Source organism: Vanacampus margaritifer, chromosome 1 (assembly GCF_051991255.1).
Source record: "Vanacampus margaritifer isolate UIUO_Vmar chromosome 1, RoL_Vmar_1.0, whole genome shotgun sequence".
Taxonomy (NCBI): Eukaryota; Metazoa; Chordata; class Actinopteri; order Syngnathiformes; family Syngnathidae; genus Vanacampus; species Vanacampus margaritifer.
In genome coordinates, this window is record NC_135432.1 from 53,577,896 (window position 1) to 53,649,984 (window position 72,089).

The 72,089-nt window shown below is 37.8% G+C and overlaps 2 protein-coding genes across 13 annotated transcripts; one reads left to right on the forward strand and one right to left on the reverse strand.

Moving 5' to 3' along the window:
* Window positions 1-25,228: 25,228 nt before the first annotated feature.
* LOC144037104 (uncharacterized) lies at window positions 25,229-41,814 on the reverse strand. Of its 6 annotated transcripts, none has more exons than XM_077548547.1 (5): window positions 41,766-41,814; window positions 41,038-41,294; window positions 40,871-40,940; window positions 27,300-27,327; window positions 25,229-25,975 (listed from the first exon to the last, which is right to left on the reverse strand). In XM_077548547.1, exons 2-5 carry the CDS (start codon window positions 41,054-41,056, stop codon window positions 25,859-25,861), a joined length of 234 nt encoding a protein of 77 aa, XP_077404673.1. In that variant the 5' UTR covers window positions 41,057-41,294; window positions 41,766-41,814; the 3' UTR covers window positions 25,229-25,858. The 6 variants fall into 6 exon arrangements, 4 of the variants coding, with proteins under 4 accessions (XP_077404673.1, XP_077404415.1, XP_077404585.1 ...); XM_077548289.1 differs by having other exon boundaries at window positions 27,300-27,343; XR_013288872.1 differs by having other exon boundaries at window positions 25,229-37,162.
* Window positions 41,815-41,959: 145 nt separating this feature from the next.
* On the forward strand, window positions 41,960-51,438 carry pax1a (paired box 1a). 7 transcript variants are annotated; one of them, XR_013288767.1, is made up of 7 exons: window positions 41,960-42,198; window positions 42,579-43,208; window positions 43,833-43,966; window positions 44,094-44,307; window positions 44,844-44,998; window positions 46,114-46,214; window positions 48,097-48,546. XR_013288767.1 is itself a non-coding variant. In XM_077547925.1 (5 exons), the coding sequence occupies exons 1-5, from the start codon at window positions 42,195-42,197 to the stop codon at window positions 44,942-44,944; spliced, it is 1,083 nt and encodes a 360-aa protein (XP_077404051.1). In that variant the 5' UTR covers window positions 41,960-42,194; the 3' UTR covers window positions 44,945-45,739. The 7 variants fall into 7 exon arrangements, 1 of the variants encoding a protein (XP_077404051.1); XR_013288783.1 differs by having other exon boundaries at window positions 48,100-48,546; XR_013288779.1 differs by lacking the exons at window positions 46,114-46,214; window positions 48,097-48,546 and adding an exon at window positions 50,294-51,438.
* Window positions 51,439-72,089: the final 20,651 nt, after the last annotated feature.

Consider the following 72,089-nt stretch of genomic DNA (forward strand, 5'->3'; position numbering starts at 1 on the left):
GACTGTTACTTATTTAACCCCCAAAAGTGAGCTGAGCCAGATCAGGCCGAGTTTAGTGCACGCAGGCTTATCGGCCCATGTCACGAAGATTTGCTTTTGTGTGTGTGTGTGGCACCGTGACAAGAGGGTGGCAAAAGTAGTTGCAGCACACCGGACTAGAGGAGCACTTTTTTTTCTGGGGTTGAGAGGGGGGTGGTAGTGCATGTTTGATCAGTCTCGTGAGGGTTTGTGCAAGATGAGCTAAAAGTGCACATGGAGGCTAAGTGGACTTATCCACTTGGAAGGACTATCTGCTGTGTTTACCTGTTTACTTTAAATGCGAGTTCAAACACTACTGACTCTCAACTTCCCTTCTCCCTTTTTTCATCATTCATCATCATCATTACCATCATGATCATCATTATTATTATTATTATTATTATTATTATTATTATTATTATTATTATTATTATTATTATTATTATTATTATTATTATTATTATTATTATTACCACCATCAAATAATGTGGGTTTTACTTAGTTAATAAACTCAACGCGATTCATCTGCATTTAATAATAATAATAAACAAATATACGTATGTTATTTCAAATGTTTTTGCAAATTTTGGTGGATTAAATGAATATTGATGAAATAAAAGTGTCCTGAAATGAATTCTTTTGTTTGACATTATTACGCGTTGTGTTGGCATTGTGTGCGTGTGTGTGAAACAGAGAGATAAAGAAGGGCCTCCATGCACGCTGCAGATGCATCTACAAAACATGGGCGCAGATCTGCTGCTCTCCAGCATGAGCCTCTTATTTGTGCACTAATAATGAAAAAAAAAAATACACGTTGATCTTTTTTTGTTTTTATTATTCTAGAAGAAAATAGTGTTTAGCTCTTAGGACCTTACGAGCCCATTATAAGTGAATACACAAACATTAGCCTATACAATATACAATGTATTTATTAACATCTTCCAAAAACGTTCTTGTTTTCATTTTCAGCAGAAGTAACTTTAAAAAAAAATCGTCTTTTTTTTTTTTTTGCATGATTCCCCAAACATCTCGCGTGAGTAATTAAAATTCCCTCCTGAAAATTCATGCATGGCCACAATTGTTCCCTTACAACAGAAGAAAGAGCTTTTTATATTCTTGATTAAATACATCTCTCGATTGAACGCACCAATAAGAATTTGCCGCCGGAGAATCCATAATAATGTTGATGGTTCCCCCCTTCCTCTTAATCGCCGAATTTCAGCGTGTTCGGCCGCCTCGGGACGAGAGTTGTGCTTTGATAAAGGTGACCACTGCCGCCTCGGGGCACCCGTGATAAATGTGACAAACCCGATTTCCCTCCTCTATGATTAAAGACTACATCTAATATTCAAGTAAAGCCGCTGCGGTTTATTTAAAGGGTGGCTAAGCCGTGGCCTGTGGACATACAGCTCGAGGGGAGATTTTTTTTTTTCAAGCACAGAATCCACCACTTCCAGGCAAAAGGGAAAGTCTTTATTCGTCTCTATTGGTGTGATAATTAAACATGTCACGGTGAGATTAGCCATGCCCCCAGAGGCTGACTTCAGTTGTTAAAGCAGCAGTTTATTTGTAACGGTGGATTTCATGCCACGCGCTGTCATTCTTTGCCATTTGCATGAGGGTGTGCGCGCGACGAATTGCTAAAAAGGCTTGCAATTCCTTTTTTGACAATTGTAGCAAGCGAGCATAACTGTTTTTAATCTGTGTCCTTGCTTACAAAAAAATGTGCTTAAAATCCAACATAAGTGCACAAGTGCACATAAACAAGTAAAGAAATAAACACAGACTGTCACGCTCATACAGAAACGCGTCTTGCCTCTTCTTTGGCAGCTTGTTTGCTGAGTGTCACAATAACGTGAACATCTGTTGACATCTGTAGAGCTCTAGCGGTCCCTACCGGCACTTTGGAGAAACAACAGGGGGTATACCCAAAATTGGGCAACTTGGGATAATTGTTAATTGTAATTGTATGTTCTTGTAATGAAAGTGTCCATTGAAGTATATCTATCAAGGAGTCAATAATGCATTTGGAAATCTGAATATTTTTGTCAAGGTGCAGATCCTGTGCCCCGTCCACACCCACGTGATGACGACTTCCTTATAACACTGCAAGCAGATGAGTGAAAGAAAGCTCGCAGTGGGGCTTACCTCGTACACCCGAGGGAGGCTGCTGGTGGAAGTCTTGGCCGCGTGCAGGCAGCGTGCGGGTTTTATGAAATATCTCCAAATGAGAGTGAGGAGTGCGTGCACAGATAAGCCTGATGTGGTTTATATACCCCGAAAGCAAGTGCTTGTCCGAGAGCGTTTGCATAGCTGGCCAAGAGGCTCTGCTCCCGCTAACTCCTTTGCATTGCTCAATGTTTGTTTTCCCTTCTATGACGTGAGACAAAATATTGGCCATATGTTCATCGGGCCATAAAGCGGACTGAAACGCAAACACAGCAGCGCGTGGATCAACCCTGCCTGCGTGCGCGTTTGTTTTTTTCTCTCCGTTTTTTTTTCTCCTGCCATCTGCAACCAACGTGGACTATAATGTGGGTGAATAATGTTACAGTTAAGGAGATAAGCGGGGTAGGAGGTTGATCTTCACATTATTCGCCACGTAGGGCTCTCTAATAAATGGCTTGGTAACTAAGAAGCAACACTGAGAGAAGAGCAGATGTGGCATGTTATCCGGCACGCAGCCACGTTTACATTAGATACCCTGATACAATGATTGATGAGCAGCCTGCACGGTCACGCCGATTCACAAGCCACACTGTGGACCCACAATTTCTTCCAAACTACTCCACGAGTCTCTGTTTAAATCGTGCAAAAGAGGCCGAACTGCCAAAAATATCACCATCATCATCGTCATCATCATGATCATCATCATCATGATCATCATCATCATCATCATCATCATCATCATCATCATCTCCAAAGTCACCACTACACAAAACACAAAATAGAATAAAATTGCTAAAAATTTAAAATCTAAAAATTCAAAAAAAATTGAATGGCTAATTAAAGCATGAATGTTTATAATTATTCTTTACAAGATCAGGATTTTTTGGCCGGTCATCGATCAGCAATCAACCACTTTGAAAGACATAATAACGATAACCGATCACCGATTCAATCAGATGATCAAGCAATAAATATACAAGTAGGCCTATCTATTTAAATAGTTTTATATTCACAGTCGATCGTTGCCATTCGCTAGGAACTAGCCTGGCCTATTGAAATTCATGGAAAAAATAATCCATCCGTCTGTCCATCCATCCATCAATTTTCTTAACCGCTTGTCCTCACAAGGGTCGCTGGAGTCTATCTCAGCTGGCTTCGGGCAGTAGGCGGGGTACACCCTGAACTGGTGGCCAGCCAATCGCAGGCCACACAGAGATGAACAACCATCCACACTCACAATCACAGCTAGGGACGATTTGGAGTGTTCAATTAACCTGCCATGCATGTCTTTGGAATGTGGGAAGAAACCGGAGTACCCGGAGAAAACCCACACAAGCACGGGAAGAACAATCAAACTCCACCCAGGAAGGCCGAAACCCGGACTCGATTCCACGTCCTCTGCACTGGGAGACGGACGTGCTAACCAGTCATTCACCGAGCTGCCCGGAAAAAGTAATAAGCTACTATCTTTTTTTTTCAAAAAACACTTATTAACATTAAATATAACACGTAATGTATTATTTCGCAGAGCCAATTAATTGATCTATCAGACAAATTAAGACATTACAACCGACCACCGAATTAGCATAAAAATGCTAAATATCACCTGATCCCGATCCAGCCGATCAGATCGGTGTAAAGTCTATTTATAATGATGAGTCAACGTTATTTACAACAACCTTGATGATGATGATTAAAGCTGTGTGTCGATCTGGCACTAATGCTGGGGTCACCTATATGGTGCCCACGGGCCTGTTCTAAAATGAGCTCACCAGTAAAGAGACGTTGTGATTTACTAGGAATGTTGCACATTTCAAAATGTAAATACAGTACTTGCATTGCATGATGGTTAAAAGAAGAAATTAAGTTTCACCAGCTGTCTTGAAAATGTAAGTTAAGTCAAATTGAGGATTATCTTTGTTTCACCTCAGGATTTAAAATAAACTTGATTTTGCTACACTACTGTTTTTATATTGACATTAAATATTCAATTGTGTCTCTTGTTTAACATTTAACACCTTTTTATTTATACTTCACTCTAAATTAAACTAAGTGCAAGAAAATTGACATCAAAATAGTAAAAATAAAATAAAATAAAAAACAAACATTTTCCTATTAATTTTGCACATCTTCATATTAATTAATCAATCATGAATCAAGTTAATTATTTAATTTATATGACTGTTTGGATAATTTCAATTCCACAGTTTGTTTCACAGTTAAGGGTACATGACAAAACACAAAAAATGTTTAATTTGTAACAAAAAAAAAAATAGCATTTGTTTTTGTACAAGTCAAGTGACAAAAAATCTTTTCGAGAAGAGAAGTTATAACAAACAATTGAGATAATTTTGTTGCACAAGTATGCTCACCAACATAACCGTGGATGTGGTTGCGTTCAAAATGAACCAATCACATTAAAACTCACATTAAATGGGTTCTGCCACCATGTAAAGCAGACCATTTAAACTAACGCACTCAGAATTGCCCTCAAATAACTTTTGAGAATAAAAACGTTGACTGTAGATGAGTAGTTTTAAGTTGTAATAATACTATTCACCACTAGTGGCAGACCGCTTAAGAACAACATCAACCCAAAGATTCTACCGCTCCACCAGAGAAACTCGGGTCCCGGCTTCTGGAAATTAGGTCAAGAAAATGGTTCACTGATTTTAAACAAATCTTTCTGCCTCGTTGGCTTAGTGACTCAGCCATAAAAAAAAGATTTCAACCTATGACACAAATCTCAAAAGTACTCAAAAAACAGTGATTGTTTTTCCACAAGAACCATTGACAATTGCTTTGAAGTGCATGAGGAGTTGCTAAATTTGTATACTCCAAAAAGGATGGCTATGTTCACTGTGTTACAATTGTATATGGTCATTAAATATATTAACATACTGTACTGTATATTGATCCATTAAAAAAAGACACAAGGCACACATTTTGTCTTTATTTAAAATGGTATTTTTGTCATACACGTGGCCCCCCTAGTAGTGCTGACAGAAAAAAATTCCCCCTACTTTGTTTAAGATGGCTGTCCCTGATAATTAAAGTATCTCTTAACAAGCAATGAAGCTCAGTTGTTCTAATAGGCCTTTCCTGACATTTATTTATTGCTTTTTACCAGAAGCCCAAAGTTGTTGTTTTTTAAAAATATTTATTTGTATTTTTTTCTAGCTGAAACCTGGGCCTTAGTCAGCGCGGAGGAAACTACGAACAATTCCAAATACCAATGTGTGTTAAAAAAAATAAACTAAAGTAAAAACAGCACCAATTTTTTTTTATTTTCCATGAGATCCCTTTGAAGCAGTGGAAAAAGCAGACTGACTGCAAAAATGTCGTGAAAAACCCACTAAAACAGCTGCAATTTATTTGGGGTCCATAAAGACAATTTAAATGACATCAGGTGTGTGCTCACTTCCATTTAAAATAAGTTTTAAAATGTGATTGGTTCCTTCTGAACGCAGCCAGATTCCAATTTATGAGAGGGTGTGCACACTTGTGCATTCACATTAACTGTACTAATCTACTTTATATATAACTAATTATAAATGCAACACTTTTTTTTTTGCTCCCATTTTTTATTAGATGAACTCAAAGATCTAAAATTTCTTCCACATACACAATGTCACCATTTCTTTCAAATATTTTCCACACACATACCAGTCTAAATCTGTGTTTGTGAGCACTTCTCCTTTGCCGGGATAATCCATCCCACCTCACAGGTGCGCCATATCAAGATGCTGATTAGACACCATGGTTAGTGCACAGGTGTGCCTTAGACTGCCCACAATAAAAGGCCATTCTGAAAGGTGCAGTTTTGTTTTAATGGGGGTGGGAGTGTCGGGACTCAGAAAAAATGGGCAAGTCAGTACTGACTGGTTTTCTGAGTCCCCAGACCACCTTTCAGAGTGGCCTTTTATTGTAGGCAGTCTAAGGCACACCTGTGCACTAATCATGGTGTCGAATCAGCATCTTGATATGGCTCTCATATAGTCTCATAAAAAATGTGAGCAAATATATATATTTTTATATTTATATTTTTGTTGAGTATCTATCTATCTATCTATCTATCTATCTATCTATCTATCTATCTATCTATCTATCTATCTATCTATCTATCTATCTATCTATCTATCTATCTATATATCTATCTATCTATCTATCTATCTATCTATCTATCTATCTATCTATCTATCTATTTTACAGCAGCGTCCCCTGCATCAGACATACAGAAGCTGACAAGCAGACGGCTAATTGTGGAGGAAGAAAGCAATACAAGGCAAACACCAGGCCAGCTATTATGACACCTTTGGGGGTGTAGAAGCTAAATCAAGACAATGATTTTATTGTGGGGAGCCTGGAATTCGTGCATGATAATAACAGCGTTGCCTGGTGTTGCAGGAGTGACCATCAATCAATAGTGAATACATGGCTGATGCGGTTTTGTGCAGTGCTACTTTGTTGATGAAAGAGTGAGATTATCCTCCCTGCCATCGCTGTGTTCAAGGGTGCCACTAAGACCCCAAGAATACAAATAAATAAATTGGCCTCATACTTCGTTTGAAATTCCACATTAAGGCGAGTAGTTAGTTAGAGTTGGAATGTATTCATGGGGTTCACACCAATGAGAAAGAAGCTTTCCACTCAGCCATTCTGAGAATACCCTTGTTTTGTTTGAGATTCGCCACAAGTGCTCCGGGTGCTAAATACAAGACCTCCTGAAAAGGGATGGGTAAGATAGGCCCTGTCGGTCAAGCTATTATCAATCCCCGGCCTTAAGCTCGATGATGACCATACTTCAAATGTTGTTAATGGCTGCGCAAGGACACGCTGGCACGGCTTTCTGAAATCAATCAGTTCAAGTTTTAATGTATCGACCACTCGAGAGGAAAGTGGGAGAGCTTCTCAAGGAAACGGGTGCGGTTTTCATGGATGATACACTTTTTTAAAAAGTTTAATTAAACCCGAGGGCTCACTTGTATGCTGGAGACTCACACGCGATGATAGCCTCTGCGATCCGTTTGAAAGCTTTGGCAATTTTTCCCCCCCAAATGTGTGCACTTAGAGAGGTTTAGCGTGAGATGGCGGCGCCCTCACTGTTAAGGTGCGAATGAATGGCTGTTTTTAGCCGTTCAAGAGCAGCCTGGCCAAAGTAGAGGAGATGAGCTGTTGTCCAAGAAATGCTTCACATCAGATAAGTATTTGCATGTCTTACATGGCAACATGCACATTGTGAATGCGAGGAGCTCTGGAGTATGTAGGTCTTAACATTTTTTGAACCGACGCTACGAGCTCGAGAGGTGAAATAGAAAAGGATGGAATGAGCTGTTTGAAAGCGGTGTGAACTCGAAAAGGGAATAAGTTCAGCGGGCACTCAGGAAATGTCAGCAATTGCCATCAAATGATTATATTTATGGGTGTTTTGTACTTGACATAAACATCTTTTAACTCAAATAACTCGTTTTCAGTGCAAGGTATGAAGGCTTAAGGCAAATGAATGACCTGAAGGCGACATCTTTGATTTGGAATCGAGTCTATATTACTGTATATGGACACAAATGTTGAGGCACAGCTGTTCATTCATTAATGAACTAGAGAGACATTCGTTAGAGTGCAGACTACTGTCAAAATGAAAATATCTGCAAAAGATGTAAAAACAGTCTCCAATTTTCACATTAAAAAAAAATCATTTTGGTAATGGACTGAATATCAGTTGTAAAAAAAAAAAAAAGTACATCTTTCGTCTAAGAAACTTGGGGTACTGAAAGGGGACCCGTCAGGCTTTCATGTTTCTTGGACTGGTTGTGACTGGAGGAAAGACCCTTTTCGGGATCAATAAAGTAATCTGATTCTGAATGAACTCTAAAAAGGGAATTGTTGACCAACTTAATGAAATTTCTTTAATTGCTAAAACATGATTGTATTGAATTAATCCAAAGTGAACATATTCAATTTAATATTAATCCAAAATGAATAAATTAGGTTTCATGTTCATTAACCTAATATATTCACTTTGATTAACTTAATTCAGTCGTGTGTTACCAATTGAAGGGATGTTTTTAAGTTGGTCAACAAATGTTGAGTGTAGTAAGTATCTCATCACTGAAAACTCAGCCAGAATTCACAGTCAAGCATGTAGGTGGATTTTGGGTGTTATTACATTACCTGCTCACATTGAAGTACCGATGAGAGGAGCCACGGACTGAAACATTTGAACTCAAAACCTCCTTTGCTCAGCAAGAACCGATGGGTTGTGGATGTGACTTCAAATTAACGTATACGCCGTGATTTGGAATCCAGGTCTAGAGAGTAAAAATGCTAAAACAGCTCGGATGTAGCCACTAGTTAGAGACGAGCTCATTCACTTGCCAGCTGAGTAGAAGCACATGCGGCTAAAGCCAATCTGTGGCAGGGTTTCTGGACCAGGCAAAGAGTGACTCAAGAAAAATGCATAATAAGGTCACAGAGTGGTCGAGTTAGTATCTACACGTCAACCTAGAAGAAAACCTGTGGAGGCATTTGATGCTTGAAGTTCCCAAGTGGCAGTCAAGAAACGTTCGGTAAAGGCGAGCGCCCCAAAATAACTGCAGAGTTTTTCGTAAACCTGGTGATCAACTCCCAGAAAAGACTTCTTGCTGTGCATGCCAACAAGGGTTTCTTGACTCAGTACTGTATTGAACCAATGTTTTGCACAACATTCTGCATACTTGCCAACTTTTCTTTTTCGAATTTCAACCCAATCTCCTGCGTAGTTCCTGATCAGGCAGTCTCATGCGGGTCTCACACTTTATATTGTGCAGAATATTTGAGGCAGTACCTGGCAACAGTGGCCTGCTCGCATGATAAGTGGCCGGTTATGGGACTCTCGCTGGAGGCCGTGATAGTCAACAAGCCTTGAGTATTCAGCCAAGATTCTACCGGGAAAGCAGTTGGAGGCTGGAGGGGATTGGACTGCAGCACGCAGCAATATACCGCTTCATGCATTTTCAGGCTGGTTGCTGTGCACGGATTTCAGTCAGTCGCCACCCCAGCCAAAGAAACCTTGGACCGATACGCTGATGAATAAAATCTCCCTATTTTTCATAAGCCAAAATTGGAAAGTATGACATGCTCTAACTTTTAGATTGTGGTTTTTTTTTTTCATGTTTTGGACCAGTGTTAATTTTGATAAGAAAAAAATTGATTTAGTTTTAGTTATAGCTTTTTGACTAAAATTAATTAAAGTTGAAGTCATAATTTAGTTATCTGATTTTATTTTTGTTTTAATCCAATTTTAGTCGACAAAATAAAGAGCAATTTAGTTGTTTTCCTTCAGCATACATTTCAACTTTTATACACAAAATTATAACACACCTATTTGTAACTGTAGTTTAACACGCAAGACATATTTAATACAACAGTGTCTTTTTTAAACTTTGTTTCAATGAAACATGTTGAACTGACAATAATATGCCATCTTCAAATTAGTTTTCACCAAAATAACAAAAAAAAGTGCATAATTTCTTGTCTTCAATCTTACAGTTGCACAATGAATGGAAAAATGTTTGAACATTAAATAAAGTGCGGTGAACAGTTTCTGAGTAATTATTTTCTCCCACCTGCGTTTCTGATTGGATTTTGTGAATTTTCGTTACTGTGTTGTCATTGCCGAAATTGTCAGTCAATTTTAGTCATTGTCATCATCTTAAAGAATGGTTTCTATTTTAGTTTTTGTTTCATTTTCATCTGCAAAAAAATTTGTAGCAAAAAATATGATGACAATTTTTCGTTGACGAAATGATCACTTGGTGACCCGAGCGTACAGTCCATAAAAGCATCCCTTCATCATATCACAAAGGCGAAAATGATTCACTTGTAGAATTCAATTTATTTTCAGTTGTGATTTGACGGAAATGTAGTTTGCTTTCACTCATTCATAACATGAGACACAGCGCTTTACAGTCACACAGTTGACACAGTTCTTCAATTTTCTCAGACAATTCTCACAGCACATCAACACATATCGGTTATATTGGTTACTCCTATCCATGTTGGATGGTTTTAGTGAAGGTGCACTTAAGAGCTCTGACCTCAACACCATTGAAAGAGCGTTTGGATTGACTACTATCGGAACTGTCAGCCAGGCACTCTCTTAGTGACCTCTGACCTGAAAAATGTTCTTCTGGAGGACTGAACAGAAAATTCACAGAAGAGTGGAAGCAGTTATTGCTATAACTTCATAACTGACATGTTCACTTCCTGTTTGCGTTTTGACTTTATTTCATTGGTATTCTATGGCTCTACAAAACAATTGCCTTACATTAAGATGAGATGTTTAAAGTCCAAACATCCTGAAAAAGGTGCGTCATTAATACATGCAGAAGTTTCTCTTGACTGAGGCAATGCTAGTAGTACTTAGTGTATATGAAGTTGAAGTCATATTGTAAAAGAAAGAAGGGAAGTGGGCACATATTTCTCACATAAAAGCTGCAAATTAACTGTGCGGCAGGGACGATCCATGCAGCGGCGAGGCAACGTTCTTGCTTAATAGCTATGGAAAGGGCATTCAAATCAATCAAGAAGGTCAGCTCGCAGGGTCAGCTTCAACACAGTGGACAATAGCCATCTCCCAAGGTGAAAGTAGAGTAGCAGTATCAAATCACAGCTACGACCTCCTCAACAATCTCAATTGGAGAGGTTTTTAAAACAGGTGGAGAAGCAAATCATGTGGGTAAATAAGAGATGGAAGTGACGAGATGCACGTCTACAATGGAGGCGCAGTGGCGGTCTCTCAAGGTAGCCGGCAGATGTCAACGTGCTGGGTTGAATTGATTTCACAGCCATTCTATGAAAAGAGAACTTCAGAAATACAGGGTGCAACAGTTAGCTTGCTTTAGTCTCCCAAGATGTTTTAAAACAATAAATTGTAGCATGAGTCAAGGACGGGTTATTGCAAGATGGGCAGAGCTTGTCCTTGTCTTCTCTTCACAGAGCATCTTCAGGTAAAGCTTTGAAAGCTTCGCTAAGATATCGACTTTAACCTTCGGCATAGGTCCAAAGTAAAGTATGACAGGAAAGAATATGATGCATTTGAATAGCATTGCATGGACAGATGAGTTGAATTAGAACAGGGATATCTCAAGGACGTTTCTATCTATTCTCTCTCTCTCGATATATATATATATATATATATATATGTAGATATAAATGACAGAAAAATACTTGCTGCATTAAAAACCTTAAAATCATACACAAGCTTAACAACTAAACTCTTCAAAGCAACACCAATCCCAAGTATATAAATATACTGCCGTTTATATATTGTACATAGGCGATCATTTATATTCATTTATATTCATTTTTATAGCGGTCAGATGTTTTCTATATTGCAGGTATGATTTTTTAAATTTATTTATAAAGCGATTTCCTACAAAAACATGCATGCTCAAGGCCTTCAACTTTTGTACTTTATTTTTTTCTGTCTTTTTATGTGCTATTATTATTATTATTATTATATATTTATATATATCAAATATATTATTATTATTATTAAATATATATCAATATAGTAATTATATATATATATATAAAAATATAAAATCTAGTATAATATACGACACATAATAATAATAATAATAATAATAATAATAATAATAATAATAATAATAATAATAATAATAATAATAACAATAATAATAATAATAATAATAATAATAATAATAATAATAATAATATATCACGCAAGCAATCAGGCCTGGGACTATAAATTAGATGTTCAACTGATATAACAACAAATGGATGAATTTGTTACTGACCACAAAGTTTGTGTGTGTTTTGTACCTCAAACCCTAAAAAGTTCAGGCCTCTAAATGCCTTGCCTGAAGTTTAACCTTTAACATCATTGTTGACAGATTGCCTTGTTTTTGGAAACATGTTATTCGCTTTTACAAAATCAGACTAAAGGCCACAATTCTCTATCAATATATGTGTTTGAGTCGCTGCTTAATGTGTGTGCGTGTTCCATAAAAGTCCCCATTTGGGTGTGGTGAGCAACCCATGAGGATATGAACCAAAACCAGACAATGGAGCAAAACACGAGGGCTTAGGGGTGTGAAACATTCACCTTGAACCAGGCTGCTCCTTGCAGACACAAGGATTACCCATCTGCACATTTCTGAAGCCTTTTGATTAAGAATGCATTCAAATTGAAAGACGAAAAGGAGAATACACAATTTAGTAATTTCAATGGCTTCCTGCAGATGGGTTGCCGACATATTTAGATAATCAACGTGGAGATATTTTCTTTATACTCAGCCCGCGTTAGCAATTAACATGTTTTGTGCTGAGGTGAAAACTTTTTTCCAGGCAGTGAAGATGGATGAAAATACATTAGGGGAGGTCATGAAAATGGGTTTCTATTCTTTGCGTTAAAAGGAAGCTTTTATAAGGTGATAGCAGTGCAGGCATAAAACCCTCAAGGGCAAATAAATGATAAAGAACTCATCTTTAATTGGCACCCATTTTGGATTTGATAAATGACACTCCAAATGTCCTATCCACATTTCAATTAATTGTATGGAAAGTCACTCTTACACTACAACTATGTGGGCCAAAAGCAGACACAATGCTGTCAGAAAAGAACACCAGAGCAAGCTGAAGGTTTCCACATTTCATGCTTGGTGTTATTATTCAACAAAATGCTCAAGGTAAGAAAGAGGGGATTGCTTTAAAATTGTAATTGCAACATAAAAACACAATTATTTTTGGAGACCTGCTCATTCTATATGACTGTGCCGGACAATAGAATAGATCATAAAATGTAATTTTCCAAATATGTGTAGTGTACTACAGTAAATGTTTGTCAGTGCCATGGCTGTCCCTTCCTGAACTGCTCTCTGTCGCCACCTAATGGTGAAAGTATGTACCAATTCTGAGGAAAAGGGTGTACAAACACATCCTCCCTCTTTCAGCTAATTATGTCTTTTATCTAAGAGACACATACGGCTACTTTAACGTCGGACATCCAGCCATCCTAATGGGCCATTATTCAAATAAAAGGGGGAAACACTATGGGGTTGGTGACCTCCTCCGTACGGCGGGGCCCTCCATCCAGGCACACCTGCTGAGACAAGGTAACGTTTATCAGTGACACCTTCACAGGACCGAAACAAAATGGCAGGCGGGGTCAGCAGTAAGGAGCGTGCCAGGCCTGGCGTATTGCAAACATATCCATTTGCTACAGCCCGACTCTTGTGGTTGCCAGGCTACTGCCTAATATATGGTGACTGAGTGTGCGTCAGGAAAACAGAAGTAAGATGTTGACTTTGAGATAAGCACCTCTTCAAATTAAACACATTGCATTCAAAATAACATTTCCAAAGGTCAACTTTAAATGGTCCCCATTTGGTGTTGGAAAAAAAAGTGTTCTTCAACTCACTGGATCCTCAAATTTGCATATCAGTTACTTTTAGTTAGCGGCGTTTCATTATTTATGTTTTAATTACATTGAATGGAGGGGATAATATCACAGCACGGGAGTTTTGTAGTGTGTGTGCCCTTGTCATCTAAACACTCGGATGTCTCCTTATTAAAGTACACAAAAAGATAATTATGTCCTGCTCTGACTAAACATTGCCATGGTGGCGCACTAGAGAATCATCGCTGAATTGGACACAAGAGAGGCAGCTCTTATGATGAATGTGCTTGCGCTCTCACGTGCACGCTAGCGGTGGACGCATGTCAACTCGCTCTCTCCCGTGCTCATCTCCTGTGTCGAAGGTCAGCAAAATTGTTTTGATGAGACTGATTGCCGCATCAAACAGACTTTGCCATCATTTCCACTGCCGAGTGAGAGTAGAGGAAGGCACACCTTCTGAAAACATTTGATAAATAGATGGATGATAGCTAGCTAGCTAGATACGTTTAATGACATGGTACATAAGGTAGCATTTTGCCCAATCATCAAGGACACCTGATGCTTGATGAAAGGGCCTGACTCACAACCTCTCAAAGTTTTTTTCACACTTAACTCTCCAACTGAGCCTTTGTGGACTTTGATCATGTTCAAAACACCAACAACTCAGTGTTTTAAGTGGGCCGGAACGCACCGGTACGGAGCTCCGGCATTTCTAAAAATCTCCCTTGAGAGTTCAGGTACTTCTCAACGTACTGTCAGCGTTGCGGTACGCTTGACAATGCATGTTTTGCTCCCCAAAAACTGTTCCGGCAAGCGCCGCTCATCCACGAACTTGCATATAGAATGGAAGTCCTGCACTCATCACATCACCAGGCGCACAATTAGTTTTCCTATAGATCTGTGCTTTGCGAGAGAAGCGCGGATACGTCATTCAAGTCGCCCACTGTGATGCTAGCCGACCTGAACGCGACGCGTGCGAACAAGCATAGTTTTTGAGTTCAGAAAATTTAACAAAAATGCTACCATGCTGTCCTGGCTCAAAGGTTCAAAAAAGACCGTGGACTTTTGGGTGGATTTCGCAGGCTGATACAGCACGGACGTAAAAAATAACCTGGGCTGCTCATGCTGTAGCAAGAAAATGAAGCCGGCGGCGGCCATGTTGCGTTGCCACACCAACAGTAAGTTGAACATATTGACTTTTCCGCTGCATATTTTTCACCTTATTTTCTTCCTCTACAGCGAGAATACCACCGTGTATAACGTATGGTTGTATCAATAAGTATGAAATAAGTGTGGGAGAAGCTCCAAATGCAGATTTCATCAGTAAGAAATGTGAATATAAATATTCTCTCATAAGGTATTTTTCCGAGTGCTACTCAAAGTTTGGTCTCAATCATCAGAACCAGTTATCTAAAAACATCAACAATGAAATGAAAGCAAAGCAGACAAGAAAACCAATCGCTGTGAAATGTAAACTTTTGCAAGTCACGATTCACGATACTGAGATAATTCTCTGAATGGTTGATGCAAACAATGAAGTTTGTTCTTTGCTAGGCTATAGGGGAGTACCAGCACTCATTTTCTTCCATGTAAAACACTGTCCAACAATTGTTACAAGTATACAGTGTTCACTCGCTACTTCGCGTTTCAGTTATTGCAACTTCACTCTATCACGGGTTTTCATTTGTGACCATAATTTCATCTACATTAGGGTGTCCAGATTTTCAAAATTAAAAACTGAGACGCTAATTATAAATTCCAAATATAATCGCAAGTCAATCTTTGTCAAGATCAGCTTGCAGTGGCTCTCATCACCTGCGACCGCAGCAGTAGGACTACATTTCCCATGATTCTTAGACACAGAAACAGGAAGTAGTGCTAGTTTCAGTATAATGAAAACACACCTTCTACCGATTAGAAGTAAATAGAAAGGAATTTAGCAGTTGAACTCCCTTTTAATAGGATTATTGTATGAATCACTATGACAACTGTGTGACATGGCAAAATACGGGACGCCGGGATGGAACTTGCCTAATATCGGGACAAAACAATGGGGTTGGAGAAATCCTCCAAGATGTGTGATACAAGGCTAAAACATGGGACTGTCACGGTGAAAACAAGGCGTCTGGTCCAGTAATCTTCTTGCTATTTTTTTTTCTTCCAAGTTGGACCATTTCTGGGAAATTTGTTTTACAAAAACCGAAACCATGAAAATTAAGACAGCTCGGCACCCCCGCCTCCCGTTCCATCATCCTGGGTGGATTCGGGAAATAGGCTTCAAGGGCGCCGCTTCACTCAGGCCATTCGAAAACTCAAAACATTGTTTAAACGTGCCATTTACTTATTCAGAGTGCTGCAAAAAAACGGAACCCAATGCAGGCAGTAAGGAAAGTACTTACGTGCTCCGCCTCCGACAGCACAAGTGGACGGAGTGTCTGCTTAAGTTTTTCTTATCCAAAACTGGCTTACCATAACCACAATCCAGCATTGCATTGTAGCCAAAGGTACATACAATTGTGGTAGATTAATGCATTTTATAAATTTTTGTGGAAACCAATACTAAGTTGCCATGACTACGGTTTTCTAATGCTGTACTTCTGGCCGAAGTTGCCTCTTCTTTTTCTGCTTTAGAAGAACAAGAAGACGAGGAAGTCAAAGTCATGGTTACATGGTTTTGGTTTCCACAAGGATTTACAAGGTGCATTAATCCACCAGGGTTGTATGTACCTTTAGCTACAATGCAACGCAGGATTCTGGTTATGGTAAGCCAGTTTTAGATGAAACAAAAAAACTTTAGAACCTTAATAGAACCACCCCTTTGCAGATTTCACCTATTGAGGATATTTTTTGAAATGTAACCCCCATAATAAACAAGAGAACACTGAACATATTATTTTTGTGGAAGAATGAAGATACAGATAGACCAAATGTGATTATTTTCTTGGCAGAGAGAGTTCTGATTCATATTACATGCATGCCTGCTCTGTTATCTATCAATAATTAACACCCTGTTGTTCCGGCAGTACGTGGTACCTGGTGAGCTCAATGACGGGAGTAAAAAGAAAGCTGTTAGTTTCTCCCACGAAGCAGCACCATCACCTGGCAAGGCCAAACAGGCTGAATAGAGGTGCTGATGTCATTGGAGAGATGGTATTGATTGACCAGGGGCCACCAAAGGCCAACGTAATTAAGGGAAAGAAAACATACAGCATTAAAGACTGTGTAAATAAAGAGACACTGCAGTAAGGCCACACAAAGGCCAGTCTAGGGCCATTCAGATGCCCCTTGTTCACCGTCGCCTGAGGTCTTGTAAGAGAACTGAGGTTCTGGGTGGGAGGCCTAACTGTGGAGGGTTTAACACGGCTAAATAACAACAAGAGAAATACAATGTGCATTGTTGGTGTGTGTTTTATGCCCTCATTCACGTGGTCAGAATTGAAAAAAAAACTGCCTTTAAAAGATGTGTTCAGCTTCACCAGGTCAGTTTATGCATTGTTTTATAGGACTTCATAGTAGTTGAACTTGTGCCACTCATCTTCTAGAAAAACTTGTTTAGTAAATGCCGCTTGTGAAAACAAATAACAAAAACGGCCTTCAAAATAATAACCATTTAATATGAACAAAACATCTTGTTCTTCCAAAGAAGGATGGAAATGATGTTCTGAGGTTATACTTTAAGGTGTTGTAGAAAAATGCCACATTGTTTTTGTTCATTCATTTCCCACCATAGGTGGGTGGCAGAACGATGAGGTCATAGTGCGTTGCTAGGCTGTGTACGGGAGGTCGAAGCTCAGCCCTCTCTGTGTCCGGAACTATCAGGCAATCACGGATGAGCTACATCTCGAGGATCTGTCGAGATGTCTTTTTACAAGCCTCTCATGTCATCCGCACTACTCTCTTACCACATCTCCCAGTAACTCACTTGCGGAAGCTTCCTTAATACTCAATGCGCAATACTTGTAATTGAGTTTGTTAAACCACAGTCACAATCGTACACGTAATACCAAGAATCGTTTTGAATGTTGCTTCACTTGAAAAACTTGCAGGAAAAGCAGATGTCATCTTCCATTATGGTGTTATGATTTTTGATTTTGTCAGTTGCTTATGCAGTTACTATGTCCCTTATGATGATAATGTGTGAGGATTTATTTGAAACTGTGAAGTTTATCTAGTCTTATGCAGTTACTATGCCCCTTATGATGAGAATGGGTGATGATTAATATGATTTATTAGCTGATTTTAGTTTGTCTAGCCTCATGCAGTTAATATGTCCATTATGATGATAATGTATGATTGTGAATATGATGTATTAACTAACCACTCTTTGGCTTGTCTTATGCAGTTACTAACACATTTCATTCTCAAAATGCATCTGTTTAGACAAGCCTACTCACCCTGGCCATAGCTGCATCGTCTTTTCTTATTTTCTTATTTTATCTTATGTTGTTCTTAACATTGTATTTGTATGTTTTTAACTGTTATAGTAACTGTTAGCCTAGAAGATTGCATCACCTTCAGTTGAAGCTTTGTTTTACAAATAAATGTCAAAACGATTATTTGTGTCTGCGTTTTTGGGATCCAACTCCCGAACATAACAGAATCGTCCTACCATATGGATCCCGCAGACTCAAATGAGCTGTGCCAATCCCTGGCCTCCCAGGGACAGTTGGTTGGACGTCATGAGCGGTCCTTGACTGAGCTTAGGGAGGCGCTAAATTAATTGGCAACCCAGTTGGATGATTTACCCGCGCATGTTTCGTCCAGGGACTCATCGGGGGGGCTCACCTCATGAACCGAGTCTCCCACATTCGTCTCGCTATGGGGAGCCCCGGCTTGTACGGTGAATTCATTCAACACTGCTCTTCAATTTATTTTTATGTGCTGCATTTGAAACTTTCTTTTTGTAACTTTTTCAACAACAAACATACATTTGGTCATCAATTTCACCTTGTAGAAAAATAAAATACAGTAATTACAGGTCTTTTATACCGCAATGATTCAAGAGTCACTTTTCAGATTTATAAACACAATCCATTTTTCCCAAAACGAGAAGAAATGTTTCCATTTTTTGGGGGGTTTAAAGAGAAGGTGATTACTTTCAATTGTGTTCATAATACTTATCCAATCGGACTGTATTGGAGGTTCAGATTGCAGCCATCTCCTAGTTACCGCCTTTTTTGTGGCTGCCATTATCATACTGTTTTAATTTTTGACCAACAACCCCTTACCTATTCTCAAGATAATACCAAAGTGATGAGTTTACTTACGGGTAAAGCAGCAACTTTGGGCTATGGCGGTAAGCAATGCCAAACCAGTATTGCGCAATTCTTTGATCGTCCTCTCAAGGGCAAGGAGGCTGGAAGTAGACTGATGGATTATGCCCCATGAGACCGTTCTGTTGCGGACTACTCCATTGAATTCCGCATACTGGCAGCCAAAAGCGGTTTTGATGACACTGCTTTGTGTAGCATTTTCTGCCGGGGCCTGGACCCGTTAGTAAAGGACGAGTTTTCCTTTCTTTTCTTTGGTCCTTCCTCGGGTCTCCTGACGGATTTTTTAATAGGTTTTAGGTGAACTAATGAATACACACACACTCACACGCACGCACACACACACACATATTCACCCACATACAAAAAAAAAAAAAAGAGCGCAATGATGATGACATGTCAAATCGGTAAAATTACAGAATGAACAATACTGAGCTCTCCAGGAAGAAAAAAAAAAAACAAACGACGAGCTAGCTGTCAGGGATGAAACAACTGATTTAGAAGGACTCGTCGCTCTCGCCATACAACGTCCCAGGTACCCCTCGCGTACCACCGGGACAGTCCCAACGGATCCTGGAGGTGGTCCCGGGATTGCAACATCTGTCATAGAGCCAGTGAGGAGAGACCCAAGTTACCGGAGAGGAGCCCATGCAGATCGGCGGAGGACGTCTCAGCCAGGCCGAGCAACTTCGACACATCCAGACCGGGGCCTGCTTCTACTCTGGTGAACTAGGTTACCAAGTATCTTCATGCTCGATCAGACCTCCGCGTCGAGCTGGTCCTGCTTCGGTTTTCAGAGTGCAACGACTGGTGAAGAAGCAGTCAGTCTGTTCAAGCATCGACCACCAGTGTGAGGCCTATGAGGACGATACAGAACTTTTCGATCTGGTTACGGACACTAATGCAAAATGACTTGAACTGGCTGGGGAAGTATGGAGTTGGGCAGGTCAGTAGGGTAAATGCCCCAATCGATTCTGGGTCCGATGACTGTTTTATTGATCCACTACCCTCCGACTTCGAAAACCTAGACAGGTGTTAGATCTCGACGGACGCCTTCTAGCTGAAGTAACACGCATTGCAGCTCCCCTTAATCTAAAACTTTCCGGCAACTATAGTAAGACAACTTGATCATGCCATCGCAATCTGCCCCTGTCGTTTTAGGCCTTCCATGGATAAAGATACATACTCCTGACATTAAGTGTGACATCCCTGCCATAGAGAATTGGAGTGTTTTCTGCCATTCCCACTGCCTGAAGTCTGCTGAGGACGTCTGTCAACCATTAGACAAACCTAGTCTTCAGAGTATCATGAAAAAGGTATTCAGCAAAGACCGAGCCCGAATCCTTGCCTCCACATTGTACATATGACAGTGTGATAAACCTTGTCCCGAATGCCCCATTACCAAATTCCAAACTGTACCAGGTGTCCCGACCCGAGCAGGAAGCGTTACACGAGTACATAACTAAGTCACTAGCTGCCGGTCTGATCCGCTCTTTGTCTTCGCCGGTTGGTGCCGGGTTCTTCTTCATTGATGAGGACAAAATTGTATGTCCATGTGTAGATTACCGGTGCCTTAACAACATTACGGTCAAAGATAAATATCCACTACCGCTATTGGATTCAGCATTTGCTCTCCCTCACAGACAGCAACAGTGTTCACCAAATTAGATCTCCGGAGTGCATACCATTTGATGAAGATCAAAGAGTGGAAGACAACATTTAAAACTCCGTTAGGTCACTTCGAACATCTGGTCATGCCCTTCGGACTCGCTAATGCCCCAGATGTTTTTCAACGGCTAATAAATGATGTGTTGACAGACATGCTCAATCAGTTTTGTTTTGTCTACCTTGATGATATCTTAGTCTTTTCCAAAGATCTCAATGAACACCGTCACCATGTCAGAATGGTGTTACAACGCTTGCTGGAGAACCAACTTTATGTGAAGGCCGAGAAATGCGAGTTCCATTCTGAGTCAGTGCAATTCCTGGGGTTCATTGTAGATAAGGATGAGAATGGAAAACCGTTTTTTGTTGAGAACCGGCTCCCATTGTTTTAATTCATTGGCATTGTTTGCCATTTTTGTTAACGAGTCCCTTGTCGGTTCCGTGTGGGACAATGACGTCTAGTCGTGAGTATGTTTCGCACAAACCGCTTAGTTAATTACTTACTAGTCATTCCATGTTTAGCGTATTGCCCTGGCTGATGAGCCTTTGTTCTCTTTGTCAATTTATCTAGTCTTATGCAGTTACTATGTCCCTTATGATGATAATGTGTGATAAATAATATGATCTGTTAGCCACCTTTAGTTTGTCTAGTGTTATGCAGTTACTATGTCCCTTATGATGATAATGTGTGATGATTATGTCCCTTATGATGATAAAGTGTGATGATTATTATGATGTATTAGCGGTCTTTATTTTGTCTAGTCTTATGCAGTTACTATGTCCCTTATGATGATAATGTATGATGATGATGATGATGTATTAGCCACTTTCAGTTTATCTATTCTTATGCAGTTACTATGTCCCTTAAGATAATAATTTGATAATGTGGTCAGTTTACATGCAGTTGCTATGTGCCTATATTAGTCAGCCTTAGTTCGTCTAGTCACTTTTATTTTATCATGAAGGCCTTCTTTCTGCTACATATAATTGTGCATCGCCCAAGTGAGAGTTACTGAATGACACTTTTGTCAGTACGTGTACCTCCAACCGGCTCAAAATGTATTAGTCAAGGTTTCACCGTCAAGTGTCGTCTTCGAGGCCGTCTGCATGCATCCCTGCTCTCTGTTGTGTTTGTGTTTCTGTATATAAAGACTGTTTCGAAACTACCATGTCTGCATTTGGGTCCTAACCTCATGTGACATAATAAATCATTATCAAAATCAGGACTCGACATACAGTTTGAAATTTTTATTGCACTAACGCTGCCGTTGAGTATTTATTGCACTGAATGGATTTCATGCAAAGTCAAAAGGATGTTTACCTTTTGAGTCAAGCTTTATCTTTACTACACAAAAAAAAAGAAGCATAGAAACCTTTGTAAAGAAAAAAAATATTCGCCCATACCAATGAAGCAGATATGAATGGCAATGGTGCATTAACATGGTCCTTTCAGCAATATGCCTTTATAATAGTGTAGGGCTATGTCGATCTGTGTTAAAGGACGTGCTCTTGTAGAACAACAGGCTGATGAAGCCCTTTTTGATGCAGCTCTCCTGAACAGAACATTGGGGTTACTTTTTCTGATGGGCTTCATCTCACCATCTTCTGACCCTTCTATACGTACTTTAAAGCAAAAACATCGCATCATCGAGACCCTCGGATAATTCACCTCCCTCCCCATGCACTCCTGACCATTAAGTGAAGGCCATATTGTCTCTCATTTCCATTTCCTCATCAGTGATGCACTTTCATCATTCTAATTTCGATGTGAAAACTGTGATGGATGCAGGGGTGATTGAGGGTGTTGCCCTTGCACTGCAGGCACATCACCCTGAGAGTGCGTCTGTCTTAAGACACCTGAGGATCAAAACAGCCATTATTTTTCAATGACTTCAAGTACAAATTTGTGATGAAAAAACACTAATTAAAGTGCATATACAGCACTGGGCAAAAGTCATTTTATTCTTTTTTATGCTTCCATGACTATGCGTACTTTCATACATACTTTTGCGTTATACATTGTATGTGAGTTTATAAGTATAATGTACATTGTATATTATATATGTTGTACCTTATACATTGGTCATACATTTTTCAAATATGTTTGTAGCAGTGGTGCGCAGTCAAGGTTCAGCAAGGTCATCTCTGCTGGCTTGAACTTTGTCAGACCTACATTTATAACTTACATGAAATTGTACGCATTTATTTCCAACAGTCTATTATCTTAATTGTATAGAATGTCTTGGCTGCCCACGCAGCATCCAGTAGTAGTGTGTATTTTATTTTTGACTGTTCTGCCATGTTAGTGTACTCTGCCCAAGGCCTTCTGAATCAGTGGTGCTGACACACTATTAACAATAGCTGTTTTTTTTGTTTTTTTTAATTAACCAAGAAGATTCAAGAAACAGCCTTTGTGAAGGCTTAGCGTGACGTCAGCAGTTCTCTGTTCTCTTATTGGATGATCGCAGCTAAACTTGAGATTTGCACAATGAGTGATGGCGCACGATGACTGTCGGACCAAATTATAATTTCAAGAAAAAGTGGACATTGTAAGAATAGACTAGCCAACAAATAATATATTCGGCACTTTCAGAGTAGCACATAGGGGAGAATGGGGCATGTTGTCTCACTTTTCACTGAATTTCTCCTTTAACGAGTCCACATGACTTGATAATAGCAATTACAGTATATATGGACAACGATTGTTACAAAATATATAATGTTAAAATATTTTACTTAGGGTTGTGCAAAATGATTATCAGACAGGACACAACCCCTGACCATATATTTGAAAACAACTAGTATTCCGCTTTTTACTTGCGCCCTCTGGTGGAGAAGATAATTTTATTGAGACAACTTATCCATGTGACAACAAGCCCTGGTCTATTACTGTAAGGCAACTAGCTTTAGTAATAATTGTATTCATCCAGAATACGCAAAATGCTTGTTTCTCTGCCATGTTAAATTGTGTTTTTTGAGCATTATTTTGTAACATTGTAAGATGATAGTGGTGCTGAAAAAGGTGGTTTAGGTCACTTGTTGGTTTGTAAATTGTCTAGTATGTCTTTAATCAGTAATTTATTTTTATTCGAAAATGTTATAGCAAAACATAGTTGCCATAGAGGTACCATATTTCTAATTTTGTTCTTGAATTGAGCCCCCTGCAAAGAAGAAGAAGAAGAGGAAGAAGAAAAAGGAAACCAAGCCATTCCTATTTATGACTATCTAAAGCACACAGTTAGAGCAAAAGCAATAGATCAATAAACAGCACGTCGTTGGAGGAACCTGCCTCTTGATATCTCAAATAAAATGTCAACATAGCCTATTCTTTGCTCACAGTCACGTTTCTGTATATAACAACTGCACAGGATGTCTTCGACTTTCAACAATATGAAATAATAGTCAGTGCCGGTAATGTTACCGTACATGTTATGGGTTGAAATGGCTGCAATTGCATCCAAACATGAACATAAATGATCCTGGAGACTCGTTGGAGAACACGCTGTATATTCTGCACACAGGAAGAAAGGGCCATAAAAATTTCAATGGTTGGCAATATCTTGCTTGAATGGCTTTAGAAATTGTGTTACAAGAGATTCTGCACAATGTTCTTTCTGATAGCTTTATATTAATAATATTTTTTTAAAAAAAAAACTGTTAAAATTTTGTGCATCTAGCATGAGATCCATTTAGCACAGAATCACAATCGCCCTGGGTTTGACCATTGGTGAGTCCAAAATGAGCTCAGATTGGCAGTTATTGAAGATGTGTGGATGAAAAAAAAATGAAAACTGATTAAATGAATTCCATTGACTGCAAGGATAAGAAGTCAGGTGTCAATTTAGAGAAAAGGATTAGCACTTCAATTGTGACTCAGCACACAAAGAAATCAGGCAACATTTCCAGACATCTTTCTACAATAAATATATTTTTAATTTGTGCTCTTTTATTAACCAGCAAAATCACTTGAAAATGAATAGCACATTATCAAGTCTTCTAGTGGCTCTTACTATTCTTTATCATGAGTTTGTATCACTGTGCAATTCATCTCCAGCAATTCTTCACACTAAATATGTTTTATATGAGGCTTCATTTATCATGGCCTGTCAGCTCTTAGCCGTATCATTATTCAGTCTAGAGTTATAAATTGGAATCATTAAACAGTTTTTCATATAATCTGATGCAATAACTGCTCACCCTTTATTGGCTTGTGAAAAGAAAATAGTAAATACAATTGTCTGTCAAGATCGTTGGAGATAGCCGTCTCTCTCGGGCTGGGATGAAATTAGGCCGGGCGCAAAGACAGGATCAATGTCAGCACATTTGTTCGACTTTCATGGTGGAGGGGACCGGGTGGAGCGGATGAAGGATGGCAAGTAAAGGGAGCCGACACTGCTGAACCCCATGAGCAATGTGGGCCTTGCTGTCGATGATATATTTCTTTTATAGTGTCACATTAATCAGAGGTGTCTTTTCAACTTCTTGGTGTGCTTCTGTGCAGATGTGTAATGGTGATATTACACTCCCTGATCGGCTAAACTCAACTTAATACATTCACTGTAGGAGGTTTTGCAGGACAAACAACAAGAATGTGAGTTTTTTTTTTCCATTTGGGAAATCGTATTCCCATTGAATGCTTAATTACACTCAAAAAGACATCATTATATCTTCATGGAACAGCAGTGAAGAAATGACACAATGAAAAGTAGTCAGAATACAGTTTATAGAACAGTGTCAGATTGTTGCTCCCTCAAAATAACTCAAAATACAGACATTAATAGCTACACCCTAGGTAACAAAAGTGAGCACACCCCTAAGTGAAAACGTGTAGCTGAGTAAGGCAAATAACAAACAGTATTGGCATCCCTTCCCTATAGGCTGTATGATACTTTAAAAAAAAAACTCTCTAGGTGGTATATAAACTGGTGTTTTTTTTTTATTTAAATAAAATGATCTGGTGTAGGTACAGTTAATGATGTAAAAAGTCAGTGTTTTACTGAGCAAACTTTAACCCCCCCCCTTTTTTTTTAATGTTCATTGAAATAACTTGTAACTAAGCAAAGTTAAAATGAATAAACATTTACTGAAAATTAACTGATAAAAAAAAATCTGGCGTTTCTTTATTTTTATAGTCCAATATAATTATTGTTATTGCTATCAATAAAAAAATATATAATAAAAAAAGGAAAGAAAACTCGGATGGACCAACAGCTTTCAAAGCTTGTACAAAACACTTGACAATAAAAACTGTGTAAAACGGTGAAAACCAAAATTACCACATGATGACAATGACAGTAATATTGATAAACGGTGAGAAAATGTCTGCAGTGTTCATTCAGCATGTTCCCAACAATAGTCTGATGGATGATCCTGGCGAGGGCAATGACTTGCCATCTGAACATTCACTGGTATAGACTGACACCTGGTGGCCGTTTTCAGGAGCCATCGAGAGCTGAATGAAAAATAGAATTAGAAAATCGATGGATGAATATGAGCCCATGAGGACATATTTTTCTGCGAGCCTATACTCCTATCTACTGGATGGATTTGGAATGTTTTTTTTTTTAAATAACATTTGTCACAAACAAACAAACCAGACTCCTCCTAAAATAATGATGCAACTGTTACACCACGTCAAAGAGTTTTCAATGTAACAAAAAAAATATTGTTGCGCTTGCGTTTTGCACTGCATCATAGCGAGGGATATTTCTGATATTTTTGCCCTCAAATCTTATGTATCTAAACATTGTATACAAAACATAAGTGGATCCAAGTAATTCACTGTAGTTCTACACCACTGCAAACTAGTACTGCATTTTACAACCATCAAAATAGACTCAAACTACATTTACTTTAATTTCCTTTTGTCACCTGATAACTCGTTATCAAATTGTTGGCTCCCGTTTTAGGCCTGTTGGTGGTGTGTTTGGATCTGACATTGAGAAGACGTCAGTGACATTGCATGCCCTGAAAATGTTGATCCCTTATGTCAATATCACAATTTGCTTAGTACTATGGCTTGTTTTTTTTTGTTTTTTTTGGGTGTTTGAGTGTAATTTTAGTTAGTGCAAAACAGCACATTGCTGTATTAATTTGTGCACAAGACATTTATGTTTACTGTTATAATTATAGTCATGATGCACAATTATAGCCTGTTCCCTGTTTTGCATCCTTCTTCTACTACTCCACTTGTATTGTAATTTGAAGTGGTGTAGAATTGCACTACATCAAGAGTTGTTCCTAATATTTTTACCTGTTCGCATGGCAAAATAAATGAAACCAAACTATATTACAAACATCATTATACTGTAACCCCAAGAATAAGCATACAGTTAAAACGAATACTGCTCAAAAGTGATGTTTAATTGTCTAATTGCTTGATTCCCAAAACATTCTTCATTCCTTATCATGTTTGTGGTTTGGCTTTCCCAAATTGGCCTATTCATTTTTGGAGAACCAAGCCTCAGTGTTTTGAGAAACTCACTTATTTGGTATTTTGATTCATAATTCAATGTAAAATCATTGATTTGGCACCAAGATAAAACAATGTGGTACCTAAGCAATCGTTTATATTAGCAATATTTTACTAAGTTGAAGGGAGAAACTTCATTTCATCAGGTCATAGCTTAAGCTTGTAGAAAAAGTGCTTTGCTGCCATCTTGTGGTGTCTGTAGAAAATTACAACGCTTTTTGCTTGGACGTCAATTTGTTGTGTACTTTTCAGGGGGCGTAGACCCTCTTTCGCTGCATATAAGATTGTGTGTGCATATACTTACCACAAGTATTGAACAGTGAGGCCAAGTCCTGAAAACAGTTTGAGCTGACATAAAAATAGAGAAATATCAGCCAAGATTAATATTTAAGCTTTAATTTCCATATATGTACATGCGAATATGATGCACAACTTAAAAGCACATTATTTGTAATGAAGCACCACAGTGAGCAAACGTATTGGAATGGATGTAACATTGACATCATCTAGTGTAACTAACATGAAAACCACACTGTAAAAAAAGAAAAAGAAAAAGGTATGATGTCCTAAAACTAAATAAGATAGAAAAAAGTGAAAATATAAATGACTGATATTTATGGAAACAATGTGTTAGCACAACAAAACAAAGTTGTTTTCTCAAATCAATTTGCTGAGTAGATTTTTTTTATATCTTTAACGTGAGGTTCAATACAAGGTTCTTCTGTAAATTGTTGTGAAATGCATGAATGATTATATTGAATTACAAGTTCATGAAATGTTGGTCTCATCTCAGTCAGAAATAAAGAATTTGCCCTCACTGTCCTTTCACTTTTGGAGAGCGGTGTATGCAAAGAACTGAAAAGGGTGTGGCAGTTAAACAGATATGCTACACAAAATCAACATGACCTGCAACTGATATGTAGGAGCTTTAAAATGTGTGGGAAAAATTGTGAGAGTGAAGACTGTCATGCACCCAAGTATGTTGGTGAAGTCCAAGTTCATCATGTACCAAATGACGCCCAGAATACATAGGTTATGAATATTTATTTACCAACGGCCCGTATTTCCACCTGCATACTGAACATGTTTACATGTAAACGTCTCCAAAAGTGAGTTTGCTCGGGTACCACCTCGCGGCAGAGGCCACTTGTCTTTAGAGTATTTCTATATCTGTATGTGTCTGTAGATATCAAGAGGCTGATAAGTACTAAAAAATTGCGGGGGGAAAAAAATTCAAATTAAATGTAACCTGTACTGGGTGAAACAGCTAACCCAATCCTGGGTCCAAGCCAATGTGATGCTATTTATACCGATCACATTAGGTCAAGATTTTGATCCAACAAATATACAGCTACAGACCCGAGTCATTGGTCACCACAGAAAGTCACTCGCATGATATGCTTGGCGCGGATTTAACACTGGACGGTCTTCCTGAGACAACCCACACATTTACTGTGGGTGGGCCATCCACGCTGGTCAGGATTTGAACCCAATCCCTGTGTGTCAAAAGTCAGCAGTGTTTCCGACCGAGCCATCAGGCTGCCACCAACGTTAGCTGAAAATGTGACATTAAACTTACTTCAACTTCACCAGCCAAATGGCTGAAACTAGCAATACGGCTCTTCGGCCTGCCCAAATCCAATCGTCAACCCAATTTGCTGGATCAAAAATAATTACCAATCTTAGATACATGTATAATATATAATAATATAAATAAATCAATAGAAATGACAATTTATAAAAAACTATCCCTAATGTGAATAAAGCATATAAAGCACTACTGTAAAGTGAATGTATTTGTTTATGCTAGCAAATGTCATGAAAATCATCCAGTCAGGGTCTAAATGGGGGTCTGAGGTAATCCTCAGCTCGTTTCTTAATGATGAAGCCGTGACAAAAAAAAAAAAAAAACGTTTTCTCAATCACCCGAGACCTCTCTCCTTGTCAGGCAGGCTGATTCTGCAGACTTGTCATCGCTTTGCACCATCTTGTTGATGCTATCACGGTGTCAGCATTCTAGCGGCTGAGAACTTGATATGACCCACAGTGCTAAAAGGTGACGAACAAAAAGTCACCTATTGGTCCACATCCAGAACATGAAGGCTAAATTCACACAAAAGGTGAAATGTCATATTAAAAAGAAAAAAAAAAGTCACATTATGTACTCCTCATTTCAATCAAAAAGAATATTAAACCTTAAAACACGGCCAAACTTCTTCATCTTCTTTTTTTTTTTTTGTTATCGTCTTCAATCTTGAAACCAGCTGGATGTGTGAGTGCAGAAAAGAAAACTATTAACAGTAGCCCATCAAACCTGTCCTCCAGGACTTGCTGGTACTTGTTTGGGTTCAAGTTCAGTAAAGGAGAAAAAGGCGAGAGCGGCTTAGTATGAGTCATCCAAGCAGACACAGTCACACATCCATTTTAAACTCACACAGCTTACCAGCGGAATGCTAAGTCTTTCTTTTGTCAAATTCAATATCTTCTGTTCGACACTTTACAACAATGATTTAAAATGGGTAGGAAACAGATACAATCAATATGCAACGCTTTCATCTCTGCAAGCGATTACATTTTCAATCGATCACTTCTCCAACATTCCTAGGAAATCCCAATGTAACATCACAAGTGAGCTATTTTTAGAACAGGCCTGTGGGCTACTCTTGTGGTCCTTGGGCACCATGACTGTGATCTCTAGTTTACACAGTGCCGCTGAAAAAATATAAGCACAAAATTGATTAGCATGATTCATAAGGTAATATTTAATAATTTTGCTAAAAATAAATAAATGAAAACACACAAAACCTTCTATTCCTAACAATTCCCATCCTTATTCTTGCACACCAATATATCGAATATTATCTCCACACAAGCCTTCGACAAATGTTTCCTGGCCAAGTTAAGGTTACAAAGACGTTTGCTAAATGAAACACTGCGGCTTGGTTGTCATAGACACCACAATAACATGAACTCAAAACACACAGAGAGCTCAGTTATGTTGGGAGAAAAAAAAGAAAAGAAAAAAAAGCATACAGAAAACAAGATGGTGCCAATTTGTTACCCTGAGATGTTGAGGGGCTTTTAATGTAAAATACATACTTGAAGAATCCTGTCATGTTGTCTGTGAATCATTGCAGGTTAAAGGGAATCACATTGCGGTCATGTATTGTTAATATAACAACACACATCATGTTTTGGACACATACTGTTTGACACGATGATGAGCTCCTTTTGGGTTTGTTGAATCTTAGCCTTCATTGAAAACTGATTTTTTTTTTTATTAAAAAAAAATGAAAAGAAAAATATTCCAAAATTTTTTTACTTAATTTTTTTTTAAATCCAAAGTAAAAGTCTATGAAAGCATCTCAATAGTAATATCTTTTACTTTCAGTGTTACTTATTTTTATTACAATATATGCATACAGGTTTTAAATGGGCCTAATTTGGTCAGTGTACGTCACCTAGGCGCCATGTTCCGAACACACGAAAAATAATTTGGGATGGGTGAATACCGATATGAGGTATCCGCACTGGGTTGATACCAGACCTGATGTTAAGGTATCTGTACAGTGTGACGATTTGCGTTTTCAAGCTAGTAATACAGTCACTATTTTGACTTAATGTCAGCTAAGAAAATATTAACTCATTCATTGCTATTGACGCCTATAACATCAAAAATTCATTTAACTATTTCTATTAGTTTAACATTTTTTTCACTTTTGTTAACAAGAGTATAAAAACCTAGACATTTTTTTAATACTGTTTTTTTTTAAACCAAAAGATTACTAAAAATTAGGGCCAATTAAAAATTGTAATTGTAATTAATCGCATGACTTAAATAGTTAACTCACGATTAATAACAAATTTGATATCTGTTCTAAATGTACAATAATTTTTTTCCTAGGGTTTCATACTCTTGTTAACAAAAATGGAAAAAATTAAGTACAAAAAACAAACTAATATAAATAGTTCTAATGAATTTTTGACGTCTATAGCCGTCAATGGCAGTGAAGGAGTTGCACATTATGTGTTGTTGAGAATGTGTTATCTAGCTTCAAAAACCCAACCAATGTCAAAAGAAGAAAAAAAAACACGTGGGTCGCAGCACATACATGCTTAAAAAAGACCCACAAGGCTGTGTGACTTTTACATCCTTAATCTATATACATTATTAATGTTAACTTTGCCATGACAATATTAAAGTTAAATGTCAGGTCAAAAATATTCATGTTAAGTGGAGTCTAGAAATTATTTATTTATTTATTTATTTATTCATTCATTTATTTATTTATTATTTGCATTATTATTTTATTATTATTATTATTTTATTTGTGTTATTATTTATTTATTTTTAATTAAAAAAAATAAGTAGCTGTTTGTTTATGTTCATCTAAAGAGATGGTTGATGACTTCTGGATAAGCACTACATACCGGTAATTGTCTTTGAAATCAAAATGCAGGAAAGCAGAGAGTAATTAGAGGAAAACTAAACAGCAAATTGACTTTTAGGTCCTACTTGGAGAAAATTTGTTATTATGTGACCATTGCAAGTTTTGAATATTAATGGCCATTGTATGTGGTGTCCCTCAAGGATCAGTCCCTTGTACCCCTATTTTTCAGCCTGTATACTTTGTTTGCTTCACACCCTTTCATAAACGCATTTGAGTATTAAAATACAGTATATAAAGACTTTGTGCTGTACATTGGTTAAAAAAACAAACAAAAAAAAACAACAAAAAAAAACAGACAAATACATATATTTTGTCCCAATTTAAAATGCAGTTTTTGCCATACATCTGGTTAGGAAGTGCCAATCCAATGCACTCCCCAAACAAACACTAGTTTTGATGAACTCCATCATCACATTACTCATGAATGATATGGATGTTGAGCATAATGGTTAGAAAAATAAAAATACCATCTATTTACCCTTGCTGAATCCTTCATTGACATTTTATAACACCCCAAGCCTTGAAGAAAACCGACAGGACCCATATTTACCTGTGGGCTTTATATGGGCCTGCAGGGAAATCAGTCAATGGCATAGAGCTGTTTTAGTTTGTTTGTTCGGAAAAATAACTTATCAGTAAATTATACTATCGTATGTTTTGGGCAATTTTCAGTTGAAAAGAGGATTTATTCTGACACACTTTTCATGACCCTTATCTGCCACGCCTCCACAGTAAATTGGTAATACAGACGGACAGTAGTCCTCCTTGGCTTTTTTCATGCATACCATTGCCACTAGAGGGCATTTACAACCTAACTTAATAAAATGATAGCAAGTTGTATTTATGCTAAAGATGGAAGCTAATAATGACTAATGAGTTAGGATGATGAAAGTAGAACTGAGTCAAACCTTTATTTGGTTATCATTTTATTATTTATTTCATTTCATTGTGTTATGTAACACAAGTAAAAAAATATATATATAATGTGCACTGTAAACAAATATTATTGAGCTCAGTATAACACTAGGTGGTAATGACTTAAATAAATAAATAGATAGATAAATAAATAAATAAATACTTTTAGTTAAACATTACATCTTTAAATTTATTTATCAATTCAAATCCGGCATTTTACAATGGAGTGCTTTCAGACAAAATAAAATCAAAATCCATTTGTCATTAAAGTGCATTTGGAAAATAGTTATTCAGGATGGAATACATACCTACAATTAAAAAAACAAAATGCTCTAATGTGCAGTGCCCTGGAACAAATATTCTTGAATCTCAGGATGACACTAGGTTGTAATTACTAAAATAAATTAATTAATTAATAAAAAAAATAAAAATAAAAAATAAATAAAATAAAAAAATAATAAAAAATAATAAAAAAAATAAAAAAAATAAAATAAAATAAATATAATAAAGATAGACAAATAATTAAACAAATAAATTACTTTTAACATTACCTTTTAAAATTCTTTATCAATTAAAATCTGGCATTTTACAATTGATATGCTTTCAGACAAAATAAAATCTAAATCCATTTCACATTTAGAAAATAATTATTCAAAAGGAATTGCATACGTACAATTTCTTCAACAGATGGTCAGAGAGGTTAGATTAAATGAATGAATCGGTGAAAACCAGACTCTTCTGCACTTTCATAAAAACTGAAAGACTAAATAAAGAAAGCAATATTATATAATGATAGTAACACATCACAGGAAAAAAATATCAACTGTTTAGTAGACAAAACAAGCCCATTGAGCATAACTAACTTTTTATCCACCTGTTGTTATTCATGCAGCAGAATAATAGCAACTAAACCAGAATTCACGCAAAGTAAATTTGTGAGTAAATTGAACAAATTATCATTATTTTAGTGCATCTATAATTTTTGTGGCATTTTTGTTTGGTGCTGTGCGTGAAAAATTATGGATGTAAAATATGGACCTTGCTTTGTTTTGTTTTTATTGTTCATTTTTCCTTTCGAAAAATCATAACAATTTACAACAATCACTTTTCACGTGCTGGGAAACATGACATTACTGAGTCATTCATTTTGATGTTGCTAACTTCCCATCTTCTTTTCTGTCATTTGTGTTGGCACACAATGTATTTTATTTCACCGAGCTTCTTCTTTGTGCATTGATCCAAATGAGCAACAGTTGTTGTGAAAACAATAGACAATGGATGTCAATTAATACCACATAGGCAACGGCTGCATGAACAGCGGAAGCTGTCATCCTGGGGAGGGGACTCGACTGCCTGGGAAAACGGGGGAGCATCGAGGGGCTTTTGCTTGGCCTACAAGTCCGGACTTGGTTGCAGACCCGTCTGCCCCTACTCAGTGCAAACATGTCAGACATTTCACCACCGGGATGAGTGAGCTCAGCTCCCCTATAGTAGAGTGAACTGATCTTTACCTCGCGCTGACTGTCAGCTTGAAATGCCGCCAACATATCAAATGTATTCAAGCTGCTTCATTAGTTTTTAAAAGGCATGAACTTATTCTTGCTAAATGTCGGCATGCCGATGAGAGAAATGAGGGATTCCTGAAATATGCGCTAACCGTAAAATAAATAGCCATTTTTCATGAGCTGAAAGGGAATGTGTCCACATTTGACCAAAAAATAACCATGTGGGTTGAGGTTCTGACATCAGTCAACTACACATCTTCACTTAAAGGTCCATTTACAGGTGCGGCCCTGTTGAATGTGGACTTCAGAACAGCATTACAATTCACAGAGGACAGGCATAGAGTTAATTAAACCATCAGCAGCAGGACAAACAAGTGTCCATTATGCAGATGCTGGACCCGGTTTATGCAGCTTTCAGCAGAATACCTCCGTGACAGGTGACCACAGCCGGGCATACATAGTGTGTGCGATTCAGGACGTCCTGAAAGCTTGGCTATTGCGGGAATATAGACAGGACACCCAAAACAAACCCACTTCTTGGCCTAACTGGCAAGCACGCAAGGATAGAAATAAGGGAGCGTATTTATGACCATGTGGTTCAGTAAGGTCATAGAACAAGGCCAGATCTCTGTGGGCCACCAGGAGCGAAGGCACGGTGACTATTATTTAGTTTTGAGACTTATAGGAAATGCATTACAAAGAACAAAAATACTGGGAACCATGGGTGTTACGTGGATATGAAAAGTGGAAATTACCAAAAAGAAATCCGGATTTGGTCTCAGATGACTGTCTGGATTTTTGTCCCATCCTCTGCATCTGCGTTTTGGGTCATCTCAAAAGTATTTGATGGGCCGAGTTCTTGAATACCAATCGCATCCAAGCATGCTTTTATGGACATTGCTTTGTGTCCTGTGCCACTGTCAAGTTGGGACAGAAAAATGTCTTCCGTCTTCCTACCAAATTGGAAGCAAATAATTGTCGTAGATTTCTAAAAGGGGTCATTTACATTCCTGATCACTTGATTCCAGAGGTGGGTCCATCATTCGTCATTTGTCAATTTTGTCCGTCGTCGATAAATTACAGCGGCTATTTTAGGATTGTGAGGAAATATCACAAACTGGTGAGTGATGCAACCAGCTCCTATTCTTCTTATTCTTCTTTGTCATCTTCTTCTTCTCAATTCTATCAGATCGTAAGGGGGAAGCGACGGCCTCACGACTCTGGCTGGAAGAGTTCGGTTTAGGTGAACGGTATGGGATTTTTTAATAGGTTTTAGGTGAACTAATGAATACACACACACTCACACGCACGCACACACGCACATACACATACTCACCCACATACAAAATAAAATAAATTAAAAAATAAAAATATAAAAAGAGCAATGATGATGACATGTCAAATCGGTAAAATTACCGAATGAACAATACTGAGCTCTCCAGAAAAAAATAAAAATTAAAAATTTAAAAAAAGTAAGGGGGAAGTGAACAACACCTCATCGCAATGGAAGTAATAGACAATTTTAGTATTTTTTTCCCCAATTAACTATTGACAAGAAAAAATTGGGGTGAACAGTCTACATACTGTAAAGTGAAATGAAAACAAAGAATGTGGAAGGCTAACATAAAACAGTTATGGACATATGTAGTAACCCGATCTGCTAATGGCAACATAGCAGGAAGTGAAGCCTCCAATGAAACTCACCGAACTTGAATAGATTGATCTTTCCTCAGTGTTTTCACTATTTTCTGTCTCTATGCAGAAGCGCCACCGAGTGCGGCGTACGGTTGTACAAGAAGTCCTTGAGTTACGTTGTACGCGACCTACGTGGTTTCGACTTAACAGCGCCCGTGCCTCGTCCATAGAACCTTTTTTTTCGTTCTTTTCCCTCAGTAATCACGCCATTTTTAAGTTAATTAAAGTTGTGTTGTTGTTACCTTTTAAATTTCTCTACAAAGTATTTTCATGTAAATGTTGACTTTAACGGTGAAATCCGACTTAAGTTGAAATTCAGGTTACATCGCCAGCGTAGGAACAGAATTCGGCCGTAACGCGAAGACTCCTTGTACTTACTACCAATAAATACGAAATGGGAGTCTGTCAGTCGGCCCTGACATGATGATTGACGATTACATTGGCAAACAAAAAAAACACTTTTGGCAATGCTTAGTCCATCAACTGTGAAGTTTCCCGTCAATCGTTATCAAAACAGGGGTTCGTCTTTGACATACATTCCGTCAGTTTTGCTGGAAGGCCCACCTCTGTTTGATTCTCGGTTGACCTCCATTGACAACGATTTTAAGATCTACATAGATAAATACAGCGTGACCTCTAAAAGTAGAAGGTCTCTACTTCGTCTGTCCTTCCTTCCTTTCCTCAGTCTCTCCTTTGGTCTCTTGAGGTCTCCCTGATTTGTTGGAATTTAGATGTCTCTGGGGTTGGTGAAGGACTCTGGTTGGTGGCCTGGTGGCCTGGTGGGTGGTGTCTGGTCGGTGCTGGATTTCACTTTCCTTTCTTTTCTTTGGTCCTTCCTCGGGTCTCCTGACGGCCTCACGACTCTGGCTGGAAGTGTTCGGTTTAGGTGAACGGTATGGGATTTTTTTAAATAGGTTTTAGGTGAACTAATGAATAAACACACACTCGCACGCACGCACACACGCACATACACATGCTCACCCACATACAAAAAAAAAAAGGAGAGCAATGATGATGACATGTCAAATCGGTAAAATTACCGAATGAACAATACTGAGGTCTCCAGAGAAAATTTTTTAATAAAAAAATAATAAAAGTAGAAGGTCTAAAAAGATATTTGCAACCAATCCTTGAGATCTTCACAGTTCTCCTGTGTTGTGACATTAATTTTCTTTTCCCTGGATTTCTTCTGTGAGGAGGTCTCTCAAAATGATACAGAGCCTCGTTTTGGGAAGGAGACACACGGTTTTCATAAGGCTAATAATCTTAAAAGGAGCAGCTGTCAGAGCAAATACAATACCCCTATTCCTGACATAAAGAAGGCTTATTCAAGTCCTTGATTTCTGGTTTGGCGGAAAACAATATCACACTGCCTCTGATGGAAGGCCTTGAAAAGCTCTTTCCAGACTTCTCCATAATGGATCCAGCATTCTTACACTTAAATTCACAGCAGTACACTAGACTCGCAACAATTCCTGACACACGATTTGGCTTTTCACTTTTCACGAGGATGCGTGAAGGCAAGACTGCTATTAGATGCGTCGATGCTGCATCTAAAGTGACGGCGGAGTCGGATTTCACCCGAAGGACAACATCGGTGCCTAAATGAGAAAGAGAGGCACTGAACTCTGAAAGTCAGAAGTTAACGTTAAACATCAGAGCAGACGTGAAATGAAGATTGTGTACAAGGCTTATGTCAACAACCATGTGTGACCCACACTTTGTGGCTGATATCCAAGCAGAACCAGCATGAATCAGCAGCAGCTGGAGATGAAGTCTGAAGTGCTCCCAAATAAATTAGGTTCCTATGCTAATTGATAACAGACTAGCGCAGCTGAGTTGCACAAGCTCGCAACAGCCAACTGTAGATGCGTTCAAATGTGCACGTGACTATTGCAAGATTTTGATTTCAACCAACGGAAGACAACTTTGTGTGAATGGCCAAAAACTGCAACAACAAAAAAATGGATGTCGCCAGTAACAACACGAGAATTCTCATGAGAACGGAGTCAGATTTTTTTTTGGCACTGTTGGGAACAAAAATATTCCAATTTGTAGGCCTTAATATTTTCTATGGTCCGATTAAATTTTGCTGTGAACATGAGATGATGGGTTGCAATTTTGAAATCAAGATTGGGAGTTTTTCATTTCCCATGTTAGGCTTGAGCTGAAAAAAAAATGGAAAAAAAAGATCTTGATCAACCATGGAGCCACTTTCCACACCTTATAATCACCCTGCTTAATTGACAATCCCACTTGAAATAGAACCATATTTTGCAAAAGGAGCCTGTTAGCTGTCTTTAGAGACAGTTGGATTAATGACTACAAAAATTTGGGTAGAAAAGTGGACTGCAATAGCACAAAATAACTTTGAATCAAAGCCACATATCAGAAACGGCAAATTTGAATCACTTTTAACGTCTAATCCAAATCAAACCGTTTTACATAGACTGTGATGGATGAATTTGAATAAGATAGTACAGCCTCTAAATTTGATTGCTCAAGAAGTCGTACAATTCTCAATTTGATCAAAATTCGCGGGAAGAATATGCCTCTAAAGTCATACAAAAATCCAGTCTCGGTTAAATTTTGAACTTAAAACCCCCACTATAACCCATGTTGCTGTTTTCTAATCACAACTTTCTAATCAGAAGCACTATATGCACTCCTATTAATAATATGAATCATAATAATACATTGAAAGTCTTATACAAGTAGGCCTACAAGAAGATTAATTAGTAGTTTTTGACTAAAACATATTACAATTTGACAATAAATTCTCATGAAGTTTTTCACTCTTCTGGCTCCTATCTTTGTTTTCTGTGAACAAACACATTCACCGTTCTGGACGACTGTGACAATTACTGCCCTAACCTGATTGGAAGGTAGTGCAAGTTCTCCTTTATCTGTTCAGGATAACACGTCTTAAAACAAATGGGGAAACCACAACTGTTCTTCCTGGAGTTTGGCAGTTAACAACATCACTTTAACTCTGAATGTCATCATGCAGTGCAGCACGTCAATTCTTAGAAAAAGCAACAAAAATGTTAGCTATTAGCATTTTAGCAGTACATTTCCACTTAAATCAGAGCCAGATTTGTCTCTATAGCACTTAAGTAGCACATGTTATGTAACACAAGTTACCTTTTATAAGGGAGAGCAACTGAATGAAACTGTCCTAGATTTAATTTTCATGCCATAAAAGGAAAAGCAAGCTACACTGTCGAAAAATTGACCAGGAAATACTTTGTAGCTTACAGTAAAATGTGTTCAGGTAGATGTCATTCTCTTTAACAAGAGTAATCATATGTATCACTAAACCAAAACGGAGCTGGGCCTTATAAATACATTTGACTTGACTTGACTTAATACATCTGTCTTAATTTAACAATTATACTTATATGGGGAGAACACAAAGACACATGAGAAGTGTTTATGGAAGGTCACAGGCAATTAGCCAGCCTGCTAAAAGCTGGTATGTGTCACATGGCACCGCTGCACGCTCTCATTAGGCTTGCTGAACTGCCTAGAGTTGCTCACGTGCATGCTTCTAAAAGAAGTCAGCCTCCATTTTAGCACAAGCTCACCACCAAGCGCACAACAAAAGCAGATATTAACACCTTGGATCAAACTGTGAGTGGGCTTAAATCGCATATGAGCAATAATAGTTTTATGTTATGTTTTGATAGCATATGTTGTTGAGAGTCAAATTTTAAAATAATAATAATTCTGAAGCAAATGTCGTTTAAGGAGTCAGTGTTTGAATGTATATAAAGAACATCGTCCATGCAGCTATAATAATGTTGATATAATCGCTTTTTTAAAAAAAACGTACGTTTTCAATCACATACACAAAAACACAACGTAAAGAATATTTAAAGACAAAATACACTCGAGGAAGCGAATCCTTGGATGACATTCTAAACCAACACCAATATTTACTAAGAGGGGTTTAGGGGAGGTATTGAAAGGTGGTGGTGGGGGTGGGGGTGGGGTCATTGCACCTTGCTGGTGTCAGGTGGTGACCTCAAGTTTGTTCAGCCAACATCTATTTTCGTCGTGGTTTTTACGCTAATAATATCCTCACGCAACAAACGAAAACTTTTCTACAGGTTTATAGGTCCGCGCGCAAAAAAAGTTTTCTTTCGCTCTTTCTTTCTTTCTTTCTTTCCTTCTTTCCTTCTTTCCTTCTTTCCTTCTTTCCTTCTTTCCTTCTTTCTTTCTTTCCTTCTTTCTTTCTTTCTTTCTTTCTTTCTTTCTTTCATTTTTTAAAGAAAGGGAGCCGTTTAATTAAATGATTAGTATTATCAAATATTATTGACACCACTCAGTGCTGCAAAATATTTGAAAACATTTCTGTACAATGCGTTACAATGCTTTTAATTCGGTTTTGTAATGGTTTAATAAGCTGTTTGTGACCTCCACACGGCTTCCATTTTCAGTCTTAAAAATGACATTTATTTAGTGGTTGTGAGCTTTTCGTTACATGTGAGATTCCTTTTAGCACATCACCATTCCATTTAAAATTAAGTTATTAAGGTGCTTTTTGTAGTGAATGAAGGTTCGGTTGATATTAATTATTATTATTATTATTATTATTATTATTATTATTATTATTATTATTATTATTTAAAATGACAAGCGAACCCGTTCCGTATAATTCGAATATAATTGCAGATTTTGAAAGATTAGTTAATTGCCTTTAAAATAAATACATTAAAGTCACATGATGAGTGGATTGTCTAAACTTAGTAATATAAATGTAGTTAAATACAAATTACTGCTTGCTCATGTCATGGTCGTTGTTTTTAATTCTGCACCAACAATATTCGAATTGTGCGTTCAAATGACTAAACCATGCAAAGCCGAACGCAGTAATAAAAACAAAAGAAGCACTAATTAACACGTAACACGATTGGGATTTAGTACAAAATTAGTGACCAGAATTAAATCAGCTAAATTAAAACAAAGCATACCAACTGGAAACATAAAAGCAATGATCTACATAATTAGAATATAGAATATGAAGATCAATTGAAACTGATGCAAATAATGCATTTTATACACGAGCATAGCAATAATAATAATAATGATAATAATAATAATAATAATCATCATTATTATTATTATTATTATTATTATTATAACAAAAAGACTTTTCAAAAGTCGTTAAATATTTAAATGCATTCATAATAAATATGTAGATATATATATATTTTTTCCAAAATATATGAACTCATTGCAGTTTTTTTTTTTTTTTTTGCAGAGACAACTCTATACTATTTTGAACATGCAAGCGGGGTACCGACCTGAACACAAGCAGCCCTATACGGAGAACGTAAAACCATGCAGTTCTTGTGATGGCCAGCTGGAGGAGTCCTGCACGAACGACAACCAGAGAGACAACTACAGATGAAGCCGCCTCACATAGTTAATTTAAGAATTTCCAAAGACATAAAGAAAGAAACGAGTGTACTGGCACGAGTAGCTTCCATGTGCTCCGATGCTTGTGACGGTGACGATGATGATGAGCATCATCATCATCATGACGACGACGACGATGATGATGCTGTGGGGTGGTGCAGAGGAGATAAGGGCCCTTCACCTTGTTCCCTTTAGGTCGACTGTTAGTTTTTACGAGAGCCTTTTTTTTTTTGCGAGCGTGTAAACGATGATCTTGCGTGGCAGGTCTGCAAACATGCTGTGATAACAATCCACGCTGATATCATAAATCTGGAAAAGTGAGACATGTATACAGAGCTATCGATTACATGGGACCACTCGGGTTTGATGCTGTGGCTCTGTCCTATATTGTAAAATTTTGCAGCCATTCTGCACAGTCAGCATGTCGACCAATTATCAGCAGAATAACAAAAAAATACAAATTTGTTTGTAACTCATGAATGTATCCTGCACATGAACATCAAGTTTATTAGTCTGTTGCATTTACATTTTTTAAAGTCACTAATTGCACAACCTGATAATATATAGACGTTCTGTTGGAAGCATCTTACACATAAGAATAGTATGTAAATTATAAATTGTGTAACCGATACCGTTTTAACAATATATTTTTTTTACTAAAAATAATTAAATCTGCTTCTTAATGTCGAAATTGCAACTCCACCATTTTGTCGTTGTTTTTGTTTTTCTCTTATTAGTTTGATTTCCCCCCCGTGTGATATGCAGCTTGAATTTTCTTACCAGGAGGCTGCATGTTGGATGAAACGTTTCCCCTTTCTGCCACTTCCCCTATGCAAAATACCGAAGGAGGCTGCACGTCTGCAACCGGATGAGGTTTGTATTGGCTGACAGCTCCGCACAGCTCCGGGCGACCAATGAAACCCAAGCACAACCTCTGCGTAGGACAGCTAAGATTGACGTGGAGAGGACGCGTCAAATTAATTCCAGCAAAGTGCCGACTCCCCGGGATAACTTCAATTTGCTTTTATCGGATGAAGATCACTTTTGCTGGCCGCCGTATTGCATGACGATCGAAGAACATCGCGCGCTGCAGCTCGGGGAACATTTGAGTGGACTATTTTTTTGTTCCACTTTATTGTGTGCGTTCACTCCGCCGCCATCGAAAGCGGGCTGGTGTGTTTTCAAACATTGCGGAACGTAAAGAGGCAAATGGGTAAGGCTGTATCTTATTTACTGTACGCTTGGTTGGTTTGAAGCTTATAGAAGCGTGTCCGCGCACACCACGCCTGCGTAAAAGTCACAATTCCCCTTCAAACATTTCCTTCCATGCACTTTTGTCGAGTTAAGAAAGCAGCAACTACGCCAGCACTGCTCAAAATGCATCATTGTTTTTTTGAATGATAAAATGACAACAATTGTGATGCTTTTTGGGGTCTTGAATGAGCTCAGGAACGCCATTTTCCAGAGCTGAAGGTCGTTTAAAGCATACAAAAAAGAAAAAACCCACTCGCTGCACTATTATGCTTTTTTTAAATTTATTTTTTATTATTTTGAAAATATGCGTTGTTTAAATTCCCTGTGCGTGTGATGCAGAGCAAACCTATGGAGAGGTGAACCAACTGGGCGGTGTGTTCGTGAACGGGAGACCCCTGCCCAACGCCATCCGGCTGAGAATAGTCGAGTTGGCCCAACTGGGGATCAGACCTTGCGACATAAGCCGGCAGCTGCGCGTCTCGCACGGCTGCGTCAGCAAGATCCTGGCGCGGTACAACGAAACCGGCTCCATCTTACCGGGCGCGATCGGCGGCAGCAAACCTCGCGTCACGACGCCCAACGTGGTGAAAAACATCAGGGAATACAAACAGAACGACCCCGGGATCTTTGCGTGGGAGATCCGAGACAGACTCTTGGCGGACGGGGTGTGCGATAAGTACAACGTGCCCTCGGTCAGCTCCATCAGCAGGATTTTACGCAACAAGATTGGGAATCTGTCCCAGCCCAGCCAGTACGACGGCGGCAAGCAAGCCTCGGCGCAGGCCGCCCTGCCTTACAACCACATTTATCCGTACTCCTACCCTAACACCATGTCCCCCGCCGCCACCAAGATGGGATCCCCGCCTGGGGTGCCGGTAACGGCGGGACACGTGAGCATCTCCAGGGCCTGGCCCTCGGCGCACACCGTCAGCAACATCCTCGGGATCCGAGCCTTCATGGACCCCGCAGGTGAGGGCGACTAACTGCTTTTCTTCTGCGCAACCTGTTTGGCGGCAGGACAATATGTCCATTAGGCCACTTTCAACAGGCCTTTTCACGCATGACGTGTGTGCAAACACCTTCACCAGCCCCAGACGCTCCTAATCCCCCAATTGCTCATTGCAGACTTTTTCTTTTGACATTTAAAATTGTTTTTCTTTCGCATTTAAAACAGACATTTACTGGAAATAAAGAAATAAAGAAATAAAGAAATAAAGAAATAAAGAAATAAAGAAATAAAGAAATAAAGAAATAAAGAAATAAAGAAATAAAGAAATAAAGAAATAAAGAAATAAAGAAATAAAGAAATAATAATAATAATAATAATAATTCAAATTATTTTGGACTATTCACGTGTGTTTTAAAATTATATTTTAACAAAACTTTCAACCAAATTTAATAATTATAAAAATAAAAAAAAACGTTGTAAGAATGTTTCCAGATTAATAAAGCATATACTTATGCGTGAGTGAGCGATGGATTTGTAACGTACGGGATTTGTTGAAATATAATGATAATTAATAGAAATGTTGCATTTTTTTTTTCTTTTTACTGAAAAACGTTAAATTACTGTTTTGTTTTTCAATCATTCAGCCATTGCTGGAGCAGAGGGATATTCGACCAAAATGGAAGACTGGAGCAGCGTCAACCGAGCAGCTTTCCCTGCAGCTCACTCAGTCAACGGCATTGACAAATCAGCCATTGATGCTGATATAAAATATGCACAGGTACTAACTCATTTGCTAAATATATATATATATACAACTATATGAATTTAAATACAGTACTATAGAGCACAATCAACTTCATTTGTTCCATGACAGATTTTTTATTTATTTTTGTCCTGTTCCACAGCCGTCATCCACACTGTCCAGCTATGTCTCAGCGTGTGCGTATTCACCCACAAACCAGTACGGGGTGTACAGCGGTCCCGCGGGCGGCTACGTGACCCCGGGTCACCACCACTGGCAGCCGCAAAGCCCGGCCCTGTCTCACCCGGCCAGCGGGATGAGCATGCACGCGGGGGAGATCCACTCCCCAATGGCCTTCAAGCACCACACCCGAGAAGGTATACTTTAGCATAAAAATGATGTTTAAATTTTTTTTTTAAATACATTATGTAATTGCTCAGACACAAGTAATTTAGCCAATCACAATAGCCGATATATCGGCACATTTTTTTAAATTGTAGAATTACAGTTACATATCAAATTGTGCCTAACGATAATAAATCTCAAATAAATAAATCTCAAATTTGACACCAGCAATCTATATTATTTTAACATTTTTTTTCTTTTTTAATTAATTATATGATTGTATGCATTATTGAGGCCTCGGAATGATGTATCAACGTGCATATAGATAAATATAATATGCTATATCGATATAGCTACAGTATAATTAATAGGCATATACCTTTTTAATATTAGCCTACTATAAAAAAATGATCATTAAATAGCATAATTGTTATTGACTGCTATTTATTTTACGGTACCCTTTACAATGTAAAGCATATCTATAGGCCTACATTAACCTACAGAATATGAATGAAGTACATATTAATGTACAGTGTACTGTACTTCTTCTTTTTTTTTTTTTCCTCAGGAGAAAGGAAACCCCACAGTCCGCTGAGCAAGCAGCAGCAGCAGCAGCATGAAGACTTGAACAGTGTGCATGGACTCAGTCTCCCTACCTCATCGTCATAACCCGGACTTTTACCAGCTTGATAATCAGATTTAACTGAACTCCTTTCAACCCCAGTAAGTCTGAACGCAATCAAACACGGGCCCCTCTTCATGTTGTGGATGCAGTAAAGCCTAAAACAGGCTTGACGGCCTTATGAATGTAAGCTTGCATGGACGCATTGGTGCTCCGCAAAATATATATTTTGTCATTAAAAAAAAAAAAAAGCATGTCCAGTTGGTCATTGAAAAAGAAGCTGTTAAATGTGTCTTCTGTATGCCCTCAACTACATTCTGCAGTAATGAAAAAAAAAGTCTAAATGTTGAATATTTGCCAAAGCTTTAATTACAAATATATTTTTATAATTTCTTTTTAATATTAAAAAGTACAAAAAAGGCTTTTGCATCTGTTGATCCATTAAACATACAGATAAAAAGATCTCAAGAAACGAAAATTCGAATCTACTTTTAGAATTTGGGCTCTGAAAGCATTTTTGTCGGAATGTTTTCCCAGCAGGACTTGCACTTCTTTCCTTCTAATGGCCTGCAGATTTTACCTGTAGGCCTCGTCTATGAGTAGGGCCAAATTTGAGAGTTTCCTGGAATTACAATATTTGTTGGTGATTATCTGGGTGCTTAGCTGGAGGAGCACTCAGGTGTAACCTCCCCACCTTTCTACAGAGTTGTGCACATGCAGCCTCGGCGCCTTCACTGATCTTATCCGACTCGTAATGAAAGCTGCGGTGATGGGAATCGAAGGGGTGATGGCGCAAGTTGGGCGAGATTTGCAGCAAATACAATAAATGTACTTACACCAAGCCTCTCCAAGTCCCAGACTATAAATTCAAAGTATTTTCCTCATAACTCCCTCCTCCTAAACTACTATGTTTGCTCTGTGGTCTTCTCTGCGCTTTTTAATAGACTGGCTCAGCATTTATGAGGGCTTGTTGTCTGATGTCACAGCTAAGTTATGCTCGTTTCTATACGCCAATGTTTTTGGAGTGAACAGAGTCTGTTCAGTGCAGTTCAAATGTTTTTGAAAAGGCTGAAAATAGTGATGGAAGGTGGCTTGGATGTTTTTTTTTCTCCCTCAAAGCATTATCAGTGTGTTCAGTTCAAATGTTGTCTGTTTAATTGGCAGTACGCGCGTGTACCTGCCCTTAAATTTGAAGCCAGTTTTGTACTTTTGACAGGTGACCCGTACACCTGAATTGAGGTGTTGGCCTTTTCTTCTACAAACAAAACATGCCTGATTGTGAATTAAAGGAGGACTGTGTGGTCAGGAAAGAATGTGGTTGGTCAACTCATCATCACTGTTGTCGTCTTTCTTGTGAAATCAATCAGAGCGTTATATAATGATGGCAGAGAAGCATTTTAAAAGCAGTGGAGAGCCAATAAGATGTTTTATTGTGGATTTATTATTAAGATATATTTATAGTGTAGGCCTATACAGTATTTAAAATCTGTGAAATAGCGGTTAGCATGTCTGTCTCGCAGCTCGTCATTTCTGGAGTCCTTCCTGTATTTTATGTATCAAAAGAACTACTGGTATCAGTACTTGCTATCAGTGACTACAGTAAATTCTGTAGAGGAAGTTTTACTCTAAACAGAACCTATTTGGTCCCACTCTAAACAGAATAAAATTTACACTTGAAAGAGAGTAAAATATTCAGAGCAAATTTTACTCAAAGTATTTTTAGTGTGTACGACAGAATTTGCCTATTCCATAAAAAAAACATTAAAGATTTCTCACTCAGAAATTTCAAGTACATTTTGCAAGGAGAGATTTTGACTAAATTGTATTAGTTTATTCATCAATAAATATGCTTGTCTAACAGTGACTGTAACTCGTAGTTATTAAGTAGTGGTTTATTTCAATTGTAAAAAAGTTGTAAATTCACAGTAAATGGAAACTTCATCTGCATGTATTTCACAGTAAATTCCTGTAAATTTGTGCATTACTTTTACAGTACATACTGCAAAAGTACAGGGCCTTGTTGCAATAATGTACAGCAAAATATTGTAATTCCCCAGTAATGTACTGTAATATCATAGTAATTGCTTTGCCACTGAAACTGTGCAGTTACAGTATACAGTTGTGCAACAATGCATTGTAATATCACAGATGTGAAATTACAGTAAATTGCTGTAAGTAAATTCACAGTATATTGCTGTAATACTTACTGTGAAAGTAATGCAAAACTTGTCTAATAATTTATTGTAAATTCACAGTGAAATTTTTTATAGTCTAGTGGTTAGCATGTCTGTCTCGCAGCTCGTCATTTCTGGAGTTTGCAAGTCCTTCCTGTATTTTATGTATCAGAAGGATTAGTGGTATCAGTACTTGCTATCAGTGACTACAGTAAATTCTGTAGAGTAAGTTTTTCTCTAAACAGAACCTATTTGGTCCCACTTTAAACAGAGTAAAATTTACACTTGGAACAGAGTAAAATATTCCTGAGCAAATTTTACTCAAAGTATTTTTAGTGTGTACGACAGAAGTTGCCTAACTCATGAAAAAAAAACATTACAGATTTCTCACTCAGAAATTTGAAGTACATTTTGCAAGGAGAGATTTCGACAAAATTTTACTAGTTAAAAAAAAGTTACACAAGGGTTGAGGAACGAACTTACAAATCTCAGCATGGGAGCCTGTCACTCTACAAACTGAGCTATGCCACTCCTACTGTTTGCTAGTATCCAAAAGGAGACCAAAAACATCTTGGAGTTACAAAGATTCCAGCTCACAAGCGATAAATTAATATACAGTAGGAGTGGCATAGCTCAGGTGGTAGAGTGGTTGTCTCCCAAGCTGAAGGCTGTGAGTTTGTTCTTCAACCATTGTGTAACTTATAATAAATAAATATTTACTCCACAGAATTTATGCATACTGGTAACGGTCAGAAAAAAAAGTGGTATTGAACATCCCTAATTTCGAGTATACACAATGTTAGGTCGTAACATTAAAATCTAGTGACATACAATATGAGTTCTGAATTATGATGACTTATTATTCAATCATATTTTCCTCGGCTTACTATTTGTATGAATAGTTCTGGTCGGGCCGCTGAAGGAAATGTCCCACTGTTCCAATTTTATGTCAGGTTGTAGAATTTTGGGGTCCTTTCTATGCCGTGTTTTGTTGCCCCTGATTCCTTTCCTCCCCTTTTTTGCAGCAGAGCCCCGTGAGACTCACTAAGTCCAAACATTAGCACGGCTGATGAGCGTGCACATGCTCCCTGACTGAAGTCGCTCATGTTTTCCCGGATACCACTTGGGGTTCAGAAAACACTCCTTCATGGTGGCGGGGTTACTTCCTGCGGGACCCATGATCATCAATCAGGGGCGCTTGTGATACCCCCCACTGTGTTTTCTGTGCTGGATGGACAGCAGGTGGGCCGTTTGGATGGATGTTTCCTACTCATTCACAGCAAAGGGACATTGGGCCTCTGTAATATTGTGTGCGCCCTCACATCAGTGCAAAACTAATTTTACTATTAAGTTTCATTGCAATCTATTTGGATTCAAAACTGAGGAATTCAGAGCTTTATTAAAATGTCTCCATTTACAAAGAGAATGCTCAGGCTTTATTGACATTTGAAAAAATATTAAATTAACAAAATGTTTATTACATAGTGGTTGAAGTTTGAAGTAGTATAGAACTGCCCTGTTTTACACTAAACATTGTTTATACCACCACAGGTGCTTTTACAAATATTTTTAAGGTGATAATGATAATAATTCATTCAATGAATTGATTTCTACAGTAATTTAGAGGGATTGTCCCACACTTTTGGCATATTTATAAAATAAATACGATGACATACACTTGCACATACTTTTGTGGATTTCAGAATGTGTCTGCCTGCGCCTCAATCAAATCCACCAAAATCACATTACACCACCTGCGACATAACATAGACCTGCTTTTACCTGGTCTAAATTGTAATTTCCTTTCTGTCAGAAAATTGTCAGGTACACCGAGGATGATTTTTTATTTATTTTTTTTACTCGGAATTCTACTGGAATGTCCAGTGAGGCGCAACACAGTCTGTCAAATATGGTAAACTTGACTTGCCTTAGCATGAAAATTAAGACGGTCACTTTTTACATCAAACACTTGGGCGGCTTTATACCAAAATAAGGCCCTAAATTGTGTGATTTTGTTTTGTTTTGTTTTTTGCGAAGTTGCATGTCCATTATGAGTGTGCTCACGAGTGTTCAACGAATGATCACCTTCCATCTCTTATTGGTTGTTTTTTCTTGGGTGCGGTGGTTTCTTTTATAATACATTTCCAACACAAAATGGAGCCAGAGATGGCTGATTCTTTTTAAAGTTATAAAAATAGTATTAACAAATATGAGAAAAAGTGATATTGTTTCTTTTTTGATTGAAAACTCCCCTTTAAGATGGCAGAGAATGATAAAAAATATGTATATTTAAAAAAACTGGACTGACCTTCAACAGGCCTCCTTATTTATATTTATTCCACACTATGTTAAATGTTAATCATTCTGTTAACTTCATAATTTTATAAAGTGGTTAATGTATTTTATCAGTTTTATGCACAAAACATTAACACATTGCAACAGTTTTGATGCAGCAATAACTCATTCAGATTCCCTGTGTTGTTTGACCAAAGGATAGACGTCTATAATTGTAAGGGATTTGAAAACTGACCGCCTACAAATTCTCCAAGCAGCCGTCAAAAGATGACAGGGGTTCTCCAAAAAGCACCGGCGGGCCTTTAAATCAAACTCAAATGATCCATCACATGTACAGTGTAGGTCATGTAGTTCAAACTTTACAGGATATAAGACTCGATGCATTTGACATGATTTCGTACTGTGTGATCGGAGCTCAAACTTCTCTGAAGCGAACCGGAGATCATCTCAGGACAGCGCCGTCAGGTGAGGCACATCTTGGAAAAAGAGAAAGATTTGTCCTTGCGTCACGTTGTCTTGCAAAGACGGCGCGTGTCAGCACTTCGCTCTCATGTCTAAAGTTTCAAATAAATGGATTCGCCATGGCAACAGTTTATGCAAACATGTGGAACGTAAAGTCTGCTTTTGTCAAGCAGAGTGCAACTTTTGGCAAGTTCACTTCTGCTCATTGCTGCCGGTTTTAAGTTGTGACAAAGTGTGTTGGGTTGGAGGAACATGTTACAATCATATGTGCAAGTACATGGAACAAACGTTATTGTCATCTTTCATAATGACTTGTACAAGAGGCGGCTTTGGAAGTCAATCATTTTCCCTGATTAATTCCTTGTAAGTTCATGTTCATGTCTGCCATGCAATTCATCTGCTGTTTACTCGTTCTTCTTCTTTTTTTTTTTCTTCCTCTGCCTGACTATCCCCAACGTTTCCAAGCAGGCAGTGTTACCGCTCTGGAGTCTGCAGGATGATAAATGTGTCTTCACCATGTTCCTACTTGCACCGCCAGCTCACCACATCAACCGGATGCTTGAGAAGGCCAAAGCGGGCCGAGACGCGACATGAGGACGTATGACTTTCCAAATGGAAACGTGTCATTTCATATTTGATCTCAAGAGTTTATGGCACAGTTTTCGGTCGTTGGTAGTTACAGAAAAATGACCGTAAGGAGAACAAGCGTGTTGAATTGTACAGTTTATTATGAAACTGATATGTACTGTAAATATTGACATCAGTTAATGATAATTAAACACAGACCTTGTTTGGAGCATTTTTAGGACTAACAAGATCCTACATTATTATTATTTTTGCAAGGATGCCCATCTGTAAGTTATTTTAAGTTTTCTGAAACATATACTTCATGTTAATACTTGGAAGTTGCCTTCATGTCTATTACTGGCTCAAATTCTTATTAGGTGATAATAAGATGGTGACGTCTCTCACAAATATGCAAGAGGTAAACCAACTGTATGTCTTATAGTTTAGAAAGTAAAGTTCTGTGTGAAAAACATTTGGACCCTAAAAATGAGTACATAAATGTTTCTGTGTACAGAAGAAAGATTAACATAATATTAATATGCTTAAAATATTCTCCAAAACAGTACTTGCATTAAAAACACCATTGGACTTAATGTTTCCCATTCATATTTTCGTGAGCATGTGAATTAAAGAATAATAAATTAAAAAAATACTTTCCCAGTATTTGGCTTGAAATAGCAATTTATAAACTCCCAGTTATTTAAAAGGCACAGATGATTCATCCTTGAAACTCAAAAGTAATTTGTAGCCGTTGACATTCTGATGACAAAATATATTAAACTCACTATTAAAAATATATGGATGGGCAAGTACCGATACCGGATGTGGTATCAGGCCGATACCCGGCCTTTTTTCAAAGTATCAATATTCACGACAGCAGCCGATGCCAATATTGGCCACCCTCTTTTAGACATGTTGTAATCAGGACCTCAAGGCATATATGTCTGAAAGATGCCCATTAAGATGTACAATCACATATTTTGATTGGGACTTTTTCTGGCTACTGGATTATTAGTTTCATTTTATTAATTAATTTTGTCTAAATGAAAGATTATAGAAAATTGTCATTAATGTCATGCAGTTTTAAAAAATGCTAATTTGGGTTGTATAGGTCTTTCTATAAAATTATCTGACATTGTTTTGTTTTTAAATTTTATGTATCAAAAGTACCAGTTGTGTCGGTACTTGGCATCGATATGAAATAAAAAGTGGTATCAAAAATCCCTAAAAAAAAGCCTTGTTAATTAACTGGAATTGTCCTAATTCCCACAAACAAGATTTTGTGCTATCTTAAGAAGCTTGGTTATCAACCGAAAGAGGCACATTACTGATGCTTGCGAAACCTGTTTTTGGTCTTGTTCTATACTTCATGTACTCGGCGGGATCAGCGGTGAATTCTACCACTATGTCGTGAGTTGAGGAGATAATGCAACAAAAGGTAAAAAGGTAAACAAGAGTGTAGGTCATTAATCAAGCTTTCCACTGTGCCCTGCTACCGCCACACCTTAGCTGGTTGTGACAACAGTACCAGACGGAGCAGCCAGCCCACATCAACTCTCATATTTTAAGGTACGTTGGACAAGCTCAAGTCTAAATAAACACTAACTTACATGACCTATTGACTTTAGAAACATCCGGGATGCAGTAAAACGTGTATAAAACTGTCTGACTTTCCCCACATTGACAGTATAATCAGAGTTAAACAGCCAATATTTTTGTTTGGCTTCTTCATGAGCGGCCAGGATGTGCAAGCCAGAGAGCAAGAAAAAAAGGCCATGCTTTGAAGACGGCAATGTGCAGCCAGTTGCGGAGAAGCATGCACGGCGCTCCTTATTGCTGCTTTTCACTCCGACGCGCTCGCACGCAGCGTTGACCCAAAGGCTGGCTGCTAATTTGGCATGGCGAAAACATGACTTGAAAGTGAATGAAGGGTCCGATAGAGCCACCGCACTGGAAAGGAGCGCAGCTGCACTCGTGACATCACAACTACAGGAAAATACTCGACGGCTTAACAGGGAAAGACGAACACTCCCGAGGGATCCAATTTAAAAATACGCCTTGAAGGAAGCCCGTTTGTTGGAAACGCCATCGAGCATGATGTCATGAGATCTCGGGAGACTTGAGCTCAGTGAGCATCTAAAAATCACAAGCATTTGGTTTTCCTTTCTTGTGTGTTTTTCTGTGATGCCAATAACCGACAGTGGCAAAAATGAAAAAAGTCACAATGACTACAAAAATGGAAACAGAACTTATCTAGAACAACATGTATACTATAATAGAAAGTGAGTTCATTGGGCACAGTACTCAGAATTTATACAATTTTACTAGCAAATCAACTGTTACATCCTCTCGTGGGTACAAATACACACATATAAAGATTTTCTGTAATTTTTGCTTTTTTTGGGGGGGTTCCCGGCCAATCGTAGCGGCATGTCTCATCTACGTTAAAGGGGAAGTCAACCTTAAACATTTCTTGACAATAATACAATATATGTGACCTCACTAATCTAAACATGACATTCTGATTAATATTACATTTGTTGAATATGAGTTAAACAGCAAAATCCAGCCGGTTTTATCCATCTTAGGGGGAGGCCATTTTGCCACTTTGCTGTCGAGTGAAAATGACATCACAGTTGCTCAGGGCTTAGGCAACGACCAAACACAGCTCACCTGTTTTCTGAAGCTGAGCTGTGATTGGTTGTTTCCTGAGACCTGAGCAACTATGATGTCATTTTCACTCGACAGCAAAGTGGCAAAATGGCCATCTTCTGATATTGACAAAAAAAACTGCTGGGTTTTGTTGCTTAACTCATATTTCTCTAACGCAATATTCACCAAAATTCCGTATTTAGACTAGTGGGGCGATATAGAACCTATTAATGTTAAGAAATTTTGGGGGGTTGACTGTGTTAGTACTATTTTCATGTTTTATTTTAACATAGGGTGACTTCCCTTTACTCTAGCTATGTGAGTGGATTGTTCACAAGCATTCTATTTATGTAGACAGCGCACGGCGTATTTTGATTTTCATGCAGGCACATGGCTGGCTGTCTACACCTATTCAAACCACATTTAAATAACGTTGAAGCTGCTCTCACTTGATATTGGTGGATTTGAACGGTGCACAGGTAGACAGATTCTGAGCTCCGTGGATGTGTGGTGGATGTTATCGTGTTTCATTCATAGATAAATGTAACAATAGTGGGCATTAAACCATCTCAATTATTGTAGGAATTAATTAATGTAACTATTATTATTATTATTATTATTATTATTATTATTATTATTATTATTATTATTATTATTATTATTATTATTATTATCATTATGACGCATTATGATGAAAGCAAATAGCCTTAGTACACTTTTACTTTGAAGTTGGCCCACGTCGTGGCGTGATGACTAGCTTGACTTCCCTTTTAGACGTTTCTATAAGTAGTTGATTAACAATGTAGTTGCGACCAACAACACAACACTATCCCAAACTCATGTTCAATCACTAATTAATACGCTAAGGAACCGCTAATTAATTACACTGTCACTGTATGATACGGCGGAAGTATCCGACGTAAGTGGCTAGCGGCTACCTGTTAGCATGACCAACGTGTCTGGCTGTCGGCTTGTAAGTTTGACAGCTTGCTTGAATTCTTTTACAATATTCTGGACCAAGGCTACTTTGTAATTCACTTTCAATGTTTAAGGGAAGGTAAGTGCCTTAAATTGCACATTGAGGTCTTTTCATTATTAAAATAAATAAATAAATAGAACTTTGTCTTCATTTATTTTATAAAACACGTTTGCCCATTGAAAAAGAAAAACATTCAACTCAAAATGTCAAATTTAGCTGTTTAGATTATAGGAACACAACTTTAAGCCATTAATACCTTGTTATTTTGCACATGAACCATGTAAAAATAAGAATGTTTCTGCCTCATATTACACTTAAAATTTGTGTTCCTAAATCCTAAAAAGCTATATTACACATTTTGAATTTATTTGTTTGTTTGTTTTTATCTAATGGGAAAAGGCATTTTACAAAATAAATAAAGACACTAAATCCTAAAGGGCTATATTAGACATTTTAAATTAATATATATTTTTTTATTTAATGGAAAAAGCACTTTACAAATAAATGAAGACAAAGTACTATTAATCTGTTTTTTTTTTTTTTTTGTTGCTGATCCGAAAAACGATCTGATCCGTGACTCAAATCCGTGATCTGATCCGAACCGTGACTTTTGTGATCCATTGCACCACTAATTATTGTACATATACAGTACCCAGCAGTTATCACCAGCTGATTTAATGAGGGTACCCGCTTAAGCGTTGCCACACCGGCCAAGTACAGTGACAATGCTCTGGAGAGAGATGTCTCCGGGATGTGACTTAGCCACATTGATTGGGGGTGAATAAAGTCGAGTGTGTTGACATCCACAACGGCGCAAACCACACTTTTTTGTGTGCCAATCCACATATAATTGACAACCATACATTGTTTTCCACTGGAGGTATTGGCTGGCCCTAATAATCAAACAAAAGAAAAAGCGTAAAAAAACTAAAAAAAAACTAAAATATAGGAATTATATGATGAAGATAATAATAATAATATTAATAATAATAATAATAATAATAATAATAATAATAATAATAATAATAATAATAATAATAATAATAATAATAATAATAATAAATAGAATCAATTATAAATACCAGTAATAAAATATATGTGTTATAAAAGTTAGAGCTTATAAACATTTTAAACACTTTTGTGAATCTGAGGCGACATGGGAAATGATCGCTTCACCCACTGATGGCATCAGTAGCTCACACAGACAAAAGGTGAGTGTCAGAATGAAAGAGGAAGTGCTTTTCTTGTGGCTCAATAATGAGGAGGATGTGTCCGTATCCATTACTAAGTTAACAAGGTTTCAGCTACTTCATAAGTGAAATCCAACATCATCTGCTTCACACGTGAGGAGACAACAAACAAGCACACGCAGGGTTTCCGCTTTACTCAGGGTGACTTTTGGGGAAAGCATGATTAAATGTGCATACAGATTTTCCACCGTGTCAACTTGGTGACACCAATTTATGGAAGGAAAAGGTTCCCTGCTTAAAACGGGTTCTTTAAAAAAAGTTAATTGTGAACATTTGAGTATTATAATAATGTCTTCACTAAAAAGCAGAAATCATTTTTGAATTCTAACAAACAAATAAATTGTACATATAGGCTAATTTTATATTGACAAGAAACTAAAATGTATAAACAATGTGTATTTTTAATGTGAAAACTCTACTACGATTTTATTCAACTTATTCACTTCTCTGTACTCTTTTTGAATGACATCTGCTCCCCTGTTGGTGCATTTGAATTTCATATTGGAGGATTTTCTAGTCTTAGGTTCTCCCCACATGTGGAGCAGCGAAATGGCTTATCGACTTTCATCCTTGAATTGCAAGTCACAGGAATCAAATTTGTCAATTGGGTGTTGATAGGGAGCTTAAATGGAGCTGAAGGAAGTTCCCCCCTGTCGCATCAGTGCAGGTGTTTGCCTTCTTGACCGGGCCCTTGGACAAGAAGTTTCTCATTACACACTGGCGAGAAGGAGGACCTTAAGGCCTTCTGCATTCCTACAATGTTCTTAAGAGTGTGTAATTTTGGAGACTAAATTTAGGGGGGAAGGCAAATCAGTTTTTATTCAAAGCAGACCTGACCCAAACACAGATTCACCACACTGTGGTCACACTTTAAGCCAACTCGTTATTTTGCCGTTTTCATGTTCAAACTGCAGCAAATCTCTTATTCCTCTGAACATGGCTTTAAAAAAAAAGGAGAAACAGGCGGTTGTTGATTCTTTTCCCATCCCTGTGGGAGGTTTGTGATTATGATAATGTGTTGCAATGACAGTGCAGCAGCTGATCAGTGATTTAAGTGCAACTCTTGCTTCATGCTTATTCCTGGGGTCAACACACGAGTTCATGTTGTTTGCTTCCAACTTTGCAGTGATTCCTTTTTAAGTGACTGATGCACTCTCAAAAGGGAATCCTTTAGATCAAACTGAGATGAAGATTTGAAGTTAGATTTCAACATTTGAGTTAATCCATCAACAATGCTGAAGCAGTGAATAAAGCCAGGTCATTGAGTGTGTTTGCTCTGTCCTGGAGTCAATATTAGTTTGTCCAGATAATGCCACAGGCTGCTGAAGGTTTCCACCATGCTTAGGTTACACACTGCTGCTTTTTCCACCAGAAGAATTGTTGCTTCCTCTTTCTTCTTATTGAAAACCTAAACATCAGTAGCCATCTCAAGTGGCTGAAAGTTTGAGTTGATAATCCATCGTGTCACTCAGAGCCAAAGTAAGATTAATAGCAGGGGAACTCCGAGGCAGCAAACATTAAAATACAGAACTCACACCAAAAGCATCAGATTCAAAATGTAGCGATTTAATTCAATCAATTGATTAAATTTAATGGTTAGTATGACTGCCCTCACAGTTTTGAGGTCCTGGGTTAAAATCTTGGCTTTGTCCCACATTCCAACATACATGCTAAGGTTAGGTTTAATTGAAGATTTGAAATAGTCAGCTGGTGCAATAGTGTCTTGTCTATATATGTCCCATGGAATTGGCAAACAACCAGTTAGGTTGTGTCCCACCTCCCTCCCAAAGTCAGCTGGGATTGTCTACAGTTTACCTGTTAACCTCATGAGGACAAGCAGCTTTGAAAATTGCTGAACAAATATTCATATATGGAAAAAATAAATCTCATTCCATTGATTAAATATGATTTTGGCTTGCTTTCAGAAATATAGAACAGTACACTTTCACACCCATTAGCCTTAATTCACTAGCCTGGTTGTGTACAGTATGGGCTCTATGTTCATACCCAGTGCAAGTCTAGAGCCTCCCCTGTCAAACTCTGCGTGGAGCTAGGCTCGTTAAAATGTTGGTAAATTCACAGCTAGAAATAGCCGTTGTGTGCCGTTGTGGGCGTGAACATGACCGACATGTTCTTTACCACTCAAAACAACTGGGCACATGACAGCCGCAGTCCTTGACATGGTGGAAGAGAAAACTGATAAGACTAAGTAGATTTATAAGGAGCTGCAAGCAGACCGCCATGGACAGATGAAGATGGCCAGGGCGATCACAGACCACCAATGTGAAATGGGCCTCGGGAGACCACCGTTCACCCCGATCGATCGTGTTCGTGTGTCAACCACCATTTAGAAACTTTATTATTATTATTATTATTATTATTATTATTATTATTATTATTATTATTATTATTATTATTGTTATTATTAATGTAATTGTATGATGATAACATTAATAATGATTAAAATAATAATAATTATTAATATTATTATTATTATTATTATTATTATTATTATTATTATCATTATCATTATCATTATCAATGTTATCATCATACAAGTACAATAATAATAATAATAAGAAGAAGAAGAAGAAGAAGAAGAAGAAGAAGAAGAATAATAAGAATAATAATAAGAATAATAATGTGTTCAATGAATTGATTTCTACAACAATTGAGAGGGTTCAATATAAAGAGCTCAGAATCTGTCTCGTCTTGCACTAACTACTCCAATAGTTAGACGTGGCTCCTGCACAGTAAAGTTGACTCGACTTCCAGCCACCAAATTGCCCACGTAAATGGAAATGCCCGCAGTACACTAAAACACCCACCACGGACGAGGCAGAGCTGTCTACCAAATTCCAATACAGGCAAAATGAGGCCTGCACTGACACGAAAGCCAAGAAGCGTCAGCCGGTCAGGGAAGTGCTCAGCGCTTCGGCATTCATTGAAAGGCTCACACTTGACAATTGAATCAGACTTTAGACATCAAGTTAAATTGACAATTGTTTTGTGTGAGTGCAAATGTAAATCTGTTTATTTGGGTGTTAAGCAATACCAAAACAATTGAGGGAAAAGAGAGCCCTCTATTGCTGAGTTCCACCTCAGAGAGACACTATCTGCACTTCCTGGTGTCAGCTTAGGTGAGCACATGTGAACATTTGAATAAATGAAGTCATAACAGTAAGAAGCAAAACAGATATGTACCGAAAGGACACTGCTGACTAAAGCATAAAAGTGACCAGGCACGACAAGATTCGACAAGACTTACGCCTGAAAGTTGCCAATCAGATTTCATATAAAATTAAATATGAGGTGAGGTTCTTGCAGTGTTGCCTTGATCTACTGTTGCATGCCGACATATTTTGTATTGAGCTTTTTGTTGCTTCTGTATTCTTGCGTTCATGCTAAAATATGCAACACCAGCCTTGCATTTTCCAAAAAGATGCCCGCGAACATCGTTTGAAGTCTTTTTAATTGTTAACAAGCGCATAGATTGACGTCGACCTGGCCTGCCTTAGATGCCACCGAGCGATTTGCCCTCGAAAACCTTTCTCTCACCTCAGCCTTTCGCGATAAGCATCTTTAATGAATAGTTGCGTGCTTCAAGGAGCGCCGGCCGATAGCGATCACTTCAGGACCGGTTGGGTTCAGCTCTCAATAACAATCAGGGAATTCCATCTTAACCATCTGGATGTCCTCCACAATGCCACACACTCAGAGATGGCGCTTGCAATGGAGCTACAACATCAAACTTGGCACTGATGAGGCATTCTGGCCTGACTCAACATCTCCAAGTTTGAACGCTCCCCTCTATTTGTCGATATGAACGCTGACTCTTTGTCGGCGTTCTGATCTCAGGTTGAGATCAGGCACAGATCTCGCAGCTAAGCGGCATAAAAAGGAGAGCGCCTAAAGCACAAGCTTACTATGAACGAGTCTGGAAAGCCCAATTGAAGGCATTTGGCCCAATTTCCAAGGGGGCTCCTTATCATCTTCATGAGCCGCAGCAGAATGTGTATCATTTGTGAAATACTGTGTTGATTCTGCAAACGAGCTTTAATAGCTGTTGAGGTCTAATTGAGCTTCATACTGGAGTTTTGTGGACATTGATAAGCAGTTGCAGATACGGTACTTTTTTGCAGTCGGAAAAAAAAGAGTCAAAGCATCAGCGAGGGGCGACTGCCGTCACACATGACTGCCATTTTGAGAGACTTGGCAACAGGTTGGCTCATCCTGTCATGTCGGAGTGAGTCGATGTGAGCAACGCAAGGTCGGACTTTCTTGCTGCCTCAGGCAAGACAAGGCTGTAATTAGTCTTGTCTCACTGCTCTGACAAGCTGTCAAACTTTAATATGATGTTTTTAGCACCCAGGCCTCTCTTTGCTAATACAAAAAGCAACCTAACCTCCAAAAAATGAATGTAATGGCTTGAGATAAAGTGAGTTATTGCTGTAATCTCAGCCGATGTTGTCAGCGCAGCGATCAATCTTGTCAGCGCGCATCCTTTTGATTGAAAATGAAAAGATGTTTTTGTTGCCTTGGGAAAGAAAATACCATACTTTGTAAGTTGGTTTTAAAGATAGTTTGATCCGTTGCTCATGTAATTTAAGCAGCATTAGTTGGGGCGATCATTAAAAAAAAAAAAAGATTAAAAAAACTAAATTCACTGTAAAATAACATTTCACGCAGTAACATTTTACATTTAAATGGTTGAAAATTGTAACTCGATGTGTAATAACTAATTCAATCTGTTTAAATTAAGTTTTTGTAAGTAAGTTTAACAACCGAAAAGCAGATTTGAACATGCATTTCCTTTGCATTGGACATGCAGTTAATCAGATATTTATATTTCAAATTTATTTATTGTAACATCAGGTTTTATTTTGCTTTTAGCTGCTCCCCGTATTTGTGAAGTCTAATTTACATTTAAACCACTTTAGTAAATATAGTGGAACATCTAAGGAAAACACAATTTGTTCTGCTTTGTTAGTTGATTTCAAAACTCTTTTTCACCACAGAAAATAGAACTAGAACTACAAATGCGTCATTGTAGACTATACAGATACAATTATTTTTGTCTGGGTATTTATTGTTGTGTATGCATTTGTATTTGCTTTTATTCTGTTTTGTATTACAGCATTGCAAATGATAATCTGGTTACAAATCCATAATTGAAGTTTAAATAAACAATGAGTTCCTTCTACATTGTTTACATTTATAGAAGTGTAGCAATAATATGAATACTTCTATTAGTGGAATGGAAAAACAACAGTCTAAGAGGAGAAAGGATGGCAGCATAACATATTCTTAATATTTTAAGTGTTCAAAAATTCTGTTTACAGCAAGTAACGATAAAAACATTAAAACAATTGACCATGCTGAATTCTTACTGCACTGAATGTGAATGTGAAGGTTAAATAAAGGGGTATATAATCAACCCTCGCTCTTCCCTGGGATTAGAAACCAAGACCTGCCACGAATACGTACCTTGATTTACGAGATTACTGAATTTGATATGCCATTAATGTCATATTTTTAACAGAGAAAAATTGCACATGAAAACATAATAAAATAAAAGGTAATGAAATAACCTTTTTTTTTTAAATCAAGTGTAATGTACTCTACATACTGTAGTATCTGTGTGTTGGATGTGTGACTCAGGTACTTAATGAGTGGGTGGTCAGATTGGCCGGTATGTCTGTGTGTGAGCATTTGAGTGTGAGTTGTGGTCTACAGCAGCTCCTTGCGAGTGTTCTCACTTTGTATTTGTGGGTTTATCTCATTCAATAAATTGCATGTGAGAGAAAGTGCATCCTGATTGTAGTTCTCCTTGCCTGCATGCGAGGGCATTACTGGATCTGAGTGCTTTTTTTAACTTTTTTTTTTAACTTTCACTACAGCAAATGTTAGCATCTAAGGCCTTCCTTCATTTATCGACCTCATCAAAACTGGATACTGTGGCGTAAACGTTTTCTCCGTTGAACATAGTCAGGAGATTTACATTTTTCTGGAGTGTCATAACTTGACAAAGTTTCATACTTGAACCTTTTTTGCAAAACCTGAGACACTAACTGTTTAACTGTCAATATACGGGACTAATTTGAGCCTGATTACCTCCTTCCAATAAAAATCAGCAAAGGCTCCATTGTTGTTTTATTTTTATTTTTTATTCTGACCGATTATCCTTTGGTGTGGGGTGTGCTGATATATTATTTTTCAGTTTCACAGGTTTTTTTTCACCTCTGAATTCTGTTTAGAAAACTGTCATAACTAGCAATTAAATAAATGTCAAACATGGCAGACTTTAATTGTGTGCATAAATGTGGATTGGAATGGGGAAAAAAATCGGCTACCATTAAAAATCAGTATGTGTGTATCCTGCTTCAATTAGGTTATACAAAGGGGATCCAAGGTATGATTAAAAAAAATATTCTCCATATTTCAAGCCAATAATGAAATCTGCTTGACCTCCTTTTGAAATCAATTACTTCATTTTAGATACAAAGTATGGAAATGTTTCTTCTTCTTCTTTTTTTTTTTTTTTATAAAAAACGTTTTTTTGTTTTGTTTTGGCCATTTCGGTAATGTAGTAATGAAAAATGCTTTTGTTTGTCCCATGTCATATGAAGTGTCTCATATATCCATTTAAGAGGAGCTTATCTAAATAAAGAAGAGACAAAGCCAGAGATGAGACGCTGCTGAGAGAAAAGCTTTACCAGGTGCGACAGGTGTTGACCTGCCTTCACCAGGTAACTTCTTTTCACTCAACAGTTTAGTTGATCTGTTTTATTTCAGCTACAACTTTTGTCCTATTATGGACATTAAATACTGTATTTGAAATCTAGTCAGTAGATTTGAAAAGTTGGCTGTGAAGATGTGTGGAGGATCAATGAGCGGTATCAGTCATTCGGGATGAAACACTGAGACCAGAGATAGGCTAAGCAAACACATTCCCACCCGCTAGTGAAAATGGATACGCTGTTGACCTGTCTACTGACACAAAAGCCATTCCAAAAGCTCAGGTGGGTAACCTTCCTCTTGCCTGAATCACTTAGCTAAATATTGTGAGTGTGCTTCTTTTATATCTTGGAATCTGCCTGTTTACCCTCAGAGTCGAAGGATGAGAAGATCAACACTCCTGCCTTCTTTCAGCCACCTGCTGTCATTTTAAATACAAACATTAATTTCAACTAAAATATAGTTAGTTGCACTGAATTGTTATACAATAACATTTGTTACAAGACAATTTTTATTAAAGGTTTATTTTTTGAGGACGAGCAAGCACGAGTACCTTTACCAAAATGAAGAGCTCATTAAATGCAATAGCAAACAACATCATATTGCTTTACAATACATCTATACATTCATGCAGTTAAAAAAAACTATGCCATTATAGTGTTTGTTTTGAGTTCATTACATATTAAAATAAAATAATGTATGGATTCAGAAACTATGGGACATTTATCAGATGGAGCAAATTACATATTAGTTGACAGTTTTTACCAAATATTGGAAGCCCATCATGCCCTTACTAATACAATGAATAAGCAACCTATGTCAGCTGACATGTAACATGTTACATATTGGATTGTAAAAAAGTGCACAATAAGGACTTTGGAATAGCACCGAGCATTCAGAGTGGATTTTTTCTCCCCTCCTCCTCCTTCTCCTCTGTTTGTATGGTTATAATGGAACTGCCAATATTTTCCATTTTTCTTTATTTGGTCATTGTATAAAGATTTGAAAACTTTGCATGACTGTACGATGTGAATGTACATGTAAACAAAAGGAAATGTATGTTGTTAATAATAATTGTTAAAAGCAAATACAAATTAAGTAAAATGAATAAATAATATTCTCATACTTATCTGGCAGGGCTGTGAGACTGAAAAGAAAGAGAGAATTAAACTTCATTTGTCAGCACATCTTCATGACTTTTATTTTCCACTGGTTGGGATGAGTGTGTCTAAAATATGCACTGGTGTTTTTATAAAAGTTCTGTGCACACCCCTGAAAGATCAAGCCACATCTGCATTTAAAAAAAACAAACTCATATGTCTATTCGTTTAGGCCTGCAAGAGAAAACATGCATTTTATCCTAATTGCTATCAACATATTTTTTTTCCTGAAGAGCTGTAAAAGTGCCAAAATGTGCTTTTTCCAATCTCATCTAATCTGACTGGGCTGTGGTCCAACTGATTGTGCAGAGGTTTTCCTACATGGGGGCACATTGACTTTAAGCAGTGGAGGGAAGAATGACAAAGTGGGAGACATCCACTTGGGTGGTAAAAGTGGAATATTGGAACGCTTTCCACACATGTCTCAAAAGAAGGTGAAAGTAAGAAAGATAGAATGTGTGTTTCCTTCATATGTAACATCGAAAAAAGGAAATCAAATACTGTATTTTTCTTGTGAAATTAATTTTGCTGTTCATCAAATGTCCAAACAATCATTTCGTCAAAATAGTATTGCCAAACTTGACTTTAACTGGTTAATGATTCTTTGATGATGCAACAGAACGCTTACAATGATAATGGTAATGCCATATAATCATATGTGTATCGTTCATTCTTTCCAGTATCAAGTGACAAATGAAAATCAGGGAAAAAAAACAGGTGAATGGTTTTCTAACAACAACAAATATAAATAATAATAATAATTATATATAGTCCTTGCTTAACTAGATCTGTTTACGCGATTCAGAACATTGGTAAGAAACATTAGTAAAGATATTTTAGCTTGTTAGCTACCACAATCAGTCTTCCGAGACGTATAAACACAGTTCCTCTGGTATGATCTACACAATTATCCAAAGAAGAATCAATATAAAAACAATGTGATGGGACAGGAAAAAAAAGTGAGTGAAAGTGAAAGCAATTGTCATGTTATCTTCCATAAGTGTCACGTCTTTGTTCCTCTAAGGTCAGACATTTACCATCTGTCTATAAAATAGCCTCCTACAGCCTAGCCTCTGATTTGCATGAATTATCTTTGAAATGCAGCTGTAATATAGTCTATGTGAAATAATATTAATATATATATATGAGCATACATTTGTTATTATTTTAAGCTTATTATTATAATCTTGTGCTTGCTTCTACGTGGCTTGACAAACATTAGCCTAGCCGTTAGCTTGGAGAATGGATGCCATTGAAAGTGTATCCTTCTAAGAAGGAAACGGTTATGAACACTCAAGGCAGAATCGTTGCCTGAGTGATACATGTCATTCATTTGCCGAGAACAGAGCACAAGACGCATTTTATACAACGTACATATTCCACTGAGAATGCCCAATCTGTCTGAACTAGAAGCTAAACAAGGTCAGGATTTATTGATGCTGGGATTGAAAACCATTTGGGAATAACAAGCCCTGTAAGCTTCCCTAAACTCTAGATGGGCAAACCAGGCCAAGTCCGTCCCAATTCTGGATGAAAATGTTGTAGTCAGGAACTACAAAATCAACAATTAAACTCTTTATCCCAAAAAATGTTAAATAAAAGCAAAAAGCTTGAAAGAAGACAATAATATGCTAGTCTTTCTCAAATAAGGAATTCAGTGCCAGCGAAGGCACGTGTGACTCCAAGGAACATGTTTTGGTGAATGAAGTGTAATTGCACATCCACTACAGTAGGTGGCAGTGGCGCGCTGATTGTCTTTGCAAGGTGGATTAGCACCTCTGTAGAGGCATACTTACAGCAATTTTATAGACAAATTATACTATTTATAGTCGCAGCGGAGAGTTGGGGACATAAAATGACACAATGACTATAAAATCGACTTTATATTTTTGGGTAAGATTATGAGAAATCACGTTTCTGTACTCACTTTTTATTCAACATTTCTTCATTCGCAAATCCATTTATTTGCTGATTTTGAAGGGAGAAGATATCCCCTATTATTTGCAGAAACCCCCGCTTATTCATTAGTTTGTTGACCACTTACTTCTGTGTTTTTTTTTACCACTTATTTAAAAAAAAATCTGAGCTTTTTTTGTGATCGGATTCTTCAGTTATTTTTGCTATTCAGGTTTAGTCCATGTTGTGGGATTTCCCCCAACTATGTATCTTGAGAGTATCACTATTGATGATGTGCATCATGCTTTGTCTGTTTCTCAATGGTAAAGTTGTCAAAACAATACCGACATATTTTTCACGATCACCTCACACTTCATTGAAGTTCCCAATAATGTTTTGTCCGTTTCTGCTACATTTGTACCACACAACAAAAGATGATCTTCACATCTGTTGAGAACACACAGTGGTCAGTGTTGTGTTGTAATATTTTCCTTAACTCTGTAGTGAACTCCTTTTTTTCCAAGGACATTTATCTTAATCCATTTCAGCTGTCTTCATTCATGGGGTAAAAGATGCCCAGCTCTGTGTTTTATTGGTGAAACTGCAAAGCTGTTTTTCATAAGACTTAAATATCTGCTAAGAGTCTGGGCGTGTTCCCCGTTTCAAGAATGAGGAGGAACATGTCCTGGTTGGTGGTGCTCTGTGAGAAGCAGCCGCTTTTATTATCTTCTCCGGCAGCAGCAGAGTGCCCAAGAGAATAACACACCATCATCACTTCCAGCATAGAAAAAGTCCTGGAGCATAAAAAAAAAAGTAATAACCACAAACAGCAATTCAATCTGTTCCGCTTTAATAAATCATTTATTATGTTATTTCTAACAAATCAAAATGAAGGTTGAGATTTTGGAAGAGGGGTTAACCACATATTTCTGGAACCTCCATTAAGCTATGTCAAATATTTTTGAGGAAAACAGATATTTATACATATAGCACACCACATTTAAGTGCAAACACGTGAAATGAAAGGTATGTGTCGAAAGCACGACGTCACATACACTCTCACTATTAATGTGAAAAACATTGGGGACAAATATGCGATGTTTTGTGAGGAAACGTTCCAGTCTTTACACGTGGCCTGTTTTACTCAGATTTTTCATTCTAATAGCGTTAACGATGCACATATTTGAGCCCCAACTTCCTTTTCAAAATAAGCCATTTATATGTCATCCTCATCATTTGGGGTTTGACTATTTGGACAGCTTTATTCCTTTGTGCTTCCCGCTCTCAACGAGCTGCCGAGCGCTAGGTACAACACTGCTGGGTATTCTCCTCTTGGAGCACTCGCTATGAATCAGAGCTAAGTTTCAGCCAAGGCTCGAACGTGTGCGTGCGTGTGTGCGTGTGTTCATGTCTGCGTGTGTGCTGGACTGCGCAGTGCATATCTGGAGACCACACAAGTTCCATAAGCATGTCTAAATCTCTCTGCTGCCCTCTATCTTTGTCTGAACATGTCCCTGAGGGATGAGGTCACAAGTTCAATAACAGCGGGGAACCTGTACGAGGATGAAAACATCGTTGTGCTGCTAATTATCTTTCCAAAACTCCCTTGAAAATTACACTGTTACTCATAAAGTTGGAGTAAATGTGTATATATTTTACTTCTTTCCATGAAATGTGACAATATGGTGTCATTTGTTCTTGTATATAATAGTATATATAAAGTATATAAGTGAAGGGACACGGGGGCTTGATGTCACACTTTTTACACATATTATACTTTTAATTAATGTATTGTGGTTGCTTTTTACTATTTGCATTGTTGTTGTTATTTATTTTATTTTTTCTCTTTTATTCTGTTATTGTTCTTTTGTTTAGTTATATGGACCCCCCTGGGTCTGGAATAAAGTCTATTCATTATACAAGGTAAATAACAATAGTCTCAGGTATACATTTGGTATTTCATATTTTGTATCAGCGCTGATTGATAAGCAATGAAATAGAGTGTAAACATGTGACATGTTGCCCATACGACTGGGTAAGTTGTCTCAATTTATGGGGTAAGATGTGACACGGAATTTTGCAACTAATAAAACAAGGATAAATTATTGTTGTTCTTTCTTTTTATCAAAATGAACAATGCAGTACATAATGACAGGAAAAAAGAAAAAAGACAGAAAATGTGAAAGAAATGGTTGAACATTGCCAATGAACATATGTTGACATATTATGCTACATGCACTAGATTCAAGTCCTTTTGAACTGCTGGCACGTAGGCCATAGCTCTCAGTCTTAAATGGCCATTTTACCTTTCTTAAATTAAAATTTCAATTTCAATTGAATTCCAACAACAACAAATTTCCTCAATAGTAAAACTCATCATCTGATAAACCAAGTGGCCAGAGGTGTATTTGTCATTGGCCCATTCTTTGCACATGTGACAACTAACCCCAAAAGACTGAGACACATTACCCCAAACTACCATGCGAGCGCTAGTTTAAAATGAACTTAAAACATGAAAGATGACTTACGACTAGAGGTCTTAATCTCTCTTCTGACAAGTCCACATGTATTGCTGCTAGAATTATATCTTGTAGAATCTTGTTTTAAAATACACTGTATATAAAGTTAACATTTTTTATTTTGTGTAGTGCAAAATGCAATCATCTCATCTCAGCACACAATACGCTATTCTCTTGTCAGACACGACATGACTCCTGACCATAGTTAAAAAATGAAGCATTCCACTTTTAAGTTGTGCTCTCTACTAGTGAAGAAGATATTTGTTATGTGACAAATTATGTGACAACAAGCCCCAGTCTCTATACATCTTCTCAGATCTAATAATGGTGCCAAGTCAAAAGCTATTGTTCATGCCTAATAAGTAGGTCTAAACCCCTCTATAAAGCAAATTACAACATTATGTATCATTATTGATTTGGATTGTTTTTATTCATGTATTAAAAAATAAATAAATCACATTTTAGTTTGACGCAATCGAGAATGTCCTTACAAAAAATTTGTAATATTTTGTTTGTGGGGTGAAGAAAAATGCAGTAGTAAAAATAAATAAATAAATAAATAAATGAATACAGACGCTCCCCAACTTACGAACGAGTTACGTTCCGAGCGATCGTTCGTAAGGTGAATTTGTTCGTAAGTTGCTTCAGTGCTATATTTTGTATTATAATTTATGTTTAAAGAGAATACGTACAGTACTGTACTACGTATGTTAAAGAGAGAGAGAGCGAGAGACACACACAGTATGTACATGTACGTAATAAGATAAATAAAATGAAGTTTAACTTACTTTTGGAAGATGTACTCGATGCTTAAGGAGAGGAGGAGGAGGAAGAGGAGGATTTTATATCATGAGAGGTTCTTCGTCGTCGCTGGAATGGGCTTCAAAAGTTACTTCCTCCTCCGTAACTTCAATGTAGGAAGAAGTTGAGGGTCGCGGAGAAGAAGATGAGGGTTGATGAGTATCTTCCTTGGAGGGTTTACTAGAAACTGGCCGAAAGAAGCGATCTAACTACGATTGCACAGTTTTCTTCTTTTTTTCATTATAAATGATGCGGTAGCACTGTATGGCATCATTCAATTGATTTGCAACCTTTGTGAAACGTTCAATATTTGGGTCTTGCTGCTCGAAGAGTGCGATGGCTTTATCTATGAGCGACAGGCGTTTCTTCTTCTTCCTCCTCCTCGACACGTTGCTGAGCCTCCAATGCTGGGTGAGCTCTCACAGCGCCAAGTGTCGGTATTAGCGGCGGAAAGAAGCACTACAGTACTCGGAAAAAGGTGCGCAATACAAAATCTAACTTACAGCATCTCTTTCCGAACATTGTTTGACATGCGCGCATGCGCGCAGACATGTTCGTATGTACCGTTGTTCGTAACTCGAATGTTCGTAAGTAGGGGAGCGTCTGTACATAAATACATACATACTTAGATACATACATACATACGTACATAAAATTTGGAAAACCAGAAAGAATTAGTTCTATTAGTCGACATTCAGTTTGTTTGAAATTCTAAGTCTGTCCTGATTCGTTCCAGGGTCAGATGGTCACCATCAGGAACTTTTTGTTTTTTGTAACAGTAATGTTTCAAATTAACTTTCATAAAACTGTGAAAATGAGGTAACATATTCCAATACTGAAAATATTTTTTGTCTCGTCTCATGTTCTTCTTTTAAAGGGGAAGTCAACCTCAAAAGTTTTTCCCCCCCTCTCTTTTTTCCATCTGATGGTGCGGTAATTTTGCCACTTGCTGTCAGCTGAAAATGACATTACAAGTCAGGTTTCAATCCCAATGTTTTGAAATTTGTATGCGAATTTTGTGAAAATGCGAAAAAAACAGACATGCGACTTGTGCCCGTTTCCATCCGCTCTTCTTTTGCGAATATGCATCGCGAGATGACGTAGTGACGGAACTTTGGGACAATGGGGAGTTCCAGGTGGGAATTTTGACGGACTGAACGGAAGTAGTTTGTCTTGTTGGCTTCCCTCCCGCATGTAAGTGAAGTGTGTCGTTACATTGACAGCTGATGTTAATAAAGCCATCTAAAATTGCATTGATGCTTTTTTTTCTTTAATTAATTATAAAAAGAATTGTGATTCATCATCTGCTCAAACATATCTTACTTTATCATCCGCCATTTATTGTGACTATAAACGTGTATGTGAAGAAATATCAGTCAAAACGTGCGACGTATGTCAGCTCTTGTAGTCGCTTATTCGCAAAACTTGTTTTCATTGCCAAAATGTGCATTTTCCTGTTTTCGATACGTTTAAAAAAACACCTCCTCCAAGCGTAAAAACTTTTTAGCAAATTTTGGGCCTTTTTTTTCTCTCGAATTTCTGCCGTTTTCATTCAGTTTCTTTTTCTCAATTCTTAAAAATTTGAATAAATAGAAATATGATAGAAATAATAGAAATAGGTGGATGGAAACCCACCTACTGTCGCTCAGGGCTGAGTTAATGAGCAATCATGGCTCAGCTTAAAAAACAGGTGAGCCGTCCATTGGTCGTTACTTGAGACCTGAGCAACTGTGATGTAATTTTCAGTTGACAACAAGTGGCAAAATGGCCGCCCCCAGAGATGGATAAAAACGTGTATATTTTGCTGCTTAACTCATATTCCACAACCGCAATAATCTTCAGTATCCGTGTTTAGACTAGTGGTTCCACATAGAAGATATTATTTTAAAGAAAATTTGGGGGTTGACTTCGACTTTAAGATGGCCTTGCTACTACCCATGAGGAAGAAAAAAAAGGGGGGGGGGAAATAATAATAATATATATATTTTTTATTATATATATATATATATATATGTATATATATATATTTCTGCTATGCCTTGCACTGTCTATCTACAGCATCTACCGGCGTATGTCCATCTGTCCGTCCATCCATTTGTCCGGCAGTCTTTCACAAATATCAATAAACAATGTCATTGGCGTTTGATATTGATGGACAGTGAGAGTGATGGAGGAAAGCACAAGCGATGTCATGAAAAATGTTGAAGCTGGGCCTTTATAAATGACTTTGTCATCCCACCACGGTTGGCCATTAATGACCTCACCAGTCGGCCATGCTGCTGTCATAAAATCAAGCAATAAGAATGTGTAGGAGAGAAAACAGCGCCTGCAGAGAGCTCCCGAGACGCGCTGGGAAATAAACAGAATCAGTCCTGATCAATCTCAATGGATGCTTGCCACTCTGCATGTGATGAAAGTGCCAGGCTGGTGTGTGTGTGCTAACATGAAGACTCCCACACACACACAAGCAGACATTGGCCATCCGCAGTCTGCTGTGAAAAGAGACTTCCATATGTACTTGTACATTCTGCGGCCCTTTAACCTACACCAGATGTCATCAATAAATCCCCATGACCCATGGAGGCATTTCCAGCATGTGAGCAGACGTGTGCGTGTGTGCGTAGCGTGGCTTGTCTAGCTGGTCGACACCTGATTAAACTGCAAGTCTTACAATTACAGACGCAACGCACAAGATGCACAATGAACAGGGATCGTCCAAGAAGTGAAATAACAGCTGAGCTCACGCACAGCGTCGGGCCCCGCGGGAACAGTGTGTGAGCCGCTACAAGCGGCCTCCTGTTAAAAGGTCTGCTACTAAGTTATGACCTAGCGCCTCGCCATTCTAATCTTTCCACAAACATCTGTAATGGGAGACTTACATGCCCCCCTCCTCATTTATTTTAACACGTCCTCAGTTTTCCATTGGCTTTCAAAGCAGGACCAGTCTCATGAAATGTGGCATTTGCACGTTAGCGTGTGCTGGAGTCACTTGGCGCTGCTTTGTCCACTGTCAGTGATGCATTACTATCCTGATTCATCTTTTCTGGCCTGTGGCTTTGTGGGCAAATGTCACAGCCACTTGGGCCAATTTGAAATGTCTTTAAAGACATGACGGCTTTCTACTACAATGTACCTGTCAAGTTTATAAATTGTTTTTTTCTCTAATCCAGCATCTTGGATGTAATTGTAACCAACAAAATGACGGATGAAGTCCCTTGAAGTCCTTGTCGATGTTTGCCCGATCCTTCACTCATCTGTATCTGATAACCATCACAGATGAGTGCTGCATTTCAAAGGACACAAACTTCCACAGGAAGGGACTTCCACATTTCGGAGTCTGGACAAAACATGGTACCACTTTGCTAATAAGGTGGCCTTATGGAGCATATACAAATCATGTATACACCATTCATTAATTAATTTAGGACATTTTTATAAAGGCTTACAAAGGAGGCTCTTCAGTTAAGAGCAGTGAAACTGACCTCCTGTAGGCCTAACAAAGTGCCCACATCTAGATCTATTTTTACCGTTATCCCTTTCATTCATGATATTTACACTTTTACAGTAAATCTCCTTTTTGCTTGTTATTACAACGGCGTATAAGGGCCACGTTTTAGTGGGGGTGTAAGATTCAGAGGGGAAAAAAACACACACATTTGTGAGAAATAAACTCGCAGAATTGTGAGATTATACAGTGGC

Coding starts and splice junctions, on each gene's coding strand:
- LOC144037104 (XM_077548289.1), bottom strand. CDS start 41,108: ATGATGATGATGATGCTCATCATCATCGTCACCGTCACAAGCATCGGA. Junction 40,941..41,037: donor CATGGAAGCTACTCGTGCCA/GTACACTCGTTT, acceptor TCGTTCGTGCAG/GACTCCTCCAGCTGGCCATC. Junction 25,976..27,299: donor CTCACTGTTCAATACTTGTG/GTAAGTATATGC, acceptor TTTTTCATTCAG/CTCTCGATGGCTCCTGAAAA.
- pax1a (XM_077547925.1), top strand. Junction 43,209..43,832: donor AGCCTTCATGGACCCCGCAG/GTGAGGGCGACT, acceptor TCAATCATTCAG/CCATTGCTGGAGCAGAGGGA. Junction 44,308..44,843: donor CAAGCACCACACCCGAGAAG/GTATACTTTAGC, acceptor TTTTTTCCTCAG/GAGAAAGGAAACCCCACAGT.